This window comes from Artemia sp. Qi Xiang Cuo, chromosome 11, assembly GCF_049724085.1.
Source record: "Artemia sp. Qi Xiang Cuo chromosome 11, ASM4972408v1, whole genome shotgun sequence".
NCBI classification, from domain to species: Eukaryota; Metazoa; Arthropoda; class Branchiopoda; order Anostraca; family Artemiidae; genus Artemia; species Artemia sp. Qi Xiang Cuo.
In genome coordinates, this window is record NC_142804.1 from 3320725 (window position 1) to 3392813 (window position 72089).

General features: G+C 36.8%; 1 protein-coding gene across 1 annotated transcript; it reads left to right on the forward strand.

Annotated features, from left to right (window-relative positions):
• Positions 1-7589: 7589 nt before the first annotated feature.
• Positions 7590-40254, forward strand: LOC148946535 (uncharacterized). The gene is made up of 2 exons (XM_089097035.1): positions 7590-8408; positions 38841-40254. The coding sequence occupies exons 1-2, from the start codon at positions 7648-7650 to the stop codon at positions 40126-40128; spliced, it is 2049 nt and encodes a 682-aa protein (XP_088953161.1). The 5' UTR covers positions 7590-7647; the 3' UTR covers positions 40129-40254.
• The last annotated feature ends 31835 nt before the right edge of the window (positions 40255-72089 follow it).

Genomic DNA, 72089 nt, shown 5'->3' on the forward strand with positions numbered 1-72089 from the left:
TAAATCAAATAATTTTAACATTCTGATTACTGAATATCAGTATATGTATATTAAACTGACAATGCACATTCATTTGTATTTTTTTCAGTAAAGTGCAAATTATGTTCTGGCCTTGGGAAGGAATAGGGGTTTTGAGCAGAACTCATGTTAATTTCTGCTCATTTTGAGTTTGACTCGGTTATTTATTGTAATTTCTGTTCGTTTTGGGTTTCATTTATTTATCGATGCTGATTTGCGGTAGTTTCACGCTTCGTATATTATTTTATTTTTGCTCATTTTTTGTTTAATGAAGTTCTTTACTTTTCTTTGAAAAACTTATTTTGAAAAGTTTTTTTAATTAATTTCTGTTCGTTTTATATTGACATAGTCTTTTAATGGAAGAAGAAAATAATACTTTAAATCTTTTTTTTTTAAGACTTTATAGTTTGGTCTGCTATTTGTATGTTTGAGAAAATTTTTTTAGCAATTATTAACAACATGCACCCTTTTAAAAATTTTGATACCATTCGCCAAAAAATCCGCTTACTTTCTTTGATAGCTTGGATACAATTACGCTATTTTGACCTGGTTAAATTTTAAGAGGAGAAGTAGCCCCGAAAAATTGAACATAATACCCTCAGTCGTTCTTGGGATACTGCTGAGACGTCTTATTGGGAATTAGTACTAACACAGTGCATTATGATTTAATGTTAAGGCGACATTTAGTTTTTAAACATAAAGGCAAATGGGAGCGTGGGGGTGGGAGGGGGATTAGTTGCCCTCCAGTCACTTTTGACTATTAAAAAAGGCATCAACCATTTCTATTTTCAATCAAATGAGCCCTTTTCGAAGTTCCGATGACAACTCCTTCGATACGAAGTGCCCTGGTCTAAGCAACAACAACAACAACAATAATTAATACATTATACCCATATCGATCTTTACTACAAGAATTTCAAGCCTTCTAATCGCTTTTGACTATTAAAAATCGCACTAGGCCTTTCGATTTCCAGTCGAATGGGCACTTTTTGAGTTCTACGACAAAGCTTTCTATGAACACCTTATATGCCCCTAGGGTATAAATTACCACTCTTACCCTAAAGGCTGTAAGGGTGGTTGTCATCCTCTAAGACATAATTTCCAGAACTTTCAACTACATTAAACAAAATGGCTATCTCAAAATTTTGATTGGATGTGTTTAGGAAAATGAAGGGCGTGAGAGGGGCGTTAGTCGCTCTCCCCTCACTTTCAACTATTAAAAAAGGCATTAGCCCTTTCAATTTCCAATCCTATGAGCCTTTTTGTAGTTTTTACGACAACACTTTCAATCGAAACCTTATATACCCTCAGGGCTGAACTTACAACCCTTGCCCTGAGGGCGGGCGGGGGGGGGGGTGTCACCCTCAAAGTCCTAATTTCCAGAATATCTACTACGTTGAACACAATGGCTATCTCAAAATTTTAACTGGATGTATTTGGGGGAATGGTGCATGTGAGAGGGTGGTTAGTTAACCTCCAATCACTTTAGACTATTAGAAGGTGCACTAGCCCTCTCCATTACCATTTGAATGAGCCCTTTTTGAAATTTTTCACGACAACTCTAACTGTGAAAACCTTATATGCCCCCAGGGCATAACTTTTGACCTTTGCCCTGGGGGCTCTAGGGGGTTTGTTATCCTTAAATACATAATTTCCAAAACTTTCAATTACGATGAACAAAATGGCTATTTCTTAACCTTGATTGAATGTGTTTGGGGAAATGGTAGGCGTGGCAGGGGGGTCAATTATTCTCCACTCACTTTCGACTATTAAAAATGGCGATTTCAATTTCCAAACAAATGAGCCCTTTTTGAAATTTCTACAATAACTTTCTATATAAACCTTATATACCACCAGGACATAGCTTAAAACCCTTACACTGAGGGCTCTGACGGGATCATCATCCTAAAAGACCTAATTTCCCGAACTTTCGACTAGGTTGAACAGAATGGATATATCAAAATTGTCATTGGATGTGTTTGGAAAAATGGATGGCGTGAGAGGGGGTTTAATTGCCCTTCAATCACTTTTGACTATTACATGGGGACTAGCCCTTTCAATTTTGCATTCAATGATCCCTTTTTGACGTTTTTTTTACAACATTGTTTTCTGTAAAAATCTTACATGCTCCTAGGGCATAACTTACAACCCCTGACCTGAGGGTGTGGGGGGGGGGAGGTTGTCATCCTTAAAGAACTAATTTCCAAAACTATCAACTACGTTGAGTAAAATGGCCATCTAAAAATTTTGATTGGATGTGTTTGGGGGAAAAGTTGGCGTGAGAGGGGGGTTAGTTAAACTCAAATCGCTTTCGACTATTAAAAAGGGCACTAGCCCTTTGAATTTCCAATCGAAAGACCTCTATTTCAAGTTTCTACGACAAAGATTTCAATAAAAAATTATGTGTCCCCAGGGCATAACTTATAACCCTTACGCTGACGACTATGGAGGGGGTGTCCTGCTCAAAGGTGTAATTTCCTAAACTTTAAACTGTGTGAAACAAAATTGCAATCTCAAAATTTTGATTGGATGTGTTTGCGGAAAAAGTGGGCGTGAGAGGGGGTTTAGTTGCCCTCAAATCACTTTTGACAATTAAAAATGTCACTAGACCTTTGAATTTTCAATCGAATGAGCCTTTTTTGAAGCTTCTACAACAAAGATTTCAATAAAACCCTAAATGCCCCAGGGCATAACTTATAACACTTGCCCTGAAGACTGGGGGGGGGGGGTGTCCTGCTGAAATGTATAATTTTCTGAACTTTAAACTGCATGAAACAAAATGGATATCTCAAAATTTTGATTGAATGTGTTTGGGGAAATGGTGGGCGTGGAATGGGTGTTAATTGCCTTCCAAGTACTTTTGACTATTAAAAATGGCACTAGCCATTTCAATTTCCAATTGAATGAGCCTTTTTTAAGTTTCTACGACAACGGGTTCTATAAAAATCTTATATGCCCCAAGGCATAACTTACAACTCTTACACTGAGGGCTGGGGGGGGGGGTTGTCATCCTCAAAGATCTAATTTCCAGAACATAAAACTACGTTGAATAAAATGGCTATATCAAAATTTTGATTGGATGTGTTTGGGGAAAAGGTGGGCTCGAGAGGGGGGTTAGTTGCCCTCCAATCACTTTCGACAATTGAAAAGGGCACTAGCCCTTTGAATTTCCAACCAAATGAGCCTTTTTTGAAGTTTCCACGACAACATCTTCTAGAAAAACCTTATATGCCCCCAGGGCATAACTCACAGCCCTTGCCCTGAAGGATGTGGGGGAGTGTCCTCCTCAAAAACACAATTTCTATCTGGAAAGCAACTACGCTGAACAAATCGACTATCTCAAAATTTTGTCCTCCAATCACTTTTGACTATTATAAAGGGCACTAGTCACTCCAATTTCCATTTGAATGAGCCCTTTTCGAAGTTTCTAAGACAACGACATGGATATTAAGGGCCCTGGTACTGAAAAAAAACAAACAAAAAAATAAATAATACATTTTGCAAACATCGTTTGACTGCCTTTCTTTATTGTAGTTCCGTTTTGCATTTTTTTTCTCTCTTTTAGTTTTCTTTACTTTTACCACAGAAACAATTATTTCATTATCAAATGGCAACTGAATTCTGACATTTGGTTTTTCATATTGTGCTAAAATTTCTCGAACTTTACGAGGAAAAGCGCGTACAATATATTCTATCTGGAAATCAACTACGCTGAACAAAATGGTTATCTCAAAATTTTTATTGATGTGTTTCGGGAAATGGTGGGTGTGGAAGGGGTGTTAGTCACCTTCCAATTACTTTCGACTATTAAAAAGGGCACAAGCCCCTCCAATTTCCAATTGAAAGAGCCCTTTTCGAAGTTTCTACGACAACTTCTTTGATACGAAGTACCCTGCTCTAAAGGAAAAAAAATATTGGTCAAAAATTGGGCAATATTGGGCAAAAAATGGGCATTAGTCTAGTTGTCTTTTTCTTAAGTCAAATGTTTAGTGATTGTCCTTTTCTGAAGAAAACAAGGTAAACACACAAACAGTACCATTAAATTCTTTATTTTATATTATTTCCAAATATCATGGCCCCTTTTTAAAAATACACCCGCCCCTCTGATGGTCCGGGATATACCCCTAGGAATATATTAAAAAAAGATCAACCGTTGAAACTGTTACTTTACAATATGAAAGAACACGAAAGAATATAACAAGAAAGAATGTCAGCCCAAGATTCGATACATTGATGAAATGTATTTATGCAGTCACGTATGGGTCCTCAGATGGAGAGGGGGTATAATGTCAAAAAAGTGACCATGATATTTGGAATAAGTTTAGCATAAAATCGAAAATTCTGGCTCAAGTAGCCCCCCCCCCTCTCCTCAATCTTTAGATATAACCAAAAAATCCCTTAACCCTAACCCTTACCCTAAAGGCTGTGAGGGTGGTTGTCGTCCTCTGAGACCTAATTTCCAGAACTTTCAACTACTTTAAACAAAATGGCTATATCAAAATTTTTATTGGATGTGTTTAGGGAAGTGCCAAAATTGTTCTTATATGCCCCCAAGGCATAACATAAAACCCTTGCCCTGAGAGTTGTGGGAGAGTGTCCTCCTCAAAAATATATTTTCTATGTGGAAATCAACTACGCTGAACAAAATGGCTATCTCAAAATTTTTATTGAATGTGTTTGGGGGAATGATGGGCATGGGGGGGGGGCTAGTTACCCATCAATCACTTTCGACTATTAAAAAGGGCACTAGCCATTCCAATTTCTAATCGAATGAGCCCTTTTCAAAGTTTCTAGGACAATTCCTTCAATACAAAGTGCCCTGGTATGAAAAAAAAAATACACTGTGCCAATATCATTCTTTACTTAGGCAGCGGGATTGCGCTGCCTATGATAAACGATCGATTTTTGTAATATTTTCTAATTCCTATATTTGGACGTTCAGGCTCAGCCCAAACCTTGATGAAAGGAGATGATGAAAGGGGGTTATACCCTATCTCAGGCATTGCGTCGTTCCTAGGTAGAAGCCTGGCTCATCAAATTTTATTTCACAATCTTTCAAATCTGTCTTCCCGTGCAGGTTTTTACAGCCTATACTGTAGGCTAAAATTCACCAGTATCTTGCTCGTTCTTTGCTACCAACTCGTTCTTGGTAACTAGGAAAAGCTCGTTCTTTTGCTACCAGTGCTGCTGATAGCTCCTTACTCGTTGCCACCAGTATTGGGGGGAGGGTGAGGAGGGCGATATTCACCTCTGAAATTGGGGAAAACCTCTAATGCCACCAGAGTAATCTAGCGGTAACCCAAAAGCCAGTGTAACTTCTAGGCACCACGGATTTCTGCTTGTTCCATCTCTGGCGGTTTACACAACTGTCCTTGTTCTCTGGCAAGTGTACTTTCCACGTGGTTTCAGAGTGCCATACTATTTGGACTCAGGTACCATAAAGATCGAACTCCCCCAATTCCCACTCAAGGAAAGACCTCTGACTTAGTATAAGATTCTTTTCCTATACCAAGCTACTCTAACCTCAGCCTCGCTGTAGGCTTCCGGACTCCGCCTTGGCTAAAAAGTCAAAGATTTTAAAAACAAGATGTCTTACTGTATTCACTTTCACGTATTTACAGGAACTCAAAACTGAACTGAAATAAAAAAAAACTCTTACGATTATTGAAGAAACTTTTCGACACGTCTCCGTGCACGAACCTCTGACCAAAGACGATGAATGGACAAATCAGATTAAATTACACAGTATCCTTTGAAGCTTTTAGGGCTGTAAACTTATGGTGTATGAGTCATCGCTTTTCTGTATTATTCAGGTTTAGCTAATTAGTGGATACCTTCCATACATCACGTAATAAAGCTTGGCCCGGGGTTTAAATATTGAAATTGAAGATAAATGAAGTTAAATTTATAAAATGGGTGTTTTTCTGAAATCAAAGGGGCCAAAGGTCCCATCTTTATAAGAGTCAAAAGGATCGGAGGGCAGCTCCCCCCCCCCCACACACCCTCACATGCACACGTCATATTGTCTTGAAATGTATCTAATAGAAATTTTGAGATAGTTATTCTATTCAAAATGGTTTAAATATCATACAACAAGGCCTTTGGAGTTGAAACAATCTCCAGAGATTATGGACAAGGACAAGAGATTTTGTTTTATATTCAACAAAATAAGTTTCTAAAAAAAAGTAAAGAACTCCATTAACACAAAATGAACAAAAATAGAATCAAATAATCTACCAAGAATACAAACACCACAAATCAGTATCAATAAATAAATGAAACCCAAAACAAACAGAAATTAAAACAAATAAGAGTCAAACTCAAAGCGAGCAGAAATTAATATGAGTAGGGTTCGAAACCCCAAGCTTTACAAAAGCCAAACTATAATTAATACTCTACTGAAAAATTCTTTTAAATGTTTTCCCTTTTCTAACTTTAAGAAATCAAAAATCAATTAAGATTTTAAGGAATAAACATCAGCATATGTATATTAAACTGACAATACAGATTTTATTCAGTAAATTCCTTTGTATTTTTTTCAGTAAAGCACAAATACAACCTAAAGTACAGCCATTTTAAACGATATCAAAGGCTGCTCGCCGGCTTAAACATATTACTTCCAGCAGATATTTAGGTTTATCGACTGTTTATCAACTAGCAGAAGATCAGTGAATATGGAGAAACAATGTGATTGCGGTTTCTGTACCATTCAATCGAAGAAGCACAAAATCAAGTAAATCAAGAGTGATTAGTTTGTTTCTTTCTATTTTTATCTTTTTCAAAGAAAATAAATTCATTCCGAGCTTAGTGGCATGGGTCTAGCCATTGAAAATTTCCAAACTATAGTAGAAAAGTAGATAACTTCTGAATCTAATAAGTTCTGAAGTTGTTCTTTTAAAAATTATTCAAAAATTATTGCAGCGTAAGATTCTTTTTATGATTTAATTGTTAGAAAAACTTTACACATGGTTTTCATGCGGGGCCAAAACTGTATCCTTCTTATTGGCTCACCGACAAAACACATGAATCTGCTGGTTCACCACAGAAGGGGTACGAAGGGAATATGTAACTATTCTCATCCGTCGAAAGGGTAGACCCCTTTCCCATAGGAGATGGGTCTATAAGTAAACGAACATTCATATAAAAAAGGAGGGTGAGAAGAGGAGTAAGAAAAAAACACATTGTGTCAGTGTCAGGGAATAGCTAAAATAAAAAGTAAATAGAAAATGAATGGTTTACTGGTCATAACCCGTCACATCGGCCAGCAATGAAAAAAAATACTGACTTGAGGCTTGCCCCAATGCTCCACCATCGAGGGGGCTAGGTCCATCCGCCAGAAAGGGGTGGGAATAAATAACAAAACAGACAGTGCAATTTTGAATTATACAGAGCACCGATTCTACCTTAGCTACAGCCAAACTTATCGCAATCTCAGCGGCGCCTACTCATCTCTACCGATACGGTCATTGGATAACTATAAGTTCTAGGTTCGCAATCAAACTTATCAGTTAAAAACATTTTCCTGTTAGATAACGGAATTCACATAAATTTTGGTCAATTTAGAAGAGAGCATGGATTAGGAAGAGTTTATTAACTTGTGAAAGTGAGACATGAGTATTTCACGAGACAATGGCCACGTGGGGTGAGCTTCAAGCAGCAGACTTCGATCTGACAAAATCCCTTAAGGACTTGAAAATACAAATTACTCCTGACATACACAATTTGACAGAGTCATACTTTCAACCCGGAAACCCTGACAAACACAATTTGACAGAGTCAAACTTTGAACCCGGAAACCCTTCTCCTTACTACTTGAAAAATAAAGGTGATATTGCTGAGTATAAGGTGGAGAAGAAACTAAAAGAAATGCAGCAGAAGTTTTTCTGCTTTTACAACATCTCTTTGAAACAGACGCTTTTGAAAGAGAAAAAGATCAACAACATCAACAGCAAAGATCAACAGAGAAAAAGATCCAACAACATAGGTGAATTTGACTTCCTTCTTATCCACCCTGAGTTCGGCTGCACTCTTATTGAAGTGAAATCTGTCGATTGTCAAGAAAGCCTAGAGTCCAAACTTACCAAGGCTGAAGAACAAATTAACAAGACAAAAGAATACTTTAAAAAGCTATTATCAAGATTCTGTCCGAATATAGGAAACGAAGAGAGTCGGTTACACGGTTTCATAGATAGGATGCCCGGATATGCTCTTTTGGCCTGTTTATCGGACACAGATTTGCCAGAAAATGCTGCAGCAAATTTATCCATTAGGATATGGACAAGCAGCTTTTTTGATATGAATCCTGAAGCCAATCTGTTTCAAAGTTCTTTCGAACCTGATGACGATCAACAATTTTATACTGAGAAGATTTACCCAGGATTGCTGGCACTGTAAGTCCCCATTTTATAATTTCTAGGTAACAATAGATTGAAAGATAGATTGATAGATTTATTTCCTACGAAAGCCTCATTGGCTATGGTCATATAGTATATGAGATTACATAGACTGACACAACCAAAATACTAATAATAAAAAAATAAATCATCGTTTAACTCTCCATATCATCCCCCTTCCCTCCATAGAAAATTTTCTCGATGATTCATGCATACAATAACGAACCTCCGAATATCTATGTAACGAATAGCTATGTAATGACTACTTTTCAAAATCCCTAAAAACCAATCCCTCTCTCCGTAATCCCTCCCAAAAATCTCTCTTTTTAACTCCTTTAATTCTTCACATCCCGCCATGAAATTTGTAACACAACACATACGACAACAATAATGACCATCATCTAGCCTCACTCGTCCCAAATATTTTCTTCTTTCCCCAATTGGGGAAAGAAGCCCAAAGCCACCGTCAAAAAAACTCTTCCATCAAAATCTCCTTGACCTCCGCTTAAATTCCGAAGGACGGCGAAGTGGCCTTTTTAGCTCGCCATAACTGGTTTTCTTGGGATACTAATACCTCCAATACCAGTTTTGAAACTGTCCCTACCTCTCCTCCTATACCCGTCCCGTCATTCCAATACCCACTCATACCCACTCGTTCTAAAATATCCTTAGCTTAATTTGGCCAAGAATCTTTCCTCTTATCTGAAAGTGTTAATAGGTACGCTTGCTTCACTAGCATATCATCCTTTAATGAAATGAATTTAAAAAAAACTTCCGAAAAATAAGTATTTCAAAGAAAAGTACAGGTAATTTTAAACTTAAGGTTAGCAGGTACAAATACAAGTCAAAATTCAAACTCAAAACGACCAGAAATTACTATTAAAGAATAAATGAAACCCAAAACGAACAGAAATTAAATAAACAATCAAAGCAAAAACCATACAACAAGTAATAATATAAATGAATAAATAGATCTTAGAGCAAATAATGCTTAGATTAAATTTAAAATGAAGCTTAAAACCAATTTAATTACAAATATTTTCTTTTGTACTTAATACTGAAAATAAACATTAAAATTATAGTAAAATTTTGAACTTGAGCTTTCAGCAATTAATATCATTATACATCAAATATTCTGTTTAATTTATTAGTTCTTTCTAAGTTTTAATACTGCCCCTTCCTTAACTCTAAATAAAAACCAAAAGCCTACTGCGTGATCGGCGCTTAACTGAATTAAATAAAAAAAACAAGTTTTTTTAACTGAAAGTAAGGAACGACGTTAAAACTTAAAACGAACAGAAATTATTCCGTATATGAAGGGGGCTGTCCCCTCCTCAACGCCTCGCTCTTTACGCTAAAGTTTTTTTATTGTTTAAAAAAATAGAGTTGTGAGAAAGTCAAACTTTAGCGTAAAGAGCGAGGCGTTGAGGAGGGGACAGCCCCTTCATATACGGAATAATTTCTGTTCGTTTTAAGTTTTAACGTCGTTCCTTACTTTCAGTTAAAAAAACTTGTTTTTTTTTATTTAATTTTTGAACATTTTTGAACTAATGCAGGTTTTGATATTGGCTCACCGTACATGAATAATTAAAACAAAATTTGCATATTATATTTGGTTAAATGGCTTTCTCGAAACTTGTTTATTTTATTTACGAACGTTTTTATTAGTAATAAATGTGCGTAACTTAGAATTAACTTACGTAACGAACTTCTATATTCATAAATTTTTAACACGTATATTAGGGGGTTCGCCTCCTAGTCAATACCCTGCTCTTTAAACTATAGTTCGAATTTTTTTTCCAGTTCTTAAAAAATGACCTCTTAATCACAATCAGTTGATCAGTTGAAAAACTTGTTTTTTTTATTTAATTCCTGATCTTTTTCTTTAATAATGCTGGGAAATCCGGCGCCCCCTTCATAGCACTGTCCCGTCCCCCCTAAAAACGTCCGTCATGGAACGATCCTTCCCTCTCTCCCCCGGCCCTCTCCGGCCCCCCCCTACCACAAAAAAACTCCTCAGAAAAAGTCTGTATACTTCCCAATAACCAATACTATATTTTAACATTGAGTAAAGTTCATAACTTTCAGCCCTCCCCCTGGGGACTTTGGTGGATCAAGTCATCCTAAAAGACATTTTTATCATATTTTCGACCATACTGAACAAAATGGCTATCTCAAAATTTTGATCAGGTCACTTTGGGAAAAAAATAAGCGTGGGAGGAGACCTAGTTGCCCTCCATTTATTTGGTCACTTAAAAAGGGCACTAGCACTTTAATTTCCGTTCGAATGAGCCCTCCCACGATATTCTAGGGCCGTTGGGTCAATATGATCACCCCTGGGAAAAAAAAAAAAAAAAAAAAAAAAACAAACAAAAAAAAAAAAACGCATCCGTGATCATTATTCTGGCAAAAAATGGAAAATTCCACATTTTTGTAGATAGGAGATTTAAACCTCTACGGTAGGGTTATCTGATACACTGAATCTGATTGTGTGATTTTCATTAAGGTTCTATAGCTTTTAGGGGGTCTTTCCCCCTTTTTTCGGAAATCAGCCAACTTTTCTCAGGCACGTAACTTTTGATGGGTAAGATTAAACTTAATGAAACTTATATATTTGAAATCAGAATTAAGATCTGATTCTTTTGATGTATCTATTGGTATCAAAATCCCGTTTTTTAGAGTTTCGGTTACCATTGAGCCGGGTCGCTCCTTACTTACAGTTCGTTACCACGAACTGTTTGAAACGACTTATATTACAAATATTTTCTTTTCCAGTTCTTTCAGCATTGAAAATTAAAATGAAATTACAGTGAAAAAAATTCTTGGACTGTTGGATCTTTCAAAATTTAATATCACTATACATAAAATATTCAATTTGATGTTGTTTATTCTTTTCAAGACTGTTCAAGACTTATATAGTTTTCAGTAATGCGCCAATGCCGCAGTAAGTTTTAGACTTTTACAGTAAGAGAAGGAGGCAATACTCAAACTCTTGTTTGTAGTGATTTTTGTTCGTTTCAAGCTTGATTTGTATATTCAATTTGAGTTTCACTCGTTTTATGATTTATTTATTCATTTACATTAATTTATATTGTATGTTTGTTTAGATTGATTGTTTATTTAATTTCTGTTCGTTTTAAGTTTTATTTATACTTCAATATCAATATATTTTGTTTTGTTTTAAGCTTGATTTTTATATTCAATCTAAGCGTTACTCGCTTCAACATCTGTTTATTTATTTATATTATTACTTGTTGGATATTTTTTGCTATGATTCTTTATTTTGTTCGTTTTGGGTATCATTTATCGTTTAATAGTAATTTCTGGTTGTTTTGAGTTTGAATTTTAACAGGTATTTTTATCTGCTTAGCTTAAGTTTAAACTGGCCTTTACTTTTCTTTGAAAAACTTATTTATTGAAAAGTTTTTTTCATTTCATTTCTGTGCGTTTTTTATTGCAAAAATTTCAAGTTTTTAAACATTCCTTATTTCAAAATCCAACTTTAAAAAAAATCAAATGTTCGTCAAAGTATCAAAACTAGTATTAAAATAACAATATCAAAGAGAAGAAATGGGTTTGTGTAAACCTCGGAGTTCTTATTATCTGATGTTTGAACTATTTTTAACAAAATAGCTAATTCCACTTCGGTCTCTTTTGACTCTTTAAAAGTGAACTAGAACTTTCTATTTTCAATCAAACGAGTCCTTTCTGAAGTTTATACGGGCATCCCTTCTATAAGAACCATATATTCCCTCAGAGTATAACTTACAACGTTTGTCCCTGGACCCCTGGGGGGTTGTGTCGACCCCGGATTTTAATTTCTGATGTTATAATTATTTTTAACAAAATTATCAACTCAAATTTTTATCGGATGGGTTTATCCATCCGATAAACCTAAAGGTGTGGAGGGCGGAAGGGGCTAGTTGCCCTTTAATCTTCTTTTACTTTGAGAAAATAAACTACAACTTTTAATTTGCATTCAAATGAACCATCTCTGAAGCTTATATGAGCATCCCTTTCATAAGAACCATATACGGCCCCAGGACATAGCTTATAATGCCTACCCCCGGGCCCTGGGGGGTTGTGTCGACGCCGATATTTTCTTGTCTGACCTTTGAAGTATTTTAAGAAAATGACTATCTCAAAATTTGATCGGATGGGTGTGGAAAAAAAGGGCATGGGGGACTAGGGGCCCTCCAATCTCTTTAGACTCTTAAGAATTGAACTAAAACTTTCAATTTCCATTCAAATCAGCCCTCTGAAGTTTATGCGAGTATCCTTTCCATAAGAACCATACATGTCCCCAGGGAATAGCTTGCAACGCCTGCCCCTGGGCCCTGGGTGGTTGTGTCGACACCGGAGTTTTTTTTATCCGACCTTTGAACTATTTTTAGAAAAATGGCTATCTCAAAATTTTTATCGGATGCATTTGGTGGAAAAAGAGCCTGGGGGGATAGATGCACTCTGATCTCCTTTGATTCTTACGAATCAAACTAGAACTTTCAATTTCGAATTAAATGAGCCCTCTCTGAAGTTTAAACGAGCATCCCTTCCAGAACAACTGTATATGCCCCCAGGCATAACTTACGCCTACCCCCGGCCCTGAAGGATTGTGTCGACCCGGAGTTTCGTTACATGATCTTTGAACCATTTTCAAAAACAAATGGCTTTCTCAAAGTTCTTATCAGATGGGTTTGAGAAAAATAGGACGTGGGGAGGGGGAGGACTAGTTGCTCTCTGATCTCTTTTGACTCTTAAAAAGTAAACGAGAACTTTCATTTCCAATTATATCAGCCCTCTCCCAAAATTATACAAGCATCGCTTGCATAAGAACTATATATGCCTCTAGAGCATTACTTAAAACGCCTGCCTCCGGGCCGTGGGGGTTGTGTTGACCCCGGAGTTTTGGTTATAGATAGATAGATAGATAGATCGAGTATTTCAAAAGCCCAAGAGCCATATACACACAAAAATTATGGAAAATAGAAAAATTACAACAGAGCAAATTACAAAACACATTAACATGACACATAGCAAAAAATACCTTCTGGTAAATTACCAAAAAAATAACTTTAATTCCATATAATTAGTAATAATTAATTGTAAAAACATTTCCTTCTTTCTAATCCCTTCTCTATGTACGCACCAATACAAAATATTGTGGTTGGATTACTACTTTGTAAAATATTTGGAAGCAGCAAAACAATCCCATGCGAGAAATTTTCCCTTAAATCAGAGAGCACCGGGCACTTTCGGAGAAAATGGTCCAAATCTTCGTCCTCATCCCTACAAAGAGGACACACATACCGACCATCAGGATGTACTATCCCCCTGTCGAACACCATTTGCCTGCTCTGGATTGGAAGGCAATTCACCCTAAGCTGAATCCATCGACATGAAATCATATCCGGTAAATTAAATTTAAAATAAATTTCCTCTCCAAGACTAGGTTTAGCCTGATTATAATGATTCAATGTAGTAGAATTTAAAACCAGCCCTTGCCAATACTGAATTTCTTGACCCTCTAAGATAAATCGTACCTGGCTTACTAAATTTGCTGGTAGATCAGGGGAACCAAGACTGTCAGACATATATGCTCCCAGAGCGATGCTTACAACGCCTGTCCCGGGCCCTGGGGGTTGTATCGACACAGGATACGTGATCTTTGAACTATTTTTAACAAAATGGCTACCTCAAATTTTTATCAGATGTATTTGGGGAAAGAGGGCTTTGGGGGGGGGGGGGGGCTAGTTGCCCTCCGATAATTTTTGACTCTTAAAAAGGGTGCTAGAACTCTCAATTTCCGATCGAAAGAGCCCCTTTTGAAGTTTATATGAGGACCCCTTCTATATGAAGCACCTCTGGAAAAAAAGAAGAAATTGAGTGTAGGGGGAAGAGGCTAGCTGTCCTTCGATAGCTTTTAACTCTTAAAGAACCCCTTTTATAAGAAGTGCCTCTGGGAAAAAGAATAGGGGAGGCTAGTGTAGAGGGGGTCTAGCTGCTCTCCGATAACTTTTGACTCTTAAAAAGGGAATTACAACTTTCAATTTCCAATCAAATGAGCCCTCTATTAAATTTTACACGAGCATCCCTTCCATAAAAACCCTATGTGCCCCCAGGGCATAACTTACAACGCCTACCTCCGGGCCTTTGGGGTTTGTGCCGAAACCGGAATTTTTGTTATCTGAACTTTGAACTATTTTTAACAAAATTGTTTATCTCAAAATTTTTATGTGATATATTTAAGGCGTGGAGGGGAGGGAGGGGGCTAGTTGCCCTTCGATCTCTTTTGACTCTTAAAAAGTGAATAAGAACTTTCAATTTCCAATCAAATGAGCCCTCTCCGAATTTTATACGGGCATCCCTTCCATAAGAACTATATTTGTGCCCAGAGTATTATTTACAACACCTGCCTCCAGGCCTTGAGGGATTGGGTCGACACAGAAGTTTTTCTTATCTGACCTTTGAATTATTTTTGATGAAATGGCTTTTTAAAAATTTTTATCGGATGGGCTGGAGGAAAAAGCATGTGTGTGGGGGGGGGGGAGGCTAGTTACCCTCGGATATCCATCGACTCTTAAAAAGTGAACTAGAACTTTTAATTTCCAATCAAATGAGCCCTCTCTAAAGTTTATACGAGCACCCCTTTCATGAGAACCATATACGCTCCCAGGAGAACACTTACAACGCCTACCTTCCGGGTCCTGGGGGGTTGTGATGACACCGGAGTTTCTGCTAACTAATTTTTAAACAATTTTCAAACACCTGGCTATCTCAAAATTTGTAGCGGATGCTTTTGGGGAAAAAGGGCATGGGGGTGGGGCTAGTTGCCCTAAAATATCTTGACTCATAAAAAGTGAACTAGAACTTTCAATTTCCAATCAAATGAGCCCTCTATGAAGTTTATACGACCATCCTTTTGATAAGAACCATACATGCATTTAGGGCAAAACTTAGAACACCTTCCCCGAGGCCCTGGGGGGTTGTAGACCTTTGAACTATTTTAAACAAAATGTTTATCTCAAAATATTCATCAAATGGGTTTGGGAAAAGAAGGTGTGGAGGGGGGCTAGTTACCCTCAGATCTCTTTTAACTATTAAAAGTGAGCTTATGCAAACATCCCTTTCATAACAACCATATATACCCCACGACATAACTTACAACGCCTGCCCCAGGCCCTGGGGGGTTGTGTTGACACTTGTGTTTTTGTTATCTGACCTTTTAACTTAATGACTATCTCAAAATTTTTATCGGACGCACTTGGGGAAAAAGGAGTGTGGGGGTTCTAGTTGCCCTCCAATCTCTTTTGACTCTCAAAACTGAAATAGAAATTCAAACTTCCAAACAAATGAGCCCTCTTTCAAGTTTTTACGAGTATCCCTTCCTTATGAGCCGTATATTCTGACAGGGCATAACTTACAACACCTGCTCTCGGGCCCTGGGGGCTGTGTTGACCCTGCAGTTTTTTTTTTTTATATATATGGTCTTTGGACTATTTGTAAAAAATGACTGTCTCAAAGTTCTTATCAAATGGGTTTGAGGAAAAAAGGCGTGGAGGGGGGGGTAGGTACCCTCCAATCTCTTCTGACTATTGAAAAGTGAACTAAAACTTTCAATTTCCAATCAAATGAGCCCTTTATGAAGTTTATACGAGCATCCTTTCCATATGAATCATATATGCCCCCAGGATCTAACCTACAGCGCCTGTCCCCGAGCCCTGGGGGGTAGTATCGACACTGGAAATTTGTTATATGATCTTTGAACTATTTTTATCAAAATAGCTATCTCAAGATTTTTATTGGATGCATTTGAGAAAAAAGGTGTTGGGGGATTGTTACCCTACGATAGATTTTTACACCTAAAAAGTGAACTTGAACTTTCAGTTTCCAATAAAATAAAGCCCTCTCAGAAGCTTATACGAGCATACGCTCCATTAGAACCATATATTCCCCCGGAGCAATACTTACAACGCCTTCCCTGGGCCCTGGGGGTTGCATCGACACAGGAGTTTTTCTTATCTGACCTTTGAACTATTTTTAATGAAATGGTCATACGTAAAAGAGTTTTTGTTATATGATCTTTGAACTATTTTTAACAAAATGGCTAGCTCAAATTTTTTATCAGGTGTATTTGGGGAAAGAGGGCTTGGGGGAGGGCGTAGTTTCGCTCCGATCACTTTTGACTCTTAAAACGGGCACTAGAGCTCTCGCTTTCCAATTGAATGAGCCCCCTTTGAAGTGTATACGAGAACCCCTTTTATAAGAAGTGCCTCTGGGAAAAAGAATAGGGGAGGCTAGTGTAGAGGGGGTCTAGCTGCTCTCCGATAACTTTTGACTCTTAAAAAGGGAATTACAACTTTCAATTTCCAATCAAATGAGTCCTCTATGAAGTTTATACGAGCATCCCTTCCATAACAACCCTATATGCCCCCAGGGAATAAGAACGTCTACCCCCAGGCCTGGGGGCTTTCTCGTTATCGGAGTTTTTGCTATTTGAACTTTGAACTACTTTTAACAAAATTTCTAACTCAAAATTTTATCTAGTGCATGCAGGGCGTGGAGAGGGGGCTAGTTGCCCTCCGACCTCTTTTGACTCTAAAAACAGTGAACAAGACCTAACAATTTCCAATCAAGTGAGCCCTCTCCAAAGTTTATACGAGAATTCCTTCCATAAGAACCATATATGCCCCCAGAGCATTACTTAGAACACCTGCCTCAGGGCCTTGGGGGGTTGCGTCAACACAAGAGTTTTTCTTATCAGATCTTTGAACTATTTTTAATGAAATGGCTATTTTAAAATTTTTATCTGATGGGCTTGGGGAAAAATGGGTGTGTTTGGGGGGAGGAGGGAGGCTAGTTACCCTCGGATATCTTTTGACTCTTAAAAAGTGAATTAGAACTTTCTATTTCAAACCAAATGAGCACTCTCTGAAGTTTATACGAGCATCCCTTACATAAGAACCATACATGCCCTTAGACCATAACTTAGAACGCCTTTCCCCGGGCCCTAGGGGGTCGTAGACCTTTGAACTATTTTTAACAAAATGTCTATCTTAAAATTTCCATCATATGGGTTTGGAAAAAGAAGGCTTAGGGGCTTAGGGGGGCCAGTTGCCGTTGGATATCTTTTGACTAGTAAAACATGAGTTCGAACTTTCAATTTCTAATCAAATGAGCGCTCTCTGAAGTTTATAAGAGCATCCCATATATATGGCAACCATATAAACCCCAGGGCATAACTAACCACGTCTGCCCTTGGGCCCTGGGGGGTTGCGTCAACACCCGAGTTTTTGTTATCTGACTTTTGAACAATTTTTAACTTAATGGCTATCTCAAAAAATTTTTTCAGATGCATTTTGGGAAAAAGGGGGGACAGGGAGGGGGCAGGGATTGTTGCTCTCCAATCTCTTTTGAATCTCTAAAAATGAACTAAAACTTTAATTTCCAATCAAATGAGCCCTCTCTAATGTTTTTACGAGCAGCCCTTCCATTAGAAGCATATATTCCAACAGGGCATAACTTACAACGCCTGCCCTTGGGCCCTGGGGGGCTATGTCGACCCCAGAGCTGTCGTTCAATGGTCTTTGGACTATTTAAAAAAACGGCTATCTCGAAGTTCTTATCGGATTGGTTTGAGGAAAAAAAAGGCTACTAGTCGTCATCAAAACCCTAATTTCCAGATTTTTTCAACTACGATTAAGAAAATGCCTATCTAAGAATTTTGATTGGATGTGGTTGGGGAATAGGTGGTTACAAAAAGGGGGCTAGACGCCCTTCAATCTCTTCTGACTCTTAAAAGTGAACTAGAACTTTCAATTTCCAATCAAATGAGCCCTCTTAGAAGTTTACACAAAAATCCCTTCCAGAAGAACCATATATGCCAGAGGACATAACTTTCAAAGCCTGTCCCCATGGTCTGGGGGGCTGTGTTGACTCCAGAGTTTTATAATATGATCTTTTAACTGTTTTCAATAAAATAGCAATCTCAAAGTCTTTATTGGATGGATTTGGTAAAAAGGGTGTGGGGGGCTGAATACCCTCCAATATCTTTTGATGCTTAAAAGTGAACTAGAACTTTTAAATTCCCCTCAAATGAGCCCTCTCTGAAGTTTATACGAGCATTCTTTCTATAAGAACCATATACGCCCTAAGGGCATAACTTATAACCCTTTCCGTGAAGACTGTGGGGAGAGTATCTTTCTCAAAGACATCATTTCCAGAAGTTTCAACTACGTTGAACAAAATGGCAGTCGCAAAATTTTGACTGGATGTGTTTGGGGAAATGGGGAGCATGGAAGAGGTGCTAGCTGCCTTCTAATCACTTTCGACTATTAAAAAGGGCACTAGCCATTTAAATTTCCAATCAAATGAGGTGAAGTTTTGAAGCCATTTAAATTTCCAATCCTTTGAAGTTTTTACAACGACCCCTTTCATATTAAATGACTGGGAGAAAAAAAATAACAAATCAGAGGCAATGCTATGGCGTTGTTTATAGTAAAAGCCATACGACTCCAATGTTTTATTATTATGCTTTTTTTCCCAGAGGCACTTCATATAGAAGGTCTCGTCGCATAAACATCAAAGGGGTTCATTCGATTGGAAATCGAGAGTTCTAGTGCCCTTTTAAGCGTCAAACGTGATTGGAAGGCAACTAACACCTCTTCCACCCCCACTACTTCCCCAAACACATCCAATCAAAATATTAATAGTCGAAAGTGATTGGAGGGCACTAACCGCCATCTAACGCCCATATTTACCCCAAACACATCCAATCAAAATCTTTAGATAGTCTTTTTGTTAAAGGTAGTTGAAAATTCTAGAAAATAGGCTTTTGAGGATGACAACCTTACCCCACAGCCCTCAGGGCAAGTGTTGTAAGTTATGCCCTGGGTGTATATAAGGTTCTTATAGAAAATATTGTCGTAGAAACTTCGAAAAGGGCCCATTTGATTGTAAATTTAAGTACCTAGAGCCCTTTTTAATATTCGAAAGTGATTAGAACGCAACTAACACTACTTCCACGCACACCATTTCCCCAAACATATCCAATCAAAATTTTGAGATAGCCATTTTGTTAAACGGTGTTGAAAGTTTCGAAAACTATATCTTTGAGCAGGACACTCCCCCCACAGTCTTCAGGGCAAGGGTCATAAGTTATGCCAGGGGGGCATACATGGTTCTTATGAAAGGAATGTTTGTATAAACTTCAGAGAGAGCTCATCTGATTGGAAATTGAAAGCTCTAGTTCACTTTTTAAGCGTTAAAAGATATCAAAGGGTAACCTCCCCCCCCCCCTACGTTCTTTTTTCCTAAATACTTCTGATAAAATTTTGAGATAATGATTTCATTAAAAATAGTTCAAAGTTCATAAAACAAAACTCTGATGTCGACACAACCCCCCAGGACCGGGGGACAGGCGTTGTAAGTTAGGCCCTTAAGTTGTATATGGTTCTTATGGAAGGGTTGCTCGTATAAACTTCAAAGAGAGCTCATTTGATTGGAAACTGAAAGTTTTAGCTCACTTTTTAAGACTCAAAATAGATTGGAGGGCACCTGGCCCTCCCACGCCAATTGTTTCTCAAACCCAAAATTAATTAAAAAACTTTTTCCACAAAATAAGTTCAAAGAAAAGTAAAGAACTCCATGAACCAAAAATAGGGGAAAAATAAAATTAAAAATCTACCGAGCGTGAAACTACCGCAAATCATTAACGATAAATAAATGAAACCCAAAACGAACAGAAATCAGAGGCAACGCTATAGCGTTGCCATTAGTAAAGGCCATACGGCTCCAATGTTTTATTATTATTTTTTTATTTATTTTTCGTTTTTCCCTAGAGGCACTTTTTATGGAAAGGGTCGTCGTAGAAACTTTAAAGGGAAACAGTTCATTGGAAATCGATAGTTATAGTGCCTTTTTAATATTCAAAAATTAATGGGAGAAATCATGCCCCACCCCCCACACCCAACATTCCCCCAAACAAAACCAAACAAAATTTTGAGATAGCCATTTTGTTCAGCGTAGTAGATTTCCATAGAAAATATTTTTATGAGGAGGACACTCCCCCACAACCCTCAGAGCAAGGGTTTTAAGTTATGCCCTGGGGGCATATAAGGTTTTTATAGAAGGCGTCGTCGTAGAAACTTCAAAAAGGACTCATTCGATTGGAAATTCAAATGGCTAGTTCCCTTTTTAATAATCGTAAGTGATTGGAGGGCAACTAACCCCCTTCTCAAGCCCACCTTTTCCCCAAACACATCCAATCAAAATTTTGAGATAGCCATTTTATTAAAAGTAGTTTTAAGGTCTAGAAATTAAGTCTTTGAGGATGACAACTCCCCCACAGCCCTCGGAATTAGGGTTGTAAGTTAGTCCCTGGGGTCATATAAGGTTTTGTGAAGACAACGTTGTCATAGAAACTTCAGAAAGTGCTCATTTGATTGGAAATTCAAATGGATAGTTCCTTTTTAATAGTAGAAAGTGATTCTAAGGCAACTGACACCCCTTCCACGCCCACCATTTCCCCAAACACATCCAATCAAAATTTAGATTTAGTTATTTTTTCAACGTAGTTGAAAGTACTGGAAATTATACGTTTGAGCTGGACACTCCCCCCACAGTTTTCAGGGGCAAGGGTTATAAGCTATGCCCTGGGGGCATATATGGTTCTTATGGAAGGAATGCTCGTATAAACTTCAGAGAGGGTCTGTTTGATTGGATATTGAAATTTTGAGCTCCCTCTTTAATAGTCAAAAGAGATACAAGGGCAGTTAGTCTCCTCCCCCCCCCCTACGCCGTCTATTTAAAAACCCATCTGGTGAAAAATTTTAATAGACATTTTGTCAAAAACAGTTCAAAGGTGGGATAAGAAAAAATCCAGTGTCAATACAACCCCCCAGGGCACAGCGTTTTAAGTTATGCCCTAAGGGCATGTATGGTTCTTATGAAAGGGATGTTTGTATAAGCTTAATAGAGGACTCATTTGATAAGAAATTGACAGTTCTAGTTCACATTTTAAGAGTCACGAGAGTTAAACTGGCCCCCGAGCTCTTTTTTCCCCAAACCCGTGCTTTACAAACCTTGAGATAGCTAGTGTTCTGGACATTGTTCAAAAATTAGATAACCAAAACTCCCCCCAGAGCCCGGGGGATGGTGCTGTAATTGTTGTCCTTGGGACATATATGGTTCTTATGAAAGGGATGCTCATTTAAACTTCTGAGGGGGCTCATTTGATTGGAAATTGAAAGTTCTATTTCAATTTTTACGAGTCAAAAGATATCCGAGGGTAACTAACCCCCTCCCGCACACCTTTTTCCCCCAAGACCGTCCGAAATTTTTTTTATAATCGCCATTTCATTAAAAAGAGTTCAAACGTCAGATAAGAAAAATTCCTGTGTCGACGGAAACCGGCAGGGCCCAGAAGCAGGCGTTATGAATAATGCTCTAGGGGTATATGTAGTTCTTATGGAGAGGATGCTCGTATAAACTTCCTAGAAGGCTCATTTGATTGGAAATTTAAATTTATAATTCAATTTTTAAGAGTAAAAAGTGATTGGAGGGTAGCTAGCCTCCCCCCACACTCCATTTATTTTTTTCCCAGAGGCAATTCATATAATAGAAGAATAGAATATGATGTATTAGCTAAAATAGCACAAAAGCTAGCATAAGCACGTCAGAATTACCACAACAAAACAAATATTATGGGATAAACATAAAACAAAAAATGAATCAATAATAAAACAGATGTTAGGGGATAAACATAAAACAAAAGTTATATTAATTATTAAAATGGGAAACAAAATAGGGGACAAAAGAGTTTTTGTAGCTTATGGTCAACATTTGGAGATACTGGTCCAGTTTGGTGTTTGGAGCTCTACGAGCATTGAGTCTTGTATTAGGAAGGGTTTGGGGATTTTCTTTAAGGGAAGGGAGAAAACATCGATGATAGTCAGAACTAAGGCACTTGTGACCAGAGTTCATAGTAAGGATGTAACGTCGTGATTCCAATGTAATATGTTCAAGTCTAGCCAAACCTTCATCGTATGTAGTATAGGCCGTCCCCAGAATAATTTGTATTGCTCTTCTTTGAATACTTTCAATTTTAGAACATTGGTCTTTGGTGAACCCAGGGTGCCAGACAAGACAACCATATTCCAGACAGGGTCTTATATAAGAACAATAAATTATTTTAAGGTTTTGGATTGATATGGAGAACCGTTTGAAAAGAGATAAAGATTTAAGGAGAAAACAACCTGACTTAAATAAGTGGGAAATGTGGGAGTTCCATTTAAGGCTGTCATCCAACTGCACACCAAGCAGTTTAACATTATTTAAATTTGGTATGCAAAGGTAATTATTGATAAGGGGTATATTTTTTAAAAATAAAAATAACATGAAACTGCTTTTGGGTATGCTTAAGTTGAGTTTAACATTGTCAAGATCATTCTTTAAATTGTAAAGTATTGAATCAAGTGTAACATTCAAAGCATTAGATGTTTGACAAAGGTTTAGTCATTTCAAATCATCCACAAATTTAAAAGAGTTGTCAAAACTTGGTAAAACATTATTAAAAACAATGAAATATGCTAAAGGACCTAACTTAGTCCCTTGAGGTGCTCCACAGGAAATCGAGGAAAAACCTGATGAATCGCCGTTAGGGAGGACTACACATTGCTCACAGTCAGACAAAAAGCTAGCTAACATACCTAAAACAAAATCTCGTGCACCTAAAGCCCTTGCAGTATCTATAACTGTCTGATTATCCAAATTGTCGAAGGCTTTGCTAATATCAGCAAAAACAGCCTAAACGTAGGAACTATTCAACTCAAAATGTTTGAAATTCGTATCAAGTATATAAATTAAGCAATGCGTGGTGCTGTGATTCGGCTTAAAGCCAAACTGATTTGGTTTGATTTTATCATGATTATCGTCAAAAAGGAAATGGTAAATAAAAAACTTTGAAATATTTTAGAGAATATTGGGGTTTTTGATATTGGTCTTAAGTCAGAGGGAACTTTTGGGGTCTTAGGTTTTGGTATAGGAGATATATTAGCTCGTTTGAAACAAACTATAAAAATACGATCTACAAAACATAGGTTAAAAATATCAGTTAGAGGTACACTTAAATACTGGACACATTCCACAGTTAATTTGGTAGGGATATCAATTGGGTATACTGACTTATTTGTGTCAAGAGTTTCGAGTTTAAAATCAGTCTGATGAATTTCAATCACAGGAATGTCACTCACTGCACTGTTGGCCGGCATATGTTAAAGTGGTGGGTGATTTTTACAACTTTAAGCAAAATGATCATTTATGACATCTGCACCCACTGGGTCACCATTACTGTCCAGTAAGAAAAATTTTGAAGAGACCTTTCCCATGAGGTTTTGGACACTTGTGTGGAATTTCTTTGGGTCCGAATAAAATAACTTATTGAGCACGTGCGCACCATGCTCCTTTCTTGCTTTACGGATTTCGCTAACAACGATGTTTCTAAGCTTTCGAGATTCTTGGAAAATATAAATCAAAAGGGGCTCATTCGATTGGAAATCGAGAGTTCTAGTGCCCTTTTTAAGTGTCAAAAGTGATCAGAGGGTAACTGGCCCCCCAAGCCCTTTTTCCCCAAATACATCTGGTAAAAAAAATTGAGGTAGCCATTTTGTTAAAAATAGTACAAAGATCGTACAACAAACACTCATTTACGTATGGTCATTTCGTTAAAAATAGTTCAAAGGTCAGATAAGAAAAACTACTGTGTCGACACAACGCCACAAAGGCCGGAGCAGGCGTTGTAAGTATTGCTCTGGGGGCATATATGGTTGTTATGGAAGGTATGCTCGAGTAAACTTCTGAGAGGGTTCATTTAAATGGAAATTAAAAGTTGTGGTTCATTTTCTCAGAGTGAAAAAAGATCAGAGGGCAACTAGGTCCTCCTGCTCTCCACGCTTTTGGGTGTATCGGATGGATAAACCCATCTGATAAAAATTCCAGGTGATCATTTTGTTAAAAATAGTTCAACCATCATATATTAAAACTCCAAGGTCGACACAAACCTCCAGGGTCTGGGGACAGGTGTTTTAAGTTTTACTCTGGGGATATATATGGTTCTTATAGAAGGGATATTCGTATAAACTTCAGAAAGGGCTCATTTGATTGAAAATAGAAAGTTCTAGTTCACTTTTAAAGAGTCTAAATAGACCGAAGCTTAATCTAGTCCCCTCTCGCCCTTTTTCCTCAAACCCATCCGTTAAATTTTGAGATAGCAATTTTGTTAAAAATAGTTCAAACATCAGATAATAAAAACTCCGAGGTTGACACAAACCCATTTTTTCACTTTGATATTGTTACTTTGATATCAGTTTTAATATTTTGATGAATATTTGATTTTTTTTATTTTGAAAATTTGATTTTTTTTTTGAAAGTTTATTTTTGAAAAAAAATAATTTTTAAAAGCTTAGTTAATAAAAAAAAAGTTTCCGAAAAATAAGTTTTTCAAAGAAAAGTAAAGGCCATTTTAAACTTAAGCTCAGCAGGTACAAATAACTTTTAATATTCAAACTTAAAACGACCAGAAATTACACTTAAAGAAAAAATTAAACCCAAAATCAACAGAAATTAAATAAACAATTATAGCAAAAGCATATAGCAAGTAAAATATATAAACGAATAAATAGATCTTAAAGCGAGTAATGCCCAGGTTGAATATGAAAATCATGCTTAAAACGAAAAAAAAAATTCCTATTGAAGTAAAAATGAAACTTAAAACGAACATAAATTAAATATACAACCAATGCAAACAAACATAAAATAGATATTAATGTAAATTAATAAATAAATCTTAAAACGAGTGAAACTTAAATTGAATATGCAAATCAAGCTTGAAACGAACAAAATCACCACAAGCAAGAGTTTGGGTATGACCTCCTTTTCTCACTGTAAAAGTCTAAAACCACTGTGTCATTGGCGCTTTACTGAAAAACATATCCATTACTGGGAAACATAATTTCAATTTTATTTTAAATGCTGTAAGAACTGGAAAACAAAATACTTGTAATATAATACATTTTCAGTTGAGCACCAATGACGCAGTAGGCTTTTGGTTTTGATTTACAGTTAGGAGAGGAGGCAGTATGCAAACCGTTGTTTGTAGTGAACCTATATTCATCTTTAACAACTTTAAAAAGAGCTAATAAATTAAACTGAATGTTTGATATATAATAATATTAATTGCTGAAAGCTCATCAGCTCAAAGTTTCTAAGCACAAAATAAAATATTGTTATAAAATTGGTTATCAGTAAAGCACCAACGACGCAGTAGGTTTTAGACTTTTACAGTGAGAGAAGGAGGTCATACCCAAACTCTTGTTTGTGTTGATTTTTGTAACTAAAACACTAGAAAACAGGATTTGGATACCAATAGATACTTCAAAAGAATCAGAATTTAATGTTGATTTCAAATATATAAGTTTCATCAAGTTTAATCCTACCCATCAAAAGTTACACGCCTGAGAAAATTTGGCTGATTTTCGAAAAAAGGATGAAAGACCCCTAAAAGTTATAAAAACTGGTTGAAAATCCCACCATCATATTCAGCGCATCAGAAAACCTTACTGTTGAAGTTTCAAGCTCTGATCTAAAAAATGTGGAATTTTTCATTTTTTGCCAGAACAAAGATCACGGATGCGCGTTTATTTGCTTTTTTGTTTTTTTTTCCCAGGGGTGATAGTATCGACCCAGTGCTCCTAGAATATCGTAGGAGGGCTTAATGAAACTGAAATCAAAAGTTCTAGTGCCATTTTTAAGTGACCAAAAAAATGGAGGGCAACTAGGCTCCCTCCCAAGCTCATTTTTTTCCCAAAGTCACCTGATAGTAGGAGGGACCCAGAGATACAGGGAAACTCCATATATGGGCATAGAATACAGGGTTAAGTTTGCAACATTGCCAGATAAGAGCGATACTAACGTGACAGGATCATTTGTCTCTTTCTTGGCCAATCAGGGACTTAGAATACAGGGAGAAGTTTACAAAATTGCAAGGTAATAGCGAGTCTAACGGGACAAGATCACATGTGTCTCTCTAGGTCAATGAATTTACGTAAGGTTTCTCTTACACCGCAATTCAACCTTGAGATTTTGTTTACAATGTTCACGCTAACAAAGAAACATCCAGAAATTACTTTTAGGGGTTTTATTTAGGCGAAACAAATTAATCGATATTTTAGGGATTTTTGGGTGAAACAGTTTGAGATATTTTAGAGGATGATTTGGATGAAACCCTGTGGTCGCTATAAAAGACAAGTACACAATATTGTATTAGTGAGAGAATTATGAGTATGAGCCATCAATGACTCTAACCATCAAGGACTGCAACCTCCATGGTCCCGTACCCCAACCCTTAAGACCCCCTTCCCACCATTCCAACCTTTTTTTTAGGACACCCCCTAATTTTAGTATAGAGGCTAAAAATAAGAGTGAACAATGAGAAAGAAAAACGTTAGCAGAACGTCAATATTGACCTCATCTTTCAGGATTTAGACAAGCGAATGCTTTGAACATCCAATTCTGTTACTTTTCACCTAACATTTTAAAATATGGTATTTAGAATGTTACCCCATTTTTTTAAAGCCCCCTCCCCCTCCCCACATGACCTAAAATGTTTCCCCATTATGACTTTTGTATTTACGAACCTTAGCGCATCAGCTATTCATGCAAACATCCACCAATAAAATAACTTTTAAAAGAAATTATTAGCACTTTAAAATTATAAACTTGGAAAACTATATTTTCAAAGCACATTTTGACCAAATAATTTAAACGGTTAGAAATGCCATACAGATTGAAGTCGTTCTTGAAACCTTGAATCTTTCTTTATTCCGTAATAAAATATAGTTCATCTGTGTTGTAATAATTGGAGCAAATGCTTAGGGAAATGATCAACAAGAGATGTAACAACATATTCTTCAACTTGTGAGGGAGGGGAGATTGGATTTAAAATGTAGTAATCAACTATTTCGTGAGGGTTTTCTTTAAATTGTAAAATCCAGTTTATCGATACTATGAATAATTAATACATCCAGAAACGATGATTTATTTACATTTTGAGTTTCTAAGGTAAATTGTAAATTTCGGATCACATGTATTAAGCTGATCTAGAAAACACCTAAGTTCACTTTCTTCATAATTCCTGAGCGATATCACATCATCCATGCAACACCCCCGATAGACATGTTTTCAAAAAATATTAATTTAAGGTCCAATTTTCAAGATGTTCTACATAAATTTTCGTTAAGAATATGAATAACGGTGCTCCCATGGGGAGACCATTTTTTTATTGAGAAAAAGAATTAATTACGGAACTGAAAATACACTGAATGCTTATTACAAATTTTGACTAGGGGGGGGGGGGCTTAAGTTTTGCAACTAAATCTAACGTATTATATATGTACGATTTTTATAATAAAGCATAGGTTTGAAGGCTCTACATAACCACTTTCCAAATATCGGAAGCATGGGGATTTCATACATGCTAAAATTTACCTTAAGGGAATAAATTGTTTATGTAATTTAAATAAACCGTAAAACTTTGGGTCAAGAGCTACCCCAAGGATACATTTTAGGTTACTTTTTTCTCAAAATGACGTGAAATATGCTAGTTGCTGTACTTGTTAACTTTAAGCCTATTTTATTCATATTCTTTTATTATTTTTGTGACTCAAGTTCAGAAGGACATTTGAGGTGATGTTTTGTTTTTAAGGTGAGTTTGAAAAAAGAATAAATAGAGTTATTAATTGAAATGAAGGCAGATACTTTGTCACTGTGCCAAAGACTCTTAGAAAGGGCTCTAGAACTTTGAATTTTGAATCGAATTCGCTTCTTTAAATGTTTCAAAGATATTTCTAGCTATTATAGAGTGATGCTGCCTATGATATTGCTTACATATCTTTTGAAAATCAACGTGTATACAGTTTTTTTCGTTTAATTGGAATGCTCCCTAAACGTATCCTAGAAAACCAAAGTGGATGTACTCATTCACTTTAAGCCTTCTCTTATTATTTTTGTGACTCGAGTTCAGATGGACATTTGAGGTGTTGTTTTATTTTTAAGATGAGTTTGATAAAATAATAAATATAGTTACTAATTGAAATGAAGGCAGATAGTTTGTCACTGTACCGAAGACTTTTAGAAAGGACCCTAGAACTTTTAATTTTGAATCGAATTAGCTTCTTTAAATGTTTCAAAGATATTTCTAGCTATTATTGAGTGATGATGCCTATGATATTGCTTATACGCCTTTTTAAAACCAGCGTGTATACAGTTTTTTCGTTTATTTAGAACGCTCCCTAAACCTTTCCTAGAAAACCAAAGTGGCAAAACCCAGGACACATTTTCAGCAAAAAATTAAAACACGCAAAGGAAGGGAATTCTATTTCAAGAAATTCCTGCCCCCGCCCACCCCGTGCGATATGGGGGAGTTTGGTCAGTGTTATATTATTCCAGGAACGGAATCCGATCATCCCAACGAGATTCAGGGGGGTTTCCCCACTATTGAATCGTTCTGAGGAGACAAAATCCGAGCTAGGACTAGGTGATAAAAGAGGCTACAAACAGTATCACTGAAAATGGTTACGCGCACGCGCGTAACCTAGCCTAAATTAACCTAAAAAATGAATAAAATCCAACTTTAATAAAAAATATGCAAAAATGGTTGAACTTTTGCTCGTTTTTGAAATAACGCCAGGATAATAGGCTCCTCCTCCACGAAAAAACCCCCTTCCAATAGAAATAACTTTTGTGCAATTCGATCCTGTTAAAAATTTATCCCGGGCAATTACCATACTTGTTCTGATGAAACAGAATATATAGAACTTGGGTTATGGAAATGTGTTCATGATGAGAGCAAACGGTAAACAGTTGTAGCATTTCTTGTGAGGACTGTTCAATTGATTCAGCTAATTCATCAATAACCAGCCAGGAGCTTGATTGAATACTATTAACTTTATTAGTATTAAGAAAAAGTTGTTACATGAGAAGATTTGTTAGTGTTAGAGATAGCTTGCTACTTCTGACAGAAAAATTGTTATTATCAATGAAAAAATGTTAATTCCAACAAATATTTAGAATGTTTGCCTTAAAACTTGTTACTTCTAACAGATAACTTGTCATCATAACGAAAATTGCTACTTTTAAGAAAACATTTGGTATCTTTGAGAAAAAACTTGCAAGCTCAAGCAGAAAACGTGCTATCACAGATGAAAAAATGTGACTTCCAAGAGAAATTTGGGTGTTTTAAGTAAAAGTTGGTTAGTATTAAGGAAAAAAAATGTTACTTCGAAGAGAAGATATGTTATATTTGACGGAAAACTTTGTGCTGTTAGAAGAAATTCGTTACTTCTAAACAAATTTGTTATCTTTGATGGACAACTTGCTAGTTTTTAGCAGAAATCATTTTATCTGTGACTAAAAATTGTTACTTTTAAGATAAATTTGTTATCTTTGACGGATAAGTTGGAGTTATTAAAAAGAAATTTTTACTGTTAAGAAAATACTTGTTACTTCTAGGAAAAATTTAATGTTAATTAAAAGTTTGTTATTATTAAGGAAGAATGTTGTTATTTCGATGAGACAATTTGTTATTGTTCAGGAAAACTTGCTACTTGTGTCAGAAAAGTTGTTATCGCAATCAAAATATTGTTACTTCTATGATAAATTTGGTATATTTGGCAGAAAACTTGCTAGTTTTAACAGAAAACGTGTTATCACTGACGAAAATATTATTTTCTAAGAGAAATTTGATTGTGTTAAGTAAAAGTGGGTTATTCTTAAGGAAAAAGTTGATACTTCGAAGGAAAAAATTGTTAGTGTTAAAGAAACTTTGCTACTTCTGGCAGAAAACTTCTTATCATAAAGAAAAAAAAAATTTACTTCTAAGAAAGCTTGTTACTTCTAGCGGATAAATTGTCATTATATCGAAAAATTGTTGCATCTAAGAAAAAAGTTTGGTATCTTTGACAGAACACTTGCTAGTTCAAGCAGAGAGTGTGTTATCACTGTGAAGAGTTTTATTTCTAAGCGAAATTTGAGTGTGTTAAGTAAAAGTATGTTAGTATTAAGGAAAAAAGTTGATGTTTCGAAGAGAAAATCTGTTAGTGTTAAGTAAAAGTTTGGTATTATTAAGGAAGAATGTTGTTACTTTGATGAGAAACTTTGTTAGTGTTAAGGGAAAGTTGATACTTCTGACAGAAAAGATGTTATCACAAATGAAAAAATTGTCACTTTTAGGAATAATTTGATATCTTTGATGGACAACTTGCTAGTTCTAGCAGAAGTCGTGTTATCAGTGACGAAAAATTGTTACTTTTAATAAAAATTTGTTATCTTTGACGGAAAGTTGGTGCTATTAGAAAAATTTGTTACTGTTAAGAAAAAACCTGTTAATTCTAAGATAATTTGATAGTGTTAAGTAAAAGTTTTTTAGTATTAAGGAAAAATACTGTTACTTCGATGAGAAAATTTGTTAGGGCTATGGAAAACTTATTACTTATGACAGAACAGATGTTATCACAAACGAAAAATTGTTACTTCTAAGAAAAATTTGTTATCTTTGGTGGACAACTTGGCAGCTCTAGCAGAGATCGTGTTATCAGTGACAAACAATTGTTACTTTTAAGAAAAAATTGTTATCTTCAACAGATAGGTTAGAGCTATTAAAACATTTTTTTTAGTGTTAAGAAAATACTTGTTATTTCTAGGAAAAATTTAATGTTAATTAAAAGCGTGCTACTATTAAAGGAAGAATGCTTTTACTTCGATGAGACAATTTGTTAGAGTTAAGGAAAACTGACTACTTCTGACAGAAAAGCTACTTGTTACTTCTAGCTGATAAGTTGTTATCATAGCAAAAAAATTGTTACTTCTAAGAAAAAAAATTTGGTATCTTTGACAGAAATCTTGCTACTTCAAGCAGAAAACGGATTATCATTGACGAAAAGTGTTATTTCTAAGAGAAATTTGAGTGTGCTAAGTTAAAGTATTTTAGTATTATGGAAAAAAGATGATGCTTCGAAGAGAAAATGTTTTAGTGTTAAGTAAACGTTTGGTAGTATTAAGGAAGAATATTATTACTCTGAAGAGAAGATTTGTTAGTATTTAGCAAAACTTGCTACTTCTGACAGAAACTTTGTTATCACAATCAAAGAAAAGTTAATTCTTATAAAATTTTGGTATCTCTGACAGAAAACTTGCTAGTTCAAACAAAAAACGTGTTATCACTGAAAAAAAAATATTATTTCTAAGAGAAATTAGGGTGTGTTAAGTAAAAGTATGTTAGTATGCGGGAAGAATGTTGTTACATCGAAGAGACGGTTTGTTAGTGTTAAAAACGTGTTACTTCTGACAGAAAACTTGTTATCATATCGAGAAAATTGTTACTTCTAAGGAAAATTGTATATGTTTGATTGAAAGTCTGTTACTTCTAACAGATAAGTTGTCATCATAACGAAAAATGCTAATTCTAAGAAAGTTTCTGTGGTTGCGGGGATGTGGTGATGGCAGAGGGGTGTTTTAGTAAAGTTATAGTGCAACACTGTGTACTAAATTGCTTGAAAAAGCCTGAATGAATGACTTGAAAATAATATTTTTAGCGAGAAATGTTGGAAGTCTTTTTGGGGGATGGGGTGATGAGAGGGGATGTCTTAGAGTATTCATAGTGTAACATTGTGAGGTGAAATCCTTAGAATAACTAACAATGGTAAAAAAATGGGGGCTTCTCTGTTTTGAAAGGGGGGAGGGGTGCTGAGTGGAGAGTTGGTGCTAGTGTGAAAACTGTGTCGTAGCGCCATTCCGCTTTGAACCATAAGCATGCTTTTCTATCAGTTTGGACACCTTCTCTCTTCTCACAAAGGGACGTTCTGACGTTAGAGGGTTGCTGTAGAAACTTAAAGATAATTTTCCTATTATTACTACCTTTAAATTATCTCGAGCGAGACAGTTTTTAGCCTCTTTTATCACCTAGTCGAAGCTCGGATTTCGTCTCCACGGAACGATTCAATAGTGAGCAAACCCCCTTGAATCACGTTGGGATGATCGGATTCCTTCCCTGGAATGAGACAGTATTGACCGAACTCCCCCAAATCGCCCGGGGTAAGCGGGAGGTAAGAAATTCTTGAAATAGAATTTTCCTTCCTTTGCGTGTTTTGATATGTGTGTGTGATATATATATATATATATATATATATATATATATATATATATATATATATATATATATATATATATATATATATATATATATATATATATATATATATATATATATATATATATATATATATTTGTGTTTTTTTTTTTTTTTATTTATTTATAATTTTTTTTTTCTCTCTCTCTCTCTCTTTCTATCTCTATGTCTCTCTATTTGTCTCTCTCTCTCTGTCTCTCCCTCTCTCTCTCTCTCTCTCTCTCTCTCTCTCTCTCTCTCTCTCTCTCTCTGTCTCTCTCTCTCTCTCTCTCTCTCTCTCTCTCTCTCTCTCTCTCTCTCTCTCTCTCTCTCTCTCTCTCTCTCTCTCTCTCTCTCTCTCTCTCTCTCTCTCTCTCTCTCTCTCTCTCTCTCTCTCTCTCTCTCTCTCTCTCTCTCTCTCTCTCTCTCTCTCTCTCTCTCTCTCTCTCTCTCTCTCTCTCTCTCTCTCTCTCTCTCTCTCTCTCTCTCTCTCTCTCTCTCTCTCTCTCTCTCTCTCTCTCTCTCTCTCTCTCTCTCTCTCTCTCTCTCTCTCTCTCTCTCTCTCTCTCTCTCTCTCTCTCTCTCTCTCTCTCTCTCTCTCTCTCTCTCTCTCTCTCTCTCTCTCTCTCTCTCTCTCTCTCTCTCTCTCTCTCTCTCTCTCTCTCTCTCTCTCTCTCTCTCTCTCTCTCTCTCTCTCTCTCTCTCTCTCTGTCTCTCTCTCTCTCTCTCTCTCTCTCTCTCTCTCTCTCTCTCTCTCTCTCTCTCTCTCTCTCTCTCTCTCTCTCTCTCTCTCTCTCTCTCTCTCTCTCTCTCTCTCTCTCTCTCTCTCTCTCTCTCTCTCTCTCTCTCTCTCTCTCTCTCTCTCTCTCTCTCTCTCTACATATATATATATATATATATATATATATATATATAACATTCCTAAACATTCCGCTCTGGACCATAAGTATACTTTTTATCGGTTTGGACATCTACTCTTCTCGCACAGTAATGTTCTGACGTTAGAAGGTTGCTTTAGAAACTCAAAGATAATTTCCCTGTTGTTACTACCTTTAAATTATCTCGAGAGAGACAGTTTTTAGCCTCTTTTATCACCTAGTCAAAGCTCGGATTCCGTCTCCACGGAACGATTCAATAGTGAGCAAACCCGCTTGAATCACGTTGGGATGATCGGATACCGTCCTTGGAACGAGATAACACTGACCAAACTCCCCCACATCTCGCGGTGGTGTGGGGGGCAAGAATTTCTTGAAATATAATTTCCCTTCCTTTCCGTGTTTTGATATTTTTGCTGAAAAATGCGTCCTGGGTTGCGCCACTTTGGTTTCCTAGGAAACGTTTAGGAAGTGTTCCAAATAGACGAAAATACTGTATACAGGCTGGTTTTCAAAAGGCATATAAGAAATATCATAGGTATCATCACTCTATAATACCTAGAAATATCTTTGAAACATTTAAAGAAGCTAATTCGATTCAAAATTAAAAGTTTTAGGGTCCTTTCTAAGAGTCTTTGGCACAGTGACAAACTATCTGCCTCCATTTCAATTAATAACTCTATTTATTGTTTTTTTCAAAGTCATCTTAAAAATAAAACATCACCTCAAATGTCCTTCTGAACTCGAGTCACAAAATAATAAAGAATATGAAAAACAAATAGGCTTAAAGTGAATGAGTACATCCACTTTGATTTTCTAGGAAACGTTTAGGGAGTGTTCCAATTAAACAAGAAAAACTGTATACACGCTGGGTTTCGAAAGGCATATAAGTAATATAATAGGCAGCATCACTCTATAATAGCTAGAAATGTCTTTGAAACATTTAAAGAAGCTAATTTGTTTCAAAAATGAGAGTTCTAGGGTCCTTTATAAGAATCTTTGGTACAGTGACAAACTATTTGCCTCCATTACAATTAATAACTCTATTTATTCTTTTTTCAAACTCATATTAAAAATAAAACATCACCTCAAATGTCCTTCTTAACTCAAGTTACAAAAATAATAAAAGAATATGAAATAATATAGGCTTAAAGTGAACGAGTACAGCAACTTGCATATTTTATGTCATGTATAGCGAAGTAGCATGTATGAAAGCACCATTCTTCCAATATTTGGAAAGTGGTTATGTAGAGCCTTCAAACCTTTGCTTTATTCTCAGAAATCGTACAAACGTAATTCGTTAGATTTAGTGGGAAAACTTAAGCCCCTCCCCCTAGTCAAAATTATTTTCACTTCCGTAATTAATTCTTTTTATCAAAAAAAAATGGTCTCCCAATGGGAGCACAACTATCCGGGTTATTAACGAACTTTTATGTAGAACACCTTGAAAATTGAACCTTAAATTCATATTTTTGAAAACATGTCTATAAGGGACGTTGTATGGATGATTTGAAATCGCTCTGGAATTATGGGGAAAGTGAACTTAGGTGCTTTCCAGATCAACTTAATACATATAAGCCGAAATTTATAATTTACCTTAAAAACTCAAAATGCAAATAAATTATCGTTTCTGGATGTATTACTTATTGGTAGCATTGATAAACTGGATTTTACAATTTACAGAAAACCCTCACAAAATAGTTGATAACTAAATTTTAAATCCCATCACCCCTTCCCCACAAGTTAAAGAAGGTGATGTTACATCTCTTGTTGATCATTTCCTCAAACATTTGCTCTGATTCTTACGACACAGATGAACTAAAATTTACTACGGAACAAAGAAATATTCAAAATGTGCTTTGAAAATATAGTTTTCCAAGAGTATAATTTTAAAGTGCTAATAATTTCTTTTAAAAATAATTTATTGGTCAAGGTTTGCATGAATAGCTGATGCGCTAAGGCTTGTAAATACAAAAGTCATAATGGGGAAACATTTTAGGTCATGTGGGCGGGGGGGGGGGGCTTTAAAAATAGAGTTCCATTCTAAATGCCATATATTAAAATGTTAGGTGAAAGTAACAGAATTGGATGTTCAAAGCATTCGCTGGTCTAAATCCTAAAAGATGAGGTCAATGTTGACGTTTTGCTAACTTTTTTCTTACAAATTTTTAACTCTTAATTTCAGCCTCTATATTGAAAATTGGAGGGTGTCCTAAAAAAATTTGGAATTGTGGGAAGGGGGTCTTGGAGGTTGGGTCTTGGAGGTTGGGGTAGGGGACCTTGGAGGTTGCAGTCCTTGATGGTTAGAGTCATTGATGGTTCATGCTCATAATTCTCTCAATAATCTAGTATTGTTTACTTGTCTATTATAGCGACCACAGGGTTTCACCCAAATCATCCACTAAAATGTCTCAAACTGTTTCACACAAAAAATCCCTAAAATGTCGATTAATTTGTTTCCCCCAAATAATCCCCTAAAATTAATTTCTGAATGTTCCTTTGTTAGCATGATCATTATAAACAAAATCTCAAGGTTGAATTGCGATGTAAGAGAAACCTTACGTAAATCCATTGGCCTAGAATGAGACATGTGATCTTATACCTTTATACTCGCTCTTAACTTGCAATGTTGTGAACTTATCCCTACATACTAATTCCCTGATTGGCCTAGAAAGAGACCCGCGATCCTGTCCCGTTAGACTGGCTCTTGTCTGTCAATGCTGTAAACTTCTTCCTGTATTTTATGCCCATATATGGAGTCCCCCTATACCTTCTGGGTCCCTCCTACTCCTGATCAAAATTTTTGAGACAGCCATTTTGTTCAGCATGGTCGGCGATGTGATAACTATGTCCTTTAGGGTAACTTAATCCCTGGAGCCCCCGGGAGGAGGGCTGAAAGTTATGAACCCAATGTTAACATATGGTACTGGTTATTTGGAAGTATACAGACGTTTTCAGGGGGGATTTTCTTCTGGTAGTAGGGGTAGGGAGTTGGGTCGGGGTTTATGCGGGAGGATATTTCTATGAAGGAAGTTTTCATGGTGAAGGGACATTGGTATGAAGGGGACGCTGGATTTCCCAGCATTATTTAAAAAAAATCAGAAATTAGGTAAATTAAAAAAATTTTTCAACTGAAAGTAAGGAGGAACATCAAAACTTAAAACGAACAGAAAATATTACGTATATAATTGGACTCACCCCCTAGTCAATACCTCGCTCTTTGAGCCAATAATTTCATAAGAGTTATTTATTCCAATTAACGGCCTTTGTGATTAAGCGGTCATTTTTAAAGAATTGGAACAAATTTCGAACTTTATCTTAAAAAGCAAGGTATTGAGTAGGGGATGACCCCCCTTATATACATATTCAAAATATATGAAACTACAAGTTCGTTACGTAAGTTAATTCGTAAGTTACATATATTTATTACTAATGAAAACGTTCGTAAACAAAATTAAACAACTTTCGAGGAGGTCATTTAACCGAATAAAAGTAAAATTAATATGCAAATTTTGTTTTAATTGTTCATATACGGTGAGCCAAAATCAAAACTTGCATTAATTCAAAAACGTTCAAAAATTAAATTTAAAAAAAAAATTTTTGAATTGAAAGTAAGGAACGACGTTAAAACTTAAAACGAACAGAAATTATTTCGTATATGAAAGGGGCTGTCCCCTCCTCAACATCTCGCTCTTTACGCTAAAGTTTGACTTTCTCACAACTCTATTTTTTTCAACAATAAAAAACTTTATTTTCTTCTCTGCCGTTCAATTGTTCAATTTGTTGCTGTTGTTGATATATATTGTGAAAGTTATGAAAAGGATATACAAATTCCGGTGGTTTCAGATAGGACTCTCCATATTCTCCGTTGTTGATGCAGTGTTAACACTCGCCATATGTTCGTATCTAGGCTGCTCGTTTCAGATGTAGAACTCGATGGCTGGGTCCAGCGAGTTTCACATGTTTTTCTGTAACACGTATTTTGAAGCTAAAGTTTATCCATATGTTTGGAATCAGGTCTACCCAAAAAAATTACGGCTCTTCCAGCAACTGGATTTTCTTATTCTATGCATATTAACCGAAGAAAAACACAGATGATGAAAATGTTGACAGTTCAAGCTTCTTGATTGGGGGAATTCCCAATCCTAGACACAGATTTCTAGGCTCTAGAACTGGGTACTTCGATTTAGCTCGTCTCAGCTACGCGCCGAGATCTGCGTGTGATCGAGAAATCTCTAGACACAAATGTCTGGCCAGAACCATGGCTGGACATGGATGCCTAGCCAGACACACGTCTAAACGCCGTTAATCAGAGAATTTCAGTCACTTCCTTAAAAATTTCATAGAAAATAAAAATGATTTCTTTCACAAGGTTGTATTGAGAAGTTCTCAATAAGACTAACATGAACCAATATTAAAAAGCAATGCATTCAAGGCTTAGTGCAGAGTGATTAGTTAATATACTCGCTTAATTCTTTCAAATAGATAGTTTTCAAATAAATTTTGCTATTATTTGCTGCTTATGTAAGTGTAGTTTATATATATATATATATATATATATTTTAATTAATAAATGGACAAACAAAATGATAAAAATGGCACATATCTCTTCTTTCCCGAAGCAAATGCTTGTCAGGGATCCCATTAAATCAGTCAAACATTAACAAATACATAAGTGAATAAACAAATTCCTCCTTTGAAAAAAATAATGTTTTCTTATTTCCTCTTTTCTCTCCTTCCTCCTCCCCAACTGATATGAATTTTTTTTCCGTTGTTTGCACTGTTTACTGTATGACGAGTTTCTCAGTTATAAATAGTAATAGTAATATTTTTCTAAACAGGGTGATTTTTAGTTTATCAACCTAATTTAGCTCATCAACGGTAGTTTATTTCAAATTGAATAGGAGCCTAAACAACACAGCCGAAAGCTTTTAGTAATCACAATTTTTTTTATTTTCTTTTTCGATGCTTATTTTGTTAACCGGTGGTTCTAGTGTTATAATATATCATATCATATGAGCGATATCATGAGTTTCAATTACAAGGGAAGAAAATGCTTTTATATCTGTAAAATATGTATAATATCATGGAAATATGTAACAACTATAATGTAAACTTGGGAAATACCACCCAATGTGCATTTTAAATATCGCGAGGTCGGGTCTATGCTTGATTTTTTAAAATTATTATCAACTTAAATTTTTTTTGAAAAACTTAGGCCTATATCAAAAGTGCACCCTTGTTCCCATTAATGTTGAGCTCTGGGGAAGCAGTTGTGAAGAATGTCTATATCTAAAGTATCTTTATTCCAAATTATACTTAAATGCTAAATCTTTTCAGATGCTACAAGTTGAAAAACAACAGTAGAATCAGCCCACTAAGCGGGAGAGCAATACTTGAAATGATCGAAAAAATGGTCAGTAATAACGAGGACCAGTTGAACAATTATTACTTAAGCGAAAGGGAAACAGAGAAAGGAATCTATTACTCAAGAGAACAACTATCCCTGCTGGATCCGTTTTGGGAAAAGTACAAGTGTCCAATATTATTCATAACTGGTTATGCTGGGAGTGGAAAAACGCAAGTTCTTCTTGAAAAAATGAGGCGGCTACTCATGGACGAGAACACAGAGAATAAGTGTATTTTCATCTGTTTCAATTCTGGTCTCCGCGATCATGTTGAGGGTCAGATAAAAAAAATCCAAAACAATAGAGGAGAAGTGAAAACTTTCCATAAATTTTTCGAAGGTCTATGTAAAAATTCTGGCACTAATGCAACAGAGAAAAGTTTGAAAGGATTTACTGAAGCCCTTAAAGAAGGAAACAATATTTATAAACTCAAGTGTAAGATAAGATATCTGACTGGATATCACATTTTCATTGATGAGTATCAAGATCTAGACGCCAATTATTTGTTTCTGATTCACCAGCTTCTATTAAATAACGACTCTGAAGAAAAGCTTCGATGGATAGTTTTTGACGAAAATCAAGTAGTTCTACCATGCCACAATAGTGAGGTTGTTATTCCAAATGGATGTGAAGTTATATATCTGCCAAGTATTTACCGAGGAACAGTAGAAATTCATGAATTCTTACATTTTCTACGCTTCCCATCTAAGTACAACAAGCTGGAAAACCCGGGCCACCTTCGACTCATATATGGAGTTAAGAGCTCCATAAAACCCATAGAGCATATTTATGAGACTTTTAATGATCTTCTTAGGAAGACGCGAGACGGGTTGCAGGAATGCATTGAAAAACATGACATTAACAAAAACGACATAATTCTCATTGTCGACAAAGCGGATAACTTCAAAATATTTGAAGAAGTTTGTGAGGAATTTGATGTTAAAATGTCTACAGTGAGTATGTACAAAGGATTAGAAAGCAAAGCAGTAGTTGCCGTTTTTTTTGAAAATTTACTTTTTGGCCCATCTGACAAAATAAGAAGGGATTTAAACAAACTTTACACTGCATGTTCAAGAGCTCAGTCGATACTCATCCTTATAACCCATGTTGATACAAATTCTGAACTGGAGAAACTTCGTTATCAGAAAGGTCAGATTCCCATAGAGGATGGTAAACCATATCATTATTCTTTGAAGAAGAAACGGAAACTGGAAAACTAAAGAGAACTAGGGAGTAAACTAGATAGAACTAGAACTAGACCATCAGTTCAAGATTTTTTTTCACTACAATTTTTATTTTCATTTTCAATGTTGTAAGAACTGGAAAATAATAAATTTGTAATATACGAGTAATTCATTTTCAGCAAAGCACCAATGACGCAGAAGGCTTTAGGTTTTTACAGTTAAAGAAGGGGGCAGTATCCAAATTTTGCTGTAGTGAAACTATATTTGCCTTGACCAATCTTGAAAAGAACTAACAAATCAAACTGAATATTTGATGCATAATGATATTAATTGCTAAAAGCTCATCAGTTCAAAATTTTACTGTAGTTTTAATATTTATTTTCAATATTAAGTACAAAAGAAAATATTTGTAATATAATTTGTTTTCAGTAAAGCACCAATGACACAGTAGGTTTTAGGCTTCTGCAGTGAGGCAATGCCCAAACTCTTGTTTGTATTTATTTTTATTTGATTCAAACTGGATTTGCATATTCTTTTTAAGTTTCACTCGTTTTAAGATTGATTTATTCATTTACATTAATATTTATTGTATGTTTGTTCGCATTGATTGTTTATTTAATTTCTGTTCGTTTTAAGTTTCATTTATACTTTAATAGCAAAATATTTGTTTTCGTGTTAAGCTTGATATTCACTTTCCGTCTAAGCCTTGCTTGCCTTTAGGTTAGATCGATTCATCTATATTATCACTTATTGTATGTTTTTGCTATGATTACTTGTTCCATTTCTGTTCGTATTAGGTTTTATATATTCTATAATAGTAATTTCTGGTCATTTTGAGCTTGTATTTTAACAGGTATTAGTATCAACTGAGCTTAAGTTTAAAATGGCCTTTACTTTTCTTTGAAAAACTTATTTTTCGAAAAGTTTTTTTTAAATCAATTTTTGTTCGTTTTTGATTGCAAAAAGTTTCAAGTTTTTATGGCATGAAGGGGGGGGGGGGGTACTTGCTGTTCGATTATTCTTGACTTTAAAAAACAGATATAGAACTTTCAATTTAAATCGAATGAGGCTTTTTTCAAAGTCTATACGATTGCCTCTTTGATAAAAACCTTATATATGAACAATAGACAGCTTGCATAATTTGTGGACAGCGATTGACAACAATGAATTGATTGAAAAAATAGCTCCAATAAGGGAGTTTAGATCATTTCACTTGCTGACACAAAGGGATCACGACTGTTTGGAATTGACCTTAATAGGATTTTGTGTGCCAAAGCAATTTTGCATCTATCACAGAGTATGTATTTTAACCTTATTATTGTATAATTATAATAGATTTCCTATGTGTTCTTCCAATACAAAACACCTTCCAATAAGTTATAAACCCCCCTTAATAAGTTATGCCCCAGGGCATAACTTAAAACGCCTCCCCCCGGGCCCTGGGGGGCTGTGTCGACACTGGAGTTTTTTGTTATCAGAACTTTGAACTATTTTAACAAAATGTCTATCTCAAAATTTCTATCTGATGCATTTATGGCTTGGAGGAGGGGGGAGGGCTAGTTACCCTCCAATCTCTTTTGACTCTTAAAAAGTGAACAGGAACTTTCAATTTTCAGTCAAATGAGCCCTCTCTAAAGTTTATACGAGCATCCCTTCCATAAGAAATAATGGGAAGGATTCGGAGAATCCTTAAATTACAACCCTTGTCCTGAGGGCTGTGGGGGAGTTGTCATCCTCAGAGACCTAATTTCCAGAACTCAAAACTACATTTAATAAAAGGGCTGTCTCAAAATTTTGATTGGATGTGTTTTGGAAAAAGGTGGGTGTGAGAGGGGGTTAGTTGCACTCAAATCACTTTCGACTATTAAAAAGGGCACCAGCCCTTTGAATTTCCAATCGAATGAGCTTTTTTTAAAGTTTCTACGACACCACCTTCTATATAAACCTTATGTGTCCCCAGGGTATAACTTAAAACCCTTGCCTTGAGGATTGTGGGGGAGTGTCCCCTCCCCTGGATCCGCTACTGCCTTATACTCTCTGTTTCTTTCCTTGTTAGGGAGGAGAGCAGATGCCTAATATGTGTTTGTTAATACCAAAACATTTTAACTCTCATTCGACCTTCAGGTATAAACAGAATTAGTTCAAAGAAAGGGGTGGGGAAAACGGGCGTGGGGGGGGGGGGGTATTTGCCCTTCGATCAGTTTTGACTCTTAAGAGCTGGACTAGAACTTCCAGTTTCCAATCAAATGAGCCCTCTCTGAAGTTTATACGAGAATCCCTTCCTGCCCCCGGGCCCTGGGGGGTTTTGTTGACGCCAGAGTTTTGTTACTTAACCTTTCAACTATTTTTAACAAAATGGTATTTGTAACAGTTCTATATAAAGCAGCTCTGGGGGGAAAGTAATAAAAATATTGAAGCTCTATAAGATTTATTCATTTATTTATGTTTGCACCGGTTATCTTTACGTTTGTAACACAGTTAATTTTAATTTCTGTTCATTCGGGGTTTTGTTTATTCTTTAACAATAATTTCTGGTCTTTTTGAGTTTTAACTATAATATGAATTAATTTCTGCTGGTCCTGAGTTCAATATGGCTTTTTACTCTTCTTAGAAAACTTATTTTTATGTAAGGTTTTTTTTAAATTAATAATAATAAAACATTGAAGCCTTATGGCCTTTGCTCTACACAGCTTAATTTACATGCCTTTGAAAAATCAAACCTGATTTTTTCACGCAACAATGAATGGATCTTGCTAGGTTATTCCATTTGTTGATGCAGAAAGAACAGCATCATTTTGATTATACCCTTTTTTGGATTTTTTGTGCCACAATAATTTAGCATTTATCGCAAAGCATGTATTTTAACCTTATTTTAAGTATGGTTGTAATTTTTAGTATTTTATAATAGATTTACTATGTATTCTTCCCATACAAAACTTTACCTTATTTAATGTCTTTGGAGTGAGGGCAGCGTAGTTGGCATAAAGAAGAAAACTTTAGCGTAGACAGTATGAGAGGGTGAGGGTGAGGTTGGAGACTCATTCAATACGGGGCGGAACTTCACTTATCTCCTCCGTTCCCAATTTAGGAGATTAGAGAGACTCTTTGGGCTGTAGAATGTTGGACCGTTTGAGTTGTGGAAGTTGTATTCAAAAATGCTTTATATTTTCAGTTATTGCTATATTGCTTTCATAGATTGTGGAATGGTGAGGCCCCTGATCCATGATTTGGATGAACCTTAGCTCATAATATGTAAACTGGATTAATTGTTCCGTGTTACATGCATATATTATTGTATATGCATTATTTTGAGCTATACTTTTATCGCATTGCGTTCCTTCTTAAGCCTTGAGATAAAAGCTGAAACCTTAGCTTAAATTATATAATCGTTGCAATATATAAGCCTATCCTCCGATTTGTGCTGCAAATGGGAGGATATTAGGGGGTCAGGTTTAAGGCTAAGGGTTGGACGGGCGGGGCTGGCTGTGCAAAACAAAATGAGGAGTTCTTAGAAAAAGGCCCAATAAAACTAAAGTCTTATTGTCTTTACGACTTATGGTTTTATATTGTCAAAGACGTATTTACAGAAAAAATTAATTAAAAAAAAAAGCTTTATAACAGAAATAACCATAAAAAGGTAGTATGTCGAGCTATCCTCTCATGTGCACAACACATGAGAGGAGAGAGGTTGGTTCATTGCAAAGAGGTGGGCGGACGGGGCTGGCAGTACAAAGCCTTCTAGCTGGTGGCCCTGTTTTCACTGAACAACTAAAAAAACAATCAAACATCGAAACCTTATTGCCTTTATGGCAACGAGGAAATCCTTTTATATGGAAGCAAAATCTAAAACAGAAAAAATTCTTTTAGTATCTAGAAAGAATTATATATATCGTTGCATTACATAAACCTATCCTCCAATTTGTGCTGTAAATGGGAGGAGGGGGTCGGATTTAATGCTAAGGGGTAGGTGGACGGGGCTGGCTGTACACAAAATTCTCGTTGGTGGCCCTGTTTTCACTAATCTCAGTGCACAACTAAAAAACAATAAAACATCAAAACCTTATTGCCCTTATGACCATTAGTTTTCTATTGTCTAGAACTCAGTAACATAAGAAAATTAATCTAAAAAACTAAAATAACTTTACACAAGAGATAACCATTCACAAGCAGTATATTTTTATGATTTTGGGAGAAATCAGGAAATATGAATATTCGATAATAGTATAAAAAAATATGACAGTGAAAAGGGTATGAAAGAATTGTTGCATATGCCAGAGGCTGCAATATAGGTAAATTTAAGGCAAAACATGGATAACTCCAGATCTAGGGATTACATTAGCCAAATTGTGTTCAAAATTTTGGTACAAAATAGAAACTGTTTCACATATTAATGATGACCATTAGGTGGTTCAACCACTCTGAGGTTGAAAGTGACTATTTCTTCATTTACTGAAAAACATTTCAGGGACAATGGCATAGCTGTAACACGTACATCGTTGGAAGTCAAAACGATGTGAGTGCTTCATTGATTCATAGATTATCATTCTCTTACTTAAGTGTCCACAAACTTCTACAAAATTAGTTCAACTTTTTTTTTATTATAATAATTGGCAGAAAAGAATTTATATATAAGTGAGAATTGTATTAAGGATTGGCTGTTAGACGGCGGTCGTCTTCAGGGAGTAGGGGCTATGTACTTCTAATGAATAGTGTTTTTTCATTACAAACAAGAGTATGGCTACTGCCCGCTCCCCTAAGGGTAAAAGCATCATTCTCTTACTTAAATTAAATAAACAATCAATGCGAACAAACATACAATATCTATTAATGTAAATGAATAAATAAATCTTAAAACGAGTGAAACTTAAATTGAATATGCAAATCAAGTTTGAGCAGTTGAAGGTCCTGGAAATTATGTCTTTGAGCAGAAAGCTCCCCCCAACGTCTTTAGGGCAAGGGTTATAACTTAAGCCCTGGGGTGTATACATTTTTATTGAAAGCTTTTTCGTATAAACTAGAAAAAAGGCTCATTCCATTGGAAATTCAACGGGGTAGTGCCCTTTTTAATAGTCGAAAGTGATTGGAGGAAAACAACGCCCACCATTTGCCCAAACACATCCAATTAAAGTTTTGAGTTATCCAATTTGTTCGACTTAGTTGATTTTCAGATGGAAATTATATTATTGAGGAGAACACTTCCCCCAAAACCCTCAAGGCAAGGATTATAAGTTATGCCCTGGGGGCATATAAGGTTTCTTAAGAAAGATTTGTTGTAGAAACTTAAAAATGGGCTCATTGATCGGAAATACAAAGGGCTAGTGCCTTTTATAATAGTCGAAAGTAATTGGAGAGCAACTGACCCCGCTCTCACGCTTACCTGTTCCCCAAACACACCCAATCAAAATTTATGATGGCAATTCTGTTCAGCACAGCTGAAAGTTTTGGAAATTAGGTCTTTGAGGATGACAACCATCCCACAGCCCTCGGGACAAGGTTTGTAAGTTATGCCCTGGGGGCCTGTCAGGTTTTTATAGAAGGCTTTGTCGTAGAAACTTCAAGAAAGGCTCATTCCATTGAAAATTGATTGAAAGACAACTAACACCCCTTCCACGCCCACCATTTGTCCAAACACTTTTAATCAAAATTTTGAGACCGTCATTTTGTTCACCCCAGTTGGAATTTCTAGAAATTATATATTTAAACCTGACACTCCTTCCGCAGTCTTCAGGGCAAGGGCTATAAGTTATGACCTGGGGGCATATAAGGTTTCTATTAAATGCGTTGTCGTAGACACTTGAAAAAAGGCTCATTCGATTGGAAATTTAAAGGGCTAGTGTGCCTTTTTAATAGTTGAAAGTTATTGGAGGGCCACTAACAGTAGAATGGCCCCTATTGATCCCGACAGCACCACGTGGTTTATGGTTTTCTCACTGAGAATGAAAAGACAGAGTTTTTCTCACTTGAAAAAACAGGAATTTTCTCACTTTTATGAATGTTTCTTGGACGGTTATGTGTGTCAGTCAATTTATTTGTTGTTTTTCATGGATGTCAACAGTAATTTATGTCTGTTTTATGGTTTTTGTCAGTGAGAATGGAAAAACAGGAACTTTCTCACTTTGATAGATGTTTTCTGGATTTTTGAGTCTAACGGGGACCGGATTCAATTACCTCTTTTTTCAAGATCTTTTTTTGTCGTTGGTGTTGTTTTGGCAAAGTGCATGCTCGGGACGAATGTTATGATTCTTCTCAGCCAATCAGCGAGTCGGTTACATCTCCTTTCTCAGCCAATCAGAGGCTTGCTTACATATTAGCGGCGGAGGATTGCAGAGAATATAAGGAAAGGGTTTTTGCCAAATTTTTATTAGCCTGTGAATAGAATTCAAAGGAGTGAGAAGAAAAGTTTTGACTTTACTCATTTGGATATATATGCGTGATGGCGAGTGGAATGTTTACCCTCTTAGAAGTTGATAGTGGAGTTGATGCTAATAATACAAGAGCACCAAACATTGCGGTGGAAATCACGAAAGGATCACGGCTTTGTCTGGAACGGAATTCAGTATATGCAAGATAGTGATGTCCCTTAGCAAATTTTAAATAGAGGATCAATTATGTTTCGCTGCAAAAGTTGATATAGCACATGTCAATAGACTTCAATGTGCTTTAAGTGCATTACTGAAACTTATCGAAGACAATAAATTCTACCACCAATTATATATGCTTAACATTATTATTGTTGTAATTATTAAACAAAATTTTTTTGAAATCGAAAATGTTCCCTTTGTGGTTATGTTAGGTTAGGGCTAACCAATCAGGGTCAGTCTAGAGTCAGCAGTCAGAGTGAAAGGATTGAAAAATGAATAAATTTGAGAAAGAGAGAATTAGATCAAATCTAGTGTTTATGGAAACATATTTGATTTTGGATGACGATTTTCTCGAGTTATCTCTTCAACGCAGGATATTCTCTCGTCAGGGAACACTTGACAATACAATGAGGAGTGATTCTCCCCCATTGGACTATTGTATGAAACTTTTAAAATGTGACTCAAGTGCTTATAGTCAATTTATTGATATATTAATTGAAACAAAGCAGAATCATATCGTGGATATACTTTTGAAAACATTGCCAATGGATTCAATGTAGATGGCTCCCCCCCCCCATTCGAAAGAGGTAACGTCAAAGTGCTACTCTTCTCCCCATTCCCCTCACTGAATTTATGGGGCGAGGATGATCAGTTTCGTTTTAGCTGTGAGAGAGTTGACATCGGAAACCAAAAAAAATGTTCTATACATGTTCATTGCGCATGTACACTCTTGGCAGTTGGACTCAATGTGAGAATTGTACAATTATTGATGACTATAGTGAAAAGTGCAAATTATGTAATCCTTGTAAATTACATAGAGGCTATGCAGTACAAATTAAAGGATGTAATTCATGTCTTGAAGAGATTTGTGACTCTCACCCTAGAGGGCACCTGTGCTCCAATCACTATGATAAATGTGATCAGTGGGAGAATACTTACCCTGCTATGATTGGAAAGAATCCCAAACATGATTTTAGTTTATTTCTACAAGATTGGTATCGTCGTGGATTTAAATTATTCTGGGAAGAGGGATCTGGTCTACGATTCAACTGTTGGGGTAACAAGACAATTTGGTTTCTACGTCATCGTTGTGACGACACTGCCTACTATGACTATAAACCAAGTGATTTTTATTTGGCTGTGACGGAATGTGATTCACCATTTGAAAACACTATATGTGATATTGCTTCAAATAGACAGATTGAAACTCGTGAATTTCATAATATGAATGCTAATAGTATCGTTGACTATACAAAGAGATATGACAAGAGTGAAGTTACATTGTACTGTAGAAAATGTGACCCTGACTTTGCAGTCAATCAAGATCAATATACAGTGAATCCAAATGATTTACCAGCATTAGTGGTTCACGACAGTTGCCTATACACCGAAGAAGAAGAAGAAATCTAAAGTGATGATTTAAAGACATTGTTGTATATATATGCATTTTATTAATAAACAAATTCACAAACATTTTTTAAGCACTTTACTCTTAGGGCACTGAAATCAATACTGTATAGGTCTGAGAGGATATTTTCCACTAGAAAGTCGTTCAGACGTGGATTGTCAACATAAATGTGGAGAAACTGCTTGTAAGTATAGCCGCGACATCGGAGAACAAAATATAGTAGTGCCTGGAAGCCACAGCTTTTGGTCGTTAGATCCTGCACCCTCTTCCGATTTTGAATAATAGTTTTCCCACTGCTCTCAATATAGTTACTGATGTGGGGTGTATAGAATGTATAGGGTAGACCAAGAGGATCAAAAAATTCAATCGTCTTCATTGTTTGAAAGATGCACAGCGGACTGCTATTAACAATAATTAAGGTATTGTTGACACTTTGAATTTTTCCAAGAAAGTCCGAGGGCAGACAATAGGATTTGTACTGTGACATGTAGGGGTCCATATTAAATACATTGATTATTTGACTGGTGTTCATGGCGCCAAGTCTAGTAGAACACTGCCTTCGGGAGTGATTTCCCAATAGGTTTTATATTGATTTAGTGAGATTAGTGCAATACTCTCAGTCAATGGGTCGGCAAATGTACACTATAAAAGCACACTCCCCGTACGTACTATACTCATATCCTGTGTGCCAGACAAATCCAGAACAATGATACCATGTGTTTTAGCAAACTTATCTTCGGTTATACTATTTTCAAATAGTTGAGAGTCATGATCTAGGGTTTGCATGGTTAACTCATACATTGTTCTATAGGATTTATCAAAAGATAGATTTTAGAGTGGGATACCGTTTACTTTGCACACAAGAGATGAAAGTCCAAACATCACGAATTTATGTGGGCATCCAGTCCACGATCCTATTGTACTGGCGCTTTTTACAAATGCCAAAGCGAGTTTTGACGGAATTTCACCATTGATAAAGGATGAATCGGTGAAGGTGCGTGAGCCCATAGCAATATGACATTGATTGGTGATTGTATGAGGAACAAGTAGTTTAATATTATTTCCATTGGCTCTCTGTTTTTCCACTGCCAAAGCAACAGAACTCATGACCTGTTGTTTGCGTACATGAAGTATTGCCGAGGTGAGGGAGAGACTTACATCAGGATTGGCAACAAGTTCTTTTCTCAATATGAAATTGGAGGGTGCATGCGTCAATTTTATATCCACTTTAACATTGGGCGGCAGCCCTTGGGATATATTAAATATTTCATGACATGTTTTTCCAACTAGATGTAATTCACTAGTTGTAGCATTTTTAAGTGCATCTGTACTATCAGTATTAGTAATATATTCATATCTATTGGAGGTACCTTTCAATTCCTTGTATGACTTGGGTTTCGTCAGCATGAATTGCATATAGCTAGTATAATTTAAGAGATTATTTCTTGTGCTTACCAGCGTTCCATTGATGTAGACACTAATTTGACGAAATAAATTATGTAATATACAATTTTCATAGGATATTCCCTCGGCCCGAATTGGCATTGTATTATCGGATTTCCGGACTTTCATTTGCAAATCTATAAATGTCGAAGACATGTCCATAAAGTAGTCTTCATTGGAATATATTTGAAAGTGGATATTATCGGAGAGGGGTTGTTGAGGATAAAATTGTTCATAGTATTCATGCTTGACACTCACATCAACATTTTCAGCAATGAATAGATTCAATGAGGCGGTGATTGAAGGTTGAGAATCCTTGTGCGGTAGGTAGGACATCTTACGAGAAGAAATCCAGTTTCGATCTAACAATTTTCTTCCTGGGGCTTTTTCTTCTGTTTACAGCACGTGTCGGCTTTTTCCTTCTTTTCTTTGACAAGAGGGAGGAAGTCTTTCGTTTCCAACCTGAGTGGAGACTGATGAGTGATGCATTGTTTCTCGACCTTTGTAAGCCTTTACCATTTTGTTTTGATTTCTCGCCAAGGGTTCGCGCGCTGGACCTAAGATTTTCCGAAGCACTTTTTTTAAAATCCTTGCCAGAGCCCCAATCGTATAGTGTAGAGGATGCAAAATCTGCCGCAGCCGGTACAAGATATTTTCTAGCCAGTGGTAGTGAAGAGCGAAACAGCTTAGAAAACCAATTGCCAAGACCGTAGCCAGATATTGACGAGCGACCCTTGTAATAGTCCATTCCATTGCCCTGTTGTCTTGGGCCAAGAGTATTAGCATAGTAGTCAATATCAGGACAAGTGAATACCACTTTTCTATGAGACATCTTGTTGAATTTGAACGATGGGACGAAAATGGCATGGAATCACAGCCAAACCTTTTGAAATTGCTATGGGATCACCAAATTCAGTTCTTAGTGTTAACTGACAGAGTTCCAAATAGGAAGTGTTTACGGGAATATACTGAAGATGCTTTATATTGTAGTGATGAATATGCTCTCGATTGGTTTTTCGTTCAAGAACTCGTAGGAGGGGAACATTTGGGTTACCAACCCGAGATGTTTCCACAAATGAAGCGTAGAAAAATATACAAGTGTCTGTGGAAAAGGCAGGTAGGTAGTCAACAAAAATGAACTTAGTGTTTCCGGCACTTTTACCGTTGATTATATTGAGCTTAAAGCCATGAACATCCCTTAGATTATCATTGAGAATAACCTTTTCGCTGACAATAGGCAAACTAATGTAGATCTTGCCCTCCTCCTTTGAATAGTTGAAATGAAAAGCTCCTTTTTTACGAGCGGAAATTCTTTTATTAATAGAACGACATAGATCATTCATACAGGTGAGTTCCTCGTAGGGTAATTCAATATATGGATAGTTCATCCAATTGATTTTTTTAATTTGTTCTTCATCACTTGAGGGTGGTGGCGGCCAATCATAGGGTCTAATTCTTATTTCATATTTACCATCGTTTCTCAGGATGTCATAGGTATTTTTGAGAATACAGTCGAAAAGAGCCATTTCATACCTTCCGTCGTCAAATTTGATGGTTGGGGAGAGTTTCGTCCAAAAATCACTTTTTCTATTCAGGTCATTGTAGAGAGGATCAGAAACATTGGACATGAAAGTAACATAGAAATCATTGGGCATTGTTAATATTTTCAGCACTGACCCAAGAATCAAAATCAGAGTTGTTTCCTAGCCAGCGAACAAGCAACTGTCTCTTGCCCCTACGAGTACGACTATTAAATATCTTTTCAATTTGATAAATTTCACTTCTGTTTCAAAATTTTTGCAGTTCATAGTCATTAAAACTGCCGAGAATCTTATCATCTTTGGTGTCTCGCAGTCAATATGTCGTGGGTTCAGTTTCCAGGATTTTTGACACTTTAAAAAGTTCAGTGCTCGATAAATAATCCCCCTTTTCTAAAATATTGGTGGTTCTATTAATTCAAACAGTATCACCAACATTGAATTTCTTCTTCACATTTTTTTTTTCTTTTTTACCATTGGAGTATTGCTTTAAAAAAGCGTAAAATGTATTTTCACTGCAGTGAACATCCCGAGGGCTTGAGTTGGACAGAGATCGATGGGGTCGATGGTTATATATCTGCATGATTTTATCTAAATCATGAATAAAAGCCGGTGTGTTTTTCAGGTTAGAATATCTTGAAATTAATAGACGAATCGTTCTTATTTATAGTTCAGCCATTGCAGCCTTTATCGGGCTTTAACTATGATAAAGTGTTGTATTATATTTCAATAGAAACTTTTGCACATGGGGATTAACAAATTCGCTGCCACGATCCGATTGAATGTTTCTATATGAATCCTGTTCGAAACTACTTTCAAAGGTCAGAACAACTTCTTTACCTTTCTTTGATTGTAATAGGCTGGTATAGGTACAGTGACTAAAGATACTGATAGCCATCAGGATATAATTGGAGCGTGCATTGTGGGGCTGTTGGACTGCGTCTAAGTTTAAAAGATCTATTTGCATTATATACAGAGGGAAAAAGGCTTTAGTTTGTCGATATTGTTTGCCACGAAGCCTGTGATTCCGATGCAGTGTGTAACTCGGTTCATTCTCTATATACTCTTTTGCTTTTTTCAATGTGCTGTCAGAGACAACTTTAGAAAGGGTTTTGAGAGAACTTAAACTTCCCGCTTCACCAATATTTTCATAGACACCTTTCAGAACTTCATCCATTTTGAACGCAAACACGTAGTGTAATGTCCACTCCAATTTTGCAACCTGGAGGATGTATCAATTCGTCTTCGCTTTTGACTAGCAGTCACAGGTGTTGTAAAATCAGTGGTGCTGCTGCTGCTGCTGATAGTATTTTCAAATATTGAATCTTCTTCTTTTTTAAATGGTGTTGGTGTTGATGTTGTTGGAAGACCATATTCTCTTAGTTTCTTAAGAATTTGCTTATTGCCGATAAGACTTTTGGGGAAGTTTGATACACTTAGAAAGGTGTATAGTTTATTGTCAAAGGATAAAATTCCTTTACGATTCGTCACCATATCAGAAATTAAATAAAGTAGATTATAAGTTTTTCTCTGAATCATAGTTTGTTTCCCTGTGCTGTCGACTTCAACTTGATGATCATCACCACCAGTTTCGAACATGAAATAAGATAAGAATCTTTTGCTCTGTTTACGTTGGGTCACTGGCAATAGGTTCCTAATTGTCAATAAGGATGAATTCAATTCCTTCTCCTTTGATTGCACTGCTGCTGCAAAATCTTGAGGAGATATTTCCTGTTTAGAGGGATTGGCGACAGTGGTGACGGTGGGTCTCTCACGATAAGGTTTATGTTTGTCCACACGTCGCAATGCATCTTGAAGTAAAAGCAGTTTTTTGTCATCGGCAATATTCTCATCATTAATGAATTTGCTTAGATTGTCTTCAAAATGTTTGACGGGCGAGAGGACAAGTTCAAATAGTGTCAATTTATAGGGTTTAACCATTCTCTCTCTAGAGAAAACTGTTTACAAGTCCTGCAGTTATTGGCAGTAAAAGTGTGAAAAAGCTACCGCCCGCTTGAAGGAGACGTTTTCTTTTTAAATTTTTTCCCTTGTTTTTACAAGCCAAGGCACGTAGAGTGGAACGATGTTGCTTTGTCTGTTGTCTAACACCTTCTGGCAGTTGAACATTGCACTCAGTTAAATTTAAACAAAGTTCAGATATTAGATTAATTAAATCATTGTCAACACCATGTTTGAGTATGGCCTTCCTAAGCAATGGTTTTGAAGTGCTTAAAACAAAAAATAAATGCCGTTGTTCGTGTAGTTTCTTCAGTGTCATAACACCAACTAATAGCCTTTTCTACTGTTCACCGGAAGATATACTGTAATTTCATTGTCGAAAATGTCAGTGACTACACGTAGATCCTCGGGTGTGCTCTGATTAAGATCCAGCAAAATGTAACCGTAGGGTTTGTTAGTCGCCTGAGTGTACGCTGACAACAGAAATTTAGGGGCACCGGGGTATATCTGTTTATTGAGAGTTATTAGCGAGCTAGAATCACGAACAACTCGATAGATAATATAGATAGTGCAATTCAAAGCAAGGGTTCGCATACATTTGCTTTGATGAAACAGATTGTGTAGAACTAGGGTTATGGAAATGTGTTCATAGTGGGAGCGAACAGTGAACCGTTGTAACATTTCCTGTGAGAACTGTTCAATGGATTCAGCCAAATCATCAATAATCAGCCACGAGTTCGGTTCAATACTATTGATAACATCAAGTCCCCGTATGAATTGTATTGGTATGGTTGAGGCAATAGCTTTTATTTGATCATAGGACTCCTGCCAAATACTATAGCAATAGTAGATTTTTTTGGCTTTTCCAAAAACATTTTCTGACAATTTTGAATTATTTTAGCTAAAAGTGTTGTTTTGCCCGACATTGACGGCCCACACAGAAACGATCTGAAGGGTGTTTTAGATTGATACATGTTGTTGCTGCTGTTGACAACAGTTGGACTACAACTAACTGTAAATCATACGCTCCCAATGAATAAGTAGTAGTAGCAGTAATAATTTTCCCATAGATCTATCTAGTACGTTAGCAAGAACAACAACAAAAAAAAACAATATTTCATGGCAGCATTTATTTCGACCACATGAAAACGCCTATTTGTTCAACATGAACAACAGCGATAAAAATGACACTTTACGTTCAACAAGAACAGTTGACAAAATTCCATGGCAGCATTTATTTTGTTCAACATGAAAAATCTATTTGTTCAACATGAACCTGACAACGATAAAAATGACACTTTATGTACAACATAAAAAAAAACACTTTTTATCCATCAACAGCAAGAACAACACTTATTGTCTTTAAACACTTTTTGTACATTAGTAGCAAACACACATTTTCTGTACAAAAACAACAAGAGCACTTGAAAACAACAGAAAAACACTTGAAAATTCTGGATAGCACAGTTGAACATTATGAATTTAAAGGTGAAAAGAACATTATGAAAAGGCCCCGCGGCCCCCAGGACCGCGGGGCCGAAGGCCGGCCGCGGAAGGGAACCCCTCACCCCCCTGGGCGGCCGCGGGCGGGACCCCTCCCCCCGGGAGCCGGCCGCGGGAAGGCCCCCCCCCCCCCGGGAGCCGCGGTCAGGGGAAAAAACAGTACAATAGTTGTCGTCATTGCTGTTGCTACTCCACGTTAGGTTGGGGTCAAGGTGGTTAGATTGGGTCAAGGTGGTTAATTTATGGAAGGGTTTGAGCATTTAATTTATGAACGGTTAGTTGGGTTAGGTTAGTTGGTTAGATTAATTTGTCCAGACCAAGTTGATTGCGATACTCTATGCATTCAACTCGGTCTGAAATACGGTAGTGGCCACGAGGCAGGAAACTCACACCATTCTCGAGCACATAGACTTTGTCAGATATACACGACATTGCATTTTTTTCCACTCTTACAGTATAATTTCTATACTGTAGAGAGCGAATTGCAAGCACTTATGTTTTCGGCACTAGGCTACTTTCTACAAAGTCTTTGTGCACACTCATGTTGAAATAACTCTTTACAAAATGTGTGGACTCCCCTTTACACGCCTGCTTTTCATCCCCATTATGAGTTTCAACGCAATAAATTTTGGGACCCGGGAACACCCCCCTGGATATCAAATCACTCCCCATCTCTGATTTTAACATTAATAGTTGGTTGGGGGCTTGACATTGCACCAACTCGGGGTAAGGGACGGATTCCAGTTGGTAAAATCCATCCGCGAGCTAACGTATTTCCCCTTTTCTTGTTCACCAAATAAATCGTTAGTTACATTTACCTTTAGGAGCAGAAAATATTTATCCCCATAATAAACTTGAGCCTCCCCCTCCCGTGGCCATTGCACCTTGCACACATTGTAAAAAAGCGACAACATGAGCTTTTTGGAAATTTCTAGTACTGAACTGCCGCCTGCTATATACTTGTTCAGTACCACATTTTGCTTTCGCCTGTGTAGAAGAACTATACCAGCCTCTTTGCTCGATAACGATGTAAAATCAGAAATGACAAAAATTCCTGCACACTCTAGAGGGTCGGTCACAACGTCGCAGCGAGATCTATTACTTACGCTTTCACACATTTTGCCAAACGCTGAATTTAGAATGAGTTTGTACATTTCCTTCTCTACTCTGGAGTTTGCCCTAGAGCGTTTATCGACAAAAGTGTCGATAAATGTCTTTAAATATGGTCGCTGATTGAACTGCAACACCCTATGTATTTTGGTGATCTTGAAACCATTGTTCATCATCCAGTGCAAAAGCACATGGTGAACAACGATATTCTCCTTAGGGTCCAAATCAGCAATCAGTTTTTGCTTAGAGGGAGTCCAATGCATCCCCATATCCTCGACCAATGAAAGATTGTAGGGGCTCAGTGAGTCCCTGCTCATGGGTCGATTGATACAGGGAAAAACAAAATCTTTGACTGAATCGTGAAGCTCCAGTGAAATGTGCCCGTCAATTTCAAAGAACCATTCTTGTTGCCCATTGTCCTCAACGGTGGTAATTTCGGGGAACTCAAAAGAATTCTCAAGCCATTGATAGTTACCACACGGCAAAGAGTAGTGAGACATTGCCGAGGGGTACAATGAGTTCATGTCCAAGAACACTGCATTTGACTTTGCACCGGTGTTTTGTCCACCCGGATCGGTTGACAAGACGCGATCCCCATGAAAAACATACCCTCCCCTCATTGAACGCTCTACAAGAAGGTGTTGATCTATATCGGTGATTAGGCCTATTTCCTCCCTACTAATTTTTTAAATCAAATCCATCACCAAATGTGGCGTGGAAAAATAATAGCCTATATCTAACCCGAACTCTGAATAGATTTGGTCTGTGTTCTTACAGACTATATCCAACAGAGTTAAAACGTCACTGGCCAAGTACAGTCTACAATAAACCCACCCATTTTTACAATTCCCCTTAGCCCACACCTTCTTGGCAAACTCATACTCCTCGGCTGTGCATTCACTACTGGTCCGTGAATTGTAAAAAGCTTCAATTGGAGGTAGTTTCACCTCGCTTAAGTGAGCGCCAGAACATTAATAGTCGTATGCGCATACACCTTTGCAGGTCAATAGGTCATACATTTTACTGTCTGGAAAGTGCTGCTTAAGCAAGGGAAAGCTATCAAAAATGTCGCTTTTCTGCACTTGAATCAATTGACTCAAAGCCTTGGGAAAAAAACTAAAGGAATCTAAAAACCTGATTTTATTCCAACACGTATGCCCATTATCCACTGCCTGCCATTTCAACTCGAGAAGCAACAACTTCTCGGCCGATTTGGGAATAATGTTAAAGGTAAATGAACTGTTTACCCATGGACTGTCTACTCCCCCTCCCGCCCTGTGCATCCGTGCCAGGGCCGGTAAAATAAATTTTAAATCATTATTTGAGTTGTGAATAAAAACTGGAATAAAAAACTTTTGGCTAACATTTAAGTTAAACGATTGATGCGCAAACCCTCTAAAATTACTACCCCCAGATGATATTTATTGCCACATGTGATTATGATCTCTGACTTTCCCCCACCCACCGCCTCTGTTCCCTGTAGTCCCTGTATCCCCCTTACGAACCCAACATATTTTTTGATTTTTAATCGTGAGACGATCCTCTGTAGACAGCACCATTGGATAATGGGTATTTCTCAAACGAGAAATAGCGCCATTAGCTGTGCCAATTAGTTTAGTCAGTGCCTTGATCATGGACTCATCCTCCTCTTCCAATGTTTCAACTATTTCTAACAGCCGCATGGTGTTAGAACTGTCTCTTTGCGCATGGGCATAGGACACTGCAATAGCCTGGTGTTCTTTGATTTGGTTTGGAAATCGGGGATCATTCACCTCCACCAGCTTAGCTTGCCAGTCTAAAGATATTTTGTTGCACTGGAGGAGGGTGTTTTGAATATTTTTGAAACGTAAAATGGCCCTATCCCCTGAAACCGTTTCCACTGTCTGGTAGCCATGCCGTCTACAGTGCCTCATGTGATTTTGCAACTTTAATTCAGTCCAAAATCTAGAGAGGTATGTCGGACAGTAGAAACGTGAACTCTGTTTCTTACCCTCCCCCAGAAGTCTACTGATGTCTGTAATCGGATTAAAATGGCCAATTGAATGGGCAAAGTCACTAGATGGTGGTGTATACAACAGCCAAACCCAGTGTTTGACCAAATCAATTGACGGGCCCCTTACTGGGAATGCCACGCCCTTCTTTTTTAAACGAACCCCATCTTCAAATTCAGTTTCATACTGAACCACAGTAACGCCGATATTTAAATGGGCATTAGCCCTTTCAAAAATATCAATACATCTTAGCGTTACTGGGTATTTCCCCTCTAAACAAGTAAAATCTACAATGGGAAAATTGGACCCGTCCTTCCCATGTACAGCCCAATCGTCTAAATTCGTCTTGGTAGCGTCACGTGCTAGAGGCTCGAATGCTGATATGAGGAAAGCGTACTTGAAACATTTTTCAGCTGTTTCAAAACAAATCCGCTGGACACCACGACAACCTACTAAATCTGGATTATATTTTAAAACTACTGCCCTTTCCCCACCTGCCCCCCTCTTAAAATAAAATCTTTATTAAATTTACAGATATTAACGCTTAAATTTTAAACATAAAGAACTACAGAGTTGCTCCCATTTTCGTTAAAGTTCTCGAGATGCGCAATAATTTGACCTATCCACTCGCAAAAAACACACTCAAAATTTTTGAAATTCGGATAGATCAAACGCATCTCGGAATGTATATAATGGTGGTAAACTTCACTTTTGCCCTCATTTAAATAAAACACCTTTAAAACAATAGAAACCTTAATTGAATCCCACCCCCTCCCCATAATTGAATTTGGTTATCCAGCAGTGCACGAATTCTATCTACATAGTCATGCACAATTTCTACGGGGTCAAACACAAAATTTCCCTCCAGTAGTGAATTAAATGGATCCCCAGATGTCGAAGTGTAGACAACTATTCCATTTAATATCGAATTTCACAGCTGAAAGTCGGGAAATGTTGTAAATTTGACATTACCTCCCTCTCCCTCGGGTATATCATCAACACCCCCTCCCCCACCACTGTGTTCAATATTTGGGTTATACGACTGCTCAACGTCTGTTGTTTGAAGGGGATTTGGTAGGTTATCGGGGGCTAGAGGAGGAGGAGGGTTCCCAGTTAATTCATTTGTAAAATCGTCCAAAAGCTGCAAGGTGTTTTGACTCAAGTCCCCCTGCTCAACTGAGCTATTATCATCATTTAAAAGAAAATTGTTTAAAAACTCAGCAATATTATCTAGAACTTCTAGTACTCAGTCACTCCATGACGAATTGTTGGAATCCCCCTAATGTAATTCTACACCTTATACAACTGAAGAGGATGATGATGATGATGATGATGATGATGACGACGAGTATGGGACCAATGGTCCAACCTATAAATGAAAAATAGCTTATTTTCAAAGTGTTCAAATCATCCCTACAGTTTAAAATTTGGATTATTATTTACATATTATTTAAAACACGTTTAGTAGTAGTAGTAGCAGTATGTATATAGTAACTTTTGGTTAATTCATGTTCCCTCTCCACTGATATTCTGAAGGTTCAAATTTCCAACTTAATATAAGATATTTACAATCTAAAACACATTACATAGAAGGCACTGTTTGATTTTGTTCAAACAACTCCCCTCAATTTCCACTATTTAATGCTCCCCCTCCGAGCTGGCCATCGCGGCGCTTTCCCGCAGGGCTTCCCGCGGTGCTTCCCGCGGCGCTTCCCGCGGCACTTCCCGGACGCCACAGCGCTTCCCGGCCTGTGCCGTGGCGCAAGAGGCTATCTTTTTCTTAGCTGAATTCCCGGTTCCCATACCCGTTCACCAACGCGTGAAGAAACAGTTTTTTTTCACTTTGGTGGTGATAGAATTGAGGCATGTCCCCCGCCCCCCTTTCAGCAATGTCCTAAATATATTGTTAGACCTTAATTTGAAAATCAGCTCGTTTCACCGGTTCTCCAGCAAATAGAGATTGCATAGGCCTGCGCTTAATTATTGCATTTGTCTGCATGAAACCGTTTTAATTTGATGGAGAAAAAAAACACCCCCCTCCCCCCTTTTCAGCAATGTCATAAATAGCAATTACTATTTGGGGGGGGGGTATAACTTGTTTCGCTCTTACATAGAATTCCAATGTCCTAAATATCTATCGCTAATTTTGTTGACAATACCGCTATTTTCTTGGTCAAACAACAGAATTACGTAAAAAGCATTGAAAGCCTAGACTTGGCCCACTAACCACTAACCGCTAATAATAGAACAAAATAGGAAAAGCGTAAAACAGATCTATTTATATGCTTGTGCGGAGCACTTATGCCAAAAATTAAAACTAATTTTCTTCAGGGAAAAATAGCATTTTGAGTTTCAAAAGGTGAGCATTAGCAGTATACTAGAAAATAAGTTAAAAATATTATTATAAGGTTGAAAATAGCGAAGATGCCTACAATGGGGGGAACAGAGAAAATTGGAAAGATTAGAAAAAGAGTGGTTTCTTTGCAAAAAAAACAACATTATATTTAGATATCTCCGAGGGAGGGGGGAGCAGAGAAATTTAAAACAAGGGGTGTAGGACTATAGAGAAAATAACATTTTTTTTTAATATCTCTGAGAGACACACAGTGTTGAAAAATAGTGAAAAAGAAAAGACTAAAAAAAACATTGGAAGAAATAGATATATATATTTCTATAAGTAAAGGTAAACAGACTTACATTTACAAATCCTGGCTGCACCTGGGTACCATATGGCCTAGATAGCGTATGCTTGAGTATTACTAGTGTAGTGATATAACCCTCTTTTGTACGCGAGGGAGGTCTTAAAGGTCCGTAAAAAGCAGCCACCCGCTCTCTCTTTAATTTTCGGCTCGGCTGCATTGTTGCCTGCACAGATGAGACTTGGGCAGGCAGCATGGAGCTGGGTGGTTTCGGCCAACGGTCATATTGAACAACTATTGCCTTCTTAGGGGTTTTACCTTGAACCCTAGCTCTCTTAGTGGGAGGCGGCACACATTCTTCACCATTGTCCTTAAAGGAAGAAAAAATTTAGTATGGAAAATAATGTCCCCCTTTTTTTTACAGAACGAAAATTATTACCCCTTCTACAGAATTTCTTGTCAGACATAATTTTGTCTTAAAAACCATTTATCTCAAAAAAGCCCCCTCCTCCACCCTTTTTCAGTAAAGCAAAAAGTAAAAATGTCATGAGAAATATACTAAGGCTTAGAAATCAAACGTTTTTATTAGACAACTTGTGAAAAAATAAATCATTACAATCAGTAGTCTATAGCCTTAGGATAGAAATCAATGTTTCTATTTTTACCATTTAGAAAAAAATTAAATGTTCCAGTCTATAGGCTTTAAATTAGATAAAAAAAAGATCGTTAACCCAGCGGCCTATAGGCCTAAATTTTGAAAAGATAGGTTAAAATATTATTCAATATACGCATAATATAAGCTTCATGCAACTCCTAAAAGACTTTTCTTTCTAGCCTTGCATATCAAATTTAAAACCATATTTTTCCCCCCCCCCCCCCCTCCGGGGAAAATAAAAGAAACTTCATAGAAAGAAAGCTTGAAAAAAATAAAAACGATGCCTAGAGACGCAACGCATATATTTACACATTAGTTTTCTTTTCAATGGGTGTACATGTCTACACAACGAATCCCTCCTTACTTTTTTTGCGAAGAAACAGTTTGTTTTCACCTTACAACGAAGCTGTTAGAAGCGAGGCATTGCCCCCTCCCTCCCTACCCCTTTTACATATTGTCCTAAAAATAATTGTAAGGCATTAATTTAGGAAATAACTCGTTTCCCTACTTCCATACAACATAGAATTTGCAAAAGCCTGTAGCCTTACATAGGTTTATCAACGAAAATGTCTTTCCACGCGAAACTGTTTTTAATTTGACGGGAAAAAAACAAACCATTTTGATCTGAGAAAACCTTTTACAGGAAGTGCTTTAAAAAGGGTGACAGCTAATTTTAACCTCACGCTGGAGAGACTTATGTCAAAACCAGAGTGGCATACAACATAGAATTTGCAAAAGCCTGTAGCCTTACATAGGTTTATCAACAACAATCTCTTTCCACACGAAACTGTTTTTAATTTGACGGAAAAAAAACAAACCATTTTGATCTGAGAAAACCTTATACAGGAAGTGCTTTAAAAAGGGTGACAGCTAATTTTAACATCGCGCTGGAGAGCCTTATGTCAAAACCAGAGCGGCATACAACATAGAATTTGCAAAAGCCTGTAGCCTTACATAGGTTAATCAACAACAATCTCTTTCCACGCGAAACTGTTTTTAATTTGTGTATTGTGGGGGGGACTTAGATATACTGGAGGGTGACCAATGAAAATAATTTTATTTTGAAAATAAAAATTAAAAATGTACTGAAACAGAACTTACATAGTAAATTGAAGCTAACAATGCTTCAAGTTCATTAATAGTATCCGCTCTTGTTCTTTTAATTGTGTCACAATAAATTCTGTTAATTTAATCACAAGGTATATCCGTTATATACGCAATCTCAAGGTTGAATTGTGATGTAACAGGGAAAGCCATAAGTAAGTAAGCCTATGATCCGCTGAGAAAGGAGATGTAACTGACCCGCTGATTGGCTTAGAAGGAAACACGTGATCTAACTGTTTCCTAATTCCTGGATGGCATAAAATTCGTCCCGAGCGTGCACTTGGCCAAAACAACAACAACGACAAGATCTTGAAAGAAGAGGTCATTGACTCCGGTCCCCGTTAGACTCAATAATCCAGAAAACATCCATCAAAGTGAGAAAGTTCCTGTTTTTCCATTCTCACTGACAAAAACCATAAAACAGACATGAATTACTGTTGACATCCATGAAAAAAACAAATAAATTGACCGACACACATAACCGTCCAAGAAACATCCATAAAAGTGAGAAAATTCCTGTTTTTCAAGTGAGAAAAGTTCTGTTTTTTCATTCTCAGTGAGAAAACCATAAACCACGTGGTGCTGTCGGGATCAATAGGGGCCATTCTACTACTAACCCCCCTCTCACACCAACCATTTCCCCAAACACATCCAATCAAAATTTTTCGATAGCTCTTTTCTGCAACGTAGTTGAAAGTTTTGGATATTAGGTCCTTAAGGATGACACCCCCTCCCCACAGCCATCAGGGCAAGGGTTGTAAGTTATGCCCTGGGGGCATATAAGTTTTTTATAGATATTAATTAAAAAAAACTTTTTCCACAAAATAAGTTTTTCAAAGAAAAGTAAAGAACTCCATTATACAAAAAATGAACAAAATGAAATCAAATGATCTACCAAGCGTAAAACTACCACAAATCAGCATCGATAAATAAACGAAACCCAAAACGAACAGAAATTGCAATAAATAAAGGTTTTACTTTTATAACTTTAATAAATCAAATAATATTAACAATTTGATTATTAAATATCAGAATATGTATATTAAACTGACAATGTACATTTATTTGTATTTTTTTAGTAAAAGGCAAATTTTGTTCTGGCCTTGGGAAGGCATATGGGTTTTGCGCCCAAATTGTGTCAATATCTGATCGTTTTGAGTTTGACTCGGTTATTTATTGTAATTCTGTTCGTTTTTGGCTTCGTTTATTTATCGATGCTGATTTGTGGTAGTTTCACGCTTGGTAGATCATTATATTTTATTTTTGCTAATTTTTTGTTTAATGAAGTTCTTTACTTTTCTTTAAAATACTTATTTTCTGGAATGAATTTTTTCAATTAATTCCTGTTCGTTTTATATTGACATAGTCTTTTCAGGGAAAAAAAAACTTTAAATCTTTTCGTTTTTTAAGACTTTATAGTTTGAACTGCTATTTGTCCGCCGGAGAAAAATTTTCAGTAATTTCTAACAACATACAATCTTTTAAAAATCTGGACACAAATAGTACTGTTTAATTTAGTTTCATACCTCCTCTAGTTGACCTGAAATAGAAAACTTGATACCATTCGTAAAAAAATCTGATTACTTTTTTTAATAGCTTGGATAGCCTACACTTACGCTATTTTAATTTGGTTAACTTTTAAGAGGAGAAGTAGCCCCGAAAGTTTGAACATAATACCCTCAGTCGTTTTTGGGATACTGCGGAGATGCCTTATTGTGAATTAGCATTGTCACAGTGCATTTTGATTTAATCTTAAGGCAACATTTAGTTTTCAAACATAAAGTTAAATGGGAGGGTGGGCGTTGGAGGGTGGGACTGGAAAGGGGATAAGTTGCCCCCCCCCCTAAATCACTTTTGACTATTAAAAAGGACATCAGCCCTTTTTATTTTCAATCTAGTAAACCCTTTTAGAAGTTCCCACGACAACTCCCTGGTCTAAGCAACAACAGCAACAAAAAATAATACATTATACCCACATCGATCTTTACTATAAGAAAAAACATTGTGGCCACATCGTTCTTTACTGAAGGGGTGTGGAGGGCTAGTTGCCCTCCAATCACTTTTGACTATTAGAAAGGGTACTAGCCCTTTGAATTCCAATCGAATTTAAAATTCAAATTAATTTATTTAACAGAAAAAAGATACAAACAAATTTACAGCAGCCATCTACATAAACCCGATAGCTGCAAATTCATTCTTATAAATCTCTTCATCCACATAAAAACCATCTCTTTGCAGGGGAAAATCAGCATTTGAATTAAATCAACACATAAAACATCTCCTACTCTAAAACGATTAACTCTAGAAATCGCAAGCGAGAAATATCACATATTATCCTTAAAACATCCACTCTAAAAAAAAAAAAAAAAAAAAAAAAAAAAAAAAAAAAAACCAGAGGTAAAGAAAAAAAAGAAATGAGATACTTCTAACTAAATCGACTGTAACAAAATTAATAAGTATCAGCTAGGCTATGCAGCCGTCTCCGTGCGCTTTGGCTGGGTAAATTCGCGAAAATGCGACCATTATCTGTCCAAGCAATTTTCATACCAAATATTATTCAAATACAAATTTCTAATCATTCAAAATAGAACCCAAAAGGTAACGCTTCAATTTACTCTTGAGCTGGCTTACATTATCAGCTTGTCTAATAGCATTCGGGAGGGAATTCCTCACCCCCGGTCCTGCAAAACGAGGCAGAAACGCAGCACGTTGAGTATTCCGGAGCTCAGATGCAAGGTCATTCGCATTTCTAGTCTCATAACAGTGATAAGATGAATCAGCTTTAAAAATTTCCCAAAATACCTCAGGTGAACACTTATTCAAACATTGATAAATAAAAATTGCTAACTGGTAATCCCTTAACTGATAAATATTTAAAACTTTCAAACTTGTGACTGCCTCATCTGACGTTGAGAGGCTTAACCTACCTCCTGGAGGTAAGAGTATACCCGGAGCTAGGTGGTTACCCATATGAGACCAATTTGCAACAGAGGCTGATCTAGCTCCCCCGTGAAGTCAAACAAGAGAACGTAGATGGTGACATATTCGTAGGACTTCTTAGCTTCTAGTTCCAGCCATGACCTGGAACGTAAGTCAGTAAAGTGATTTCATTTTTTATGTATTTACTATTGACTCTTATGAAACGAGGATTTTTTCTATTATTTAACGCATGTTCTATGGCATGACAGTCTAGCTTCTATGCCTTCGTATTCTTTTAGTTTAGTTTTTTTTCTTTTTTTTTAAGTTTGAGCACAGAGATTTCTCAACATATAGCAAAACCAGCCCTTTCTTACTGAAACCGATGCATAGATTCTATACTTATTACAGATGAAACTCTTTAGAAGGGGTCACAAAATAAAAAAGCGCACTACCTTCCTAATGTTGAAGGGGCTAAAAGGAGCAATTTTGATTCCGAACAGATGGCGTGGACTATCGACACTGCGGACTACTTCTACTCCATCGCATTAGAGTACTTACCAATTTTCTATCTTTAAATTACCTTAAATCGCATGTCCGGCGAGTTGAGTTGTCCGGCGAGTTAACTGTGGTCTTTAGTTGTTAAAAAGGCATTTTGCAATTTTTTTACACATAAAAAAAGAACTTTAAAAACAATGAACGACCAATGTTTTATTTAAGCAATTATATTTTTCCCATTTTGTTTGACAATCATTTGTTATTTTGCCGTTTTTCTGGCAACTTCATTTTTTCCCATTCGTAGATTTCCTCGGTCTTAACAGAAATAAAAAAAAAATGATTTCGTGAATTTCTGAAAGCGGGAATTTCTTTTACAATCATCTAATAAGAAGATTAGAAACAATACTTTGTCAATAAAAAGGAAAGTTTTTCCGTTTTTTTAAGATAAGAAATTGTTATCTGAGGAAAGGTCAGTTAGTTTGCCCAGTCATTATCACAGGCAGCGCAATTAAGTTGCCTAAGTAAAGAACGATGTTGGCACAATGTATTATTTATTTGTTTGTTTAAGACCAAGGCACTTCGTATCGAAGGAGTTGTCTTAGAAACTTCAAAGGGGCTCATTAGATTGGCAATTGGAATGGCTATTGCTAGCCCTGGGGGCATGTAAGGACTTTTTATAGAGAGTGTTATTATAGAGACAAAAAGGGCTCATTCAATTGGAAATTGAAATGGCTAATCCTCTTTTTAATAGCAGAAAAAGATTAGAAGGGAACTAACTAACCTTCCAAGCCCACCATTCCCCCAAAGACATCCAGTCAAAAATTTCAGACAGCCATTTTGTTTAACGCAGTTGAAGGTTCTGGAAATTATGTCTTTTAGCAGGAAGCTCTCCCCAAAGTCTTTAGGGCAAGGGTTATAACTTATGCCCTGGGGTATATACATTTTTATTGAAAGCTTTTTCATATAAACTAGAAAAAAGGCTCATTCCATTGGAAATTCAAAGGGTTAGTGCCCGTTTTAGTAGTCAAAAGTGATTGGAGGGCAACTAACCCCCCTTTCAAGCCCACCATTTGCCCAAACATATCCAATCAAAGTTTTGAGGTATCCATTTTGTTCAACTTAGTTGATTTCCAGATGGAAATTATATTCTTGAGGAGAACACTTCCCCCAAAGCCCTCAAGGCAAGGATTGTAAGTTATGCCCTGGGAGCATATAAGGTTTCTATAGAAAGCTTTGTCGTAGAAACTTAAAAATCGGCTCATTGATCGGAAATACAAAGGGCTAGTGCCTTTTATAATAGTCAAAGTAATTGGAGGGCAACTGACCCGCTCTCACGCCCACCTGTTCCCCAAATACACCCAATCAAAATTTTCAGATGGCCAATTCGTTCAGCACAGTTGAAAGTTCTGGATATTAGGTCTTTGAGGATGACAACCATCCCACAGCCCTTGGGGCAAGGTTTTTAAGTTATGCCCTGGGGGCCTATCAGGTTTTTTTTAGAAAACTTTGTCGTAAAAACTTTTAAAAAGGCTCATTCGATTGGAAATCGATTGAAAGACAACTAACACCCCTTCCACGCCCACCATTTATTCAAACAGTTTTAATCAAAATTTTGAGACCGTCACTTTGTTCACCGCAGTTGGAAGTTCTAGAAATTATATATTTGAACCCTACACTCCTTCCGCATTCTTCAGGGCAAGGGCTATAAGTTACGCCCTGGGGGCATATAAGGTTTTTATTAAATGCTTTGTCGTATACACTTGAAAAAGGGCTCATTCCATTGAAAATTTAAAGGGCTAGTGCCCTTTTTAATAGTTGAAAGTAATTAGAGGGCAACTAACCCCCCTCTCACACCAACCATTTCCCCAAACACATCCAATCAAAATTTTTCGATAGCTCTTTTCTGCAACGTAGTTGAAACTTTTGGAAATTAGGTCTACTACGTTGAACAAAATATCTATATGAAAATTTTGATTGGATGTTTTTGGGGGAATGGTGGGCGTGAGAGGGGTTTTTTTACCCTCAAATCTATTTTGACTTCTAAAAAGGTTACTAGGCTTCTAAATTTCCAATCTAATGAGCCCTTTTGAAGTTTTTACGACAACTCTATCTACAAAAACATATATGCCCCAAGGGCATAACTTAAAATCTTTGCCTTGGGGGCTCTAGGGGTTTTGTCATCCTTAAATAGAAAATTTCTGGAACTTTCAACTACGTTGAACAAATGGGCTATCTTTAAACTTTGATTGAATATTTTTGGGGAAATGATGGCCATGAAAAGGGGGTCAATTACTCTCTTCTCACTTTCAGAAATTAAAAAGGGCAATCTCAATTTTCAATCAAATGCGTCCTTTTTGACATTTCTACAACAACTTCCTATATAAACCTTATATGCCCCCATGGCAAAATTTAAAACCCTTACACTGAGGGCTCTGAGGGAGTGATCATCCTAAAAGACCTAATTTACAGAACTTTCAACTACGTTGAACAAAATCGATATCTCAAAATTTTGATTGGATGTGTTTGGGAAAATGGTGGGTGTGAGAGGATGATTAGGTGCCTTTCAGTCACTTCGACTGTTAAAAAGGGCACAAGCCCTTTCAATTTCCAATTGAATAAGCCCTTTTTGAAGTTTCTACAACATCGCTTACTATAAAAACCTTATATGTCCCCAAAGCATAACTTACAACCCGTGCCCGGACGGCTGTGGGGGGGGGGATGGGTGGTCATCCTTAAAGACCTAATTTTAAAACTTTCATTGACGTTGAATACTGGTGGAAAAGTAAGCATGAGAGGGGGCTAGTTGACCTCAAAACACTTTTGACTATTAAAAGGGAACTAGCCCTTTGAATTTCCAATGGAATGAGCCCTTTTTCAAGTTTTTATTCAAAGATTTTAATAAAAACCTTATATGCCCCAGGGCATAATTTATAACTCTTGCCCTGAAGACTTTGGGGGGAGTATAGGTATAATTTCGTGAACTTTAAACTGCGTGGAACAAAATGGATATTTGAAAATTTTGATCGGATGTGTTTGGGGAAATGGTGGGCGTGTAAGGGGTGTTAGTTGCCTTGCAACTAACACCCCTGTAAGTTTTCAGTTTTTATCCAGACTTCGTCCAGTCAAGATCAATGTTGAACAAGGATTGTAATTTGAATTATTTCAGAGAGTGACTTCATTGTTACGCAATAAATTTTACGTTTTGTAAAAGTACTGGATTTAATTATTCAGTGCAAAGAAATTATATCTTTTCTGGCTACATTTAAAATACTTATTGGAGTGCATCACGATAACTACTACTACTACTACTAACAACTCATCGCAGCACCAAGCCGCCTGAGGCCAACACAGCTACGCACGCTCCTCCTCCAACCCAATCTATTCAAAGCCTCCCCTTTTACACCCGCCCACGAAGTTCCCATTTCCTTTAAATCTTTCTTTATGACGTCCTCCCAACCCAGACGGGGACGACCTGCTTTCCGTTTAGCCCTAGATGGTTAGCCGAAAAGAACAATCTTCGGCAATCTGTCATCCTTCATCCGAACAACATGCCCTAACCACCTCAACCTTTCTTTCATTATAGACCTAGAAAGCGGTATTGAACCACATTTTTCGTATAGCCTATTGTTTGAAATACGGTCAGTCAGCCGGGTACCCAGAACAATCCTTAAGCAATTTCTCTGGAAAACATCTAGCAAATCTTCATCCGCTTTTCGGAGCGTCCATGCTTCAGAGCCATATTTGACCACTGTCATCACTGTAGCTTCTAAGATTCTAATCTTGGTTTGCAGACTTATCTTCCTATTCTTCCAGACTTTTTTTAACTGTGAAAAAACACCCTGAGCCTTGGCTATTCTATTTTTAACATCTTCACTGCTCCCACCATCTTTACTAATAATACTACCAAGATAAGTGAAACTGCCCACCTGATCAATCTTTTCATTACCCAACATCATCTTTTCATCTTCACTTATTCCTAGCCTTAGTGACTTGGTCTTCCTAACATTAATTTTCAAACCAATACTAGCACCCTGAACTCGCAAAACCTCTAAAACTTCATTCATTTTGCTCACACTTTCATCCAGGATGCTTAAATCATCAGCATAATCTAAGTCCAGGAGACATTTTCCTCCCCAATTGATTCCGTTGTCTCCCATTGCCTTTCCCGTGCTCCTTAAAACAAAGTCCATCAAAATAATCCATATAAAGGGGGATAGAACAAAACCCTGCTTTACTCCTGATTTAATACAAAACCAGCTGCTAACATCATTTCCTACATTAACCGCAGCAGTTTTATTCTCTTACATAGCACTAATCACTTTAATGTATTTGTCTGGTATACCATACAAGGATAAAACCTTTACTAAAGCTCCTCTATCAACAGAATCGAACGCTTGCTCATAGACGCATCACGATAATCACGATGAGCATCACGATAACTCATTTGGATAAACTGTTGTGAACCAAGACTTCACCAGTTAAGAGATAGCGTGTATGTTCAAAGTTCACAGTTTAACCCTGGGGAAGCTGATTCGTTGCACTTATGTGTCTGGAATTGCCACCTTACAACTTGTTATGAGGATGTGTTGCAATTTCTCTCTGATTCTCAAGGAAAAATTAGTTTTATTGGTATATGTGAAACTTTTTTGAGTCAGGAACATTCTCTCTCGTTGTATTCTTTTCCAGATTATAATTTAGAGACTAAGAACCGGACATCACTTTATAGAGGGGAAATTGCATGTTTGATTTCAAAGTTGTTGTCTTACCAAGTAAGAAATGATATTGATGTTTGGATTGAAGGTAAGTTTGAAAGTTTTAGTATGGAGTTAGATGTGGGAAGTAGAAAAGTTTTGATTAGTGTTGTGTATTTGCCACCGAGTGCTAGCTGGGATGAATTTGAACGTGGGTTTGATCAACTTGCACGTGTGGTGTCTTGTAGAGGTCTGGATTTGATTTGTATGGGTGATTTTAATTTTGATCTGCTTTCACTGAATGGAGCGAATCTTGGTTATTTTAATTTGATGGTTGCTCATGATCTTTTCCCCGTTTTGAAAATTCCAACACGTGTTGCGAGTCACTCAGTCACTCTCATAGACAATATTTTTGTTGGTTCGAAGTATCTGGACCGTAATTATGCTGAAATGGTTCTATACCCTTGTCCTGACCATTTCCCAGTTGTCGCAATGGTACCTTGTGGCCTAATGAAAAGGAATGAATTAAAAAAAGTGAAGACTAGGTCGTATGTAGACTAGCCCCTCCTCCCACAACTAGCCCCATTCCCCCAAACAAATCCAATCAAAATTTTGATATTGATATTTTTGATATTTTTGATAACTAGCCGCTCCACCCACAACTAGCCCCATTCCCCCAAACAAATCCAATCAAAATTTTGATATAGCCAATTTGTTCAGCGTATTTGATTTCCACATAGAAAATATATTTTTTAAGGAGGTCACTCCCCCACAACCCTCGGGACAAGGGTTTTAAGTTATGCCCTGAGGGCATATAAGAACGGTGTTGCCACAATGCATCATTTTTTTTTTTTTTTCTTTAGAGCAGGGAACTTCATATCGAAGAAGTTGTCGTAGATACTTCGAAAAGGGCTCATTCAATTGGAAATTGGAGTTACTTGTCTTTTTAATAGTCGAAAGTGATTGGAGGGCAACTAGCCACATCCCCCCCCCCCCGCGCCAATCATTCCCCCAAACACATCCAATAAAAGTTTTGAGATAGCCATTTTGTTCAGCGTAAATGATTTCCAGATATAAAATATGTTTTTGAGGAGGAAACTCCCCCACAACCCTCGGGGCAAGGGTTTTAAGTTATGCCATGGGGGCATATAAGGTTTTATAGAAGGCATTGCCGTAGAAACTTTAAAACAGGCTCATTCGATTGAAAATCAAAGAACTAGTGCCTTTTTAAATAGTCGAAAGTGATTGGAGGGCAACTAGCCCCCCTCCCCCTCCCCATACGCATAATTTTTCCAAACACATTCAAAAAAAATTTTGAGATAGCCATTTTGCTCAGCGTAGTTGATTTCCAGATAGAAAATAAGTTTTTGAGGAGGACACTCTCCCACAACCCTCAGGGCAAGGGTTTTAAGTTATGCCCTGGGGCACAATGTATTATTTTTTTTCCTTCTCCATACCCGGGCACTTCGTATCGAAGGAGTTGTTGTAGAACCTTCGAAAAGGGCTCATTTGATCGGAAATTGGAGTGGCTAGTGCCTTTTTTTAATAGTCAAAAGTGAATGGAGGGCAAATAGCCCCCCCCCCCCTCCATGCCCATCATTCCCCCAAACACATCCAATCAAGATTTTGAGATAGCGTTTCTGTTCAGCGTAGTTGATCCCCACACAAAAAAAATGTTTTTGAGGAGGACACTCCCCCCCCCCATCCCGCGGGGCAAGAGTTTTAAGTTAATCTCTGAGGGCATATAAGAACGATGTTGCGACAAAGTATCATTTATTATTTTTTCCTTTAGAGAAGGGCACTCCGTATCGAAGAAGTTGTCGTAGAAACTTTGAAAAGGGCTCATTCAATTGGAAATTGGAGTGGTTTGTGCACAATTTAACAGTCGAAAGTGATTGGATGGCATCTAGGCCCCCCCCCTCCCAAGCCCATAATTCCCCCAAATACATCCAATCAAAATT

Coding starts and splice junctions, on each gene's coding strand:
- LOC148946535 (XM_089097035.1), top strand. CDS start 7,648: ATGGCCACGTGGGGTGAGCTTCAAGCAGCAGACTTCGATCTGACAAAA. Junction 8,409..38,840: donor TACCCAGGATTGCTGGCACT/GTAAGTCCCCAT, acceptor AAATCTTTTCAG/ATGCTACAAGTTGAAAAACA.